General features: G+C 34.6%; 5 protein-coding genes, 2 long non-coding RNA genes and 1 other non-coding gene across 9 annotated transcripts; 3 read left to right on the plus strand and 5 right to left on the minus strand.

Annotated features, from left to right (window-relative positions):
* Nucleotides 1-9410: 9410 nt before the first annotated feature.
* LOC112801553 (uncharacterized) lies at nucleotides 9411-11596 on the plus strand. 2 transcript variants are annotated; one of them, XM_025844358.3, is made up of 5 exons: nucleotides 9411-9579; nucleotides 9713-9816; nucleotides 9938-10027; nucleotides 10363-10434; nucleotides 11341-11596. In XM_025844358.3, exons 1-5 carry the CDS (start codon nucleotides 9447-9449, stop codon nucleotides 11467-11469), a joined length of 528 nt encoding a protein of 175 aa, XP_025700143.1. In that variant the 5' UTR covers nucleotides 9411-9446; the 3' UTR covers nucleotides 11470-11596. The 2 variants fall into 2 exon arrangements, with proteins under 2 accessions (XP_025700143.1, XP_025700144.1); XM_025844359.3 differs by lacking the exon at nucleotides 10363-10434.
* An 899-nt stretch (nucleotides 11597-12495) lies between these two features.
* Nucleotides 12496-19513, minus strand: LOC112801551 (mitotic checkpoint protein BUB3.3). The gene is made up of 9 exons (XM_025844354.3): nucleotides 18921-19513; nucleotides 18717-18847; nucleotides 17247-17329; nucleotides 16395-16646; nucleotides 16146-16218; nucleotides 15448-15528; nucleotides 15288-15369; nucleotides 15076-15176; nucleotides 12496-12804 (listed from the first exon to the last, which is right to left on the minus strand). Exons 1-9 carry the CDS (start codon nucleotides 19113-19115, stop codon nucleotides 12738-12740), a joined length of 1065 nt encoding a protein of 354 aa, XP_025700139.1. The 5' UTR covers nucleotides 19116-19513; the 3' UTR covers nucleotides 12496-12737.
* Nucleotides 19217-19288, plus strand: TRNAW-CCA (transfer RNA tryptophan (anticodon CCA)). Its single transcript has one exon. It is a non-coding gene; the product is annotated as a tRNA-Trp (tRNA).
* An 84-nt stretch (nucleotides 19514-19597) lies between the features above and the next one.
* Nucleotides 19598-22493, minus strand: LOC112801552 (cell division topological specificity factor homolog, chloroplastic). The gene is made up of 2 exons (XM_025844356.3): nucleotides 22206-22493; nucleotides 19598-20440 (listed from the first exon to the last, which is right to left on the minus strand). Exons 1-2 carry the CDS (start codon nucleotides 22296-22298, stop codon nucleotides 19832-19834), a joined length of 702 nt encoding a protein of 233 aa, XP_025700141.1. The 5' UTR covers nucleotides 22299-22493; the 3' UTR covers nucleotides 19598-19831.
* Nucleotides 22494-33672: 11179 nt separating this feature from the next.
* LOC112801554 (protein RETARDED ROOT GROWTH, mitochondrial) lies at nucleotides 33673-38005 on the plus strand. The gene is made up of 7 exons (XM_025844360.3): nucleotides 33673-33980; nucleotides 35142-35256; nucleotides 36253-36412; nucleotides 36489-36637; nucleotides 36797-36948; nucleotides 37320-37434; nucleotides 37699-38005. Exons 1-7 carry the CDS (start codon nucleotides 33748-33750, stop codon nucleotides 37834-37836), a joined length of 1062 nt encoding a protein of 353 aa, XP_025700145.1. The 5' UTR covers nucleotides 33673-33747; the 3' UTR covers nucleotides 37837-38005.
* A 5052-nt stretch (nucleotides 38006-43057) lies between these two features.
* LOC112801555 (uncharacterized protein At5g01610) lies at nucleotides 43058-45392 on the minus strand. Its single transcript, XM_025844362.3, has 3 exons — nucleotides 45033-45392; nucleotides 44299-44353; nucleotides 43058-43654 (listed from the first exon to the last, which is right to left on the minus strand). Exons 1-3 carry the CDS (start codon nucleotides 45132-45134, stop codon nucleotides 43275-43277), a joined length of 537 nt encoding a protein of 178 aa, XP_025700147.1. The 5' UTR covers nucleotides 45135-45392; the 3' UTR covers nucleotides 43058-43274.
* A 3839-nt stretch (nucleotides 45393-49231) lies between these two features.
* LOC112801556 (uncharacterized) lies at nucleotides 49232-52741 on the minus strand. Its single transcript, XR_003201937.3, has 4 exons — nucleotides 51641-52741; nucleotides 51492-51547; nucleotides 51282-51413; nucleotides 49232-49497 (listed from the first exon to the last, which is right to left on the minus strand). It is a non-coding gene; the product is annotated as an uncharacterized lncRNA (long non-coding RNA).
* A 7354-nt stretch (nucleotides 52742-60095) lies between these two features.
* Nucleotides 60096-63766, minus strand: LOC112801557 (uncharacterized). The gene is made up of 4 exons (XR_003818627.2): nucleotides 63225-63766; nucleotides 63038-63108; nucleotides 62762-62897; nucleotides 60096-60331 (listed from the first exon to the last, which is right to left on the minus strand). It is a non-coding gene; the product is annotated as an uncharacterized lncRNA (long non-coding RNA).
* Between the last annotated feature and the right edge of the window lie 7987 nt (nucleotides 63767-71753).

The following is a 71753-nucleotide window of genomic DNA, read 5'->3' on the forward strand; positions in this document are numbered from 1 at the left end:
AATGGGGCCCAGAAATCACCCCTCAGCGTTTTCTGCGTTTTCTACACGTGGCGCATGTCACGCGTACACGTCTATCACGCGTACACGTCGATGGTCTTTATTTCAAGTCACGCGGACGCGTCGCTGTGTAAATCTTCAAATCACGCATACGCGTCAGTCACGTGCACGCGTCGTCATGGATACCTCCAATTCACGTGCACGCGTCAGGCACGCGTGCGCGTCGCTCCTCGCAGCCATCTCCTTTGATTCTTGTGTTGCAGAAACTCCATCAAATCCAGCCGAATGCTACCTAAAATAAATAAAATTGCACAAAACTCAAAATAGCATCGATAGTGGCTAAAATATAATTAATTCTTAATTAAACTTAACAAATTTGATGCAAATTCACTAGGAAAAGATAGAAAAGATGCTCACGCAACACATCGCGCAACCCTTTCTCACAACCTCTCCTTCGGCACTCCCTCCGACAATGCTCCCTTCCATCTCCCTTCCGTCTCAATGCTCTCTCTCGCAAACCCTCCGTCATGCTCACTTTCTCTCACAAACCCTTAATCATCGCTCCTCCCTCCATGGCTCAATCGTCGCTCCTCCCTTAAATATCGCTGCCTCTCCAATAATTACCCTCACCCATAACCCTTTGTTTTTCCTTTTGCAATGATAAACCACTTTTTAGGGTTTATTTTGTATTAAACTGAGTGGATTTTATCAACTATTCTTATACTTATTCATATAAATTGCATGGTTTTATAAATCCTTCCGAATTCGTGCTATGATTAAAAACATGCTTCTTAGGTCTTAAAATTGCTAATTTTTAATTCTCTTTTATTACCATCGATGCTGTGATATATGCATTAAATGATTTCAAGTTTTCTAGGGCTGAAATGGCTTAGAGGATGGAAAAGAAGCATGCAAAAGTGGAAGGAACACAAGAACTTGAAGTTTTGGGAAGCTGGCATCGACACACATGCATGGATGACGCATATGTGTGACCAGTGCAGAAGGCAAGTGACGCATACGCATGGATGACGCGTACACGTGATGAGCGTTGATAACGAGAACTTTTTCCGGTTTGGAATCAATCAAAACAAGAATCAATTCGTTGGTAGCATAGTCCAAACCGACAATGAATTCTCTTAATCAAATGTTTAAAAATTCTAATTAACCGAGAGTATTTAGACTCCTGGGTCGTCTTCCCTAAGAGTTGCAATGAAATGTACATTTATTGGCTATGAGAGAGCATGGGGAATTGGAAAAGCAAGAGAGCAATAAATGTAAATAGCAATGAAGCAAATAAACATACAAGGAATATAAATGGCAAGGAATGAAACAAGCATGCAAAGAATTAAAGGAAAGCAAGTAAAAGCTATGAAAATGGAAATTAAATGCTTAAAAGGACTCTTGGTGATGATTTAGGAATTAAGGATTCCTATCCTAATCATGGACCACAAACATGGCAACTATGTGGAATTCATCCCAATTAGTCAATCCTACTTGAGAATTAGTCAAAAGGCCATAATTGATTCCAATCCCTAAGTCCTAAGTCAACACTAGTAGGTCACTTAGAGTCAAGGGAAACCAAACCAGTTAACAATCCTCACACAATGCGGAATGGACATCCACAACTCAATTCCACCCAAACACCCAATTTCTCAACCAAGAGTGTGAAAACTAAACATGCAAGAAATTAAACATCAAAGCATAAAAGTCAAACCAATTAAATGCAAGGAAAGGAAACTTCAAATGCAAGAAACCTCTTGGCATGGATTGAGGGCTAAGGCTACCTATCCTAGACATTGATCACAAACACATGATAATTATGAAGAGTTAATCCTACTTAGTCAACCTTACATCGAAGATAAGTCAAGTAAGCATAGTTGATTTCAATCCATAAGTCCTATGTCAGCACTAAGGGTCACATAGAGTCAATGAAAACTAAATCAACTAACTACTCTAATGTATCAAACAAGAATGGACATCAGTGACTCAAGGATCACCAAAGTCAATAATATTTCAAGCCAAGAGTGAAGAAAAACAATGTAAAAACTAAGCCAAGCATTTTATCAAACACTTGGTGTGCATGAAAATAAAATAACATTAAATTGCATTAAAAATGAAATCTAAAATACCAAAAGAAAGAAAATGGAAAAAAACAACTAAAGAAAGCAATAAATGACATGGAAACATAAATTTGCATTAATTAAAATTAAATTCAACAAAAGTATCCATAAACATAAAAGTGACAAAATATGGAAATAACAAGAGAAATGAAGAAGAACAAGATAGAAGAACATGGAAACATAAATGAAACTACACTAGAACAAGAATTAAAAGCTGAAATTAAAAGGAAATTAACAAATAAAACTCTAATTCTAGAGAGATGGGAGCTTCTCTCTCTAGAAACTAAGAGAAAACATCATAAAAGCTAAATCTAATTGCCCCCTCCCCCTTTCATTCCTCTCCACTTTGGCATTAAATAGCTTTAGAAATGGGTTGGATTGGGTTCTGCATGCCCAAAAATCACCCCTAGCAATTTGCCATTAATGACCTCACGCATATGCACGCGTGCGTACATACAGTTGCGCAGAATTCCCGTCGTGCGTACGCACGACACTTGGTGCGTACGCACCTTTGCAGCGGCTTCCAAACTCCATTTTCTTCATGATTTCTCCCCCTTTTAGATGCTCTTTCTTCACTTCTTCAACCCAAACTTGCCGTGAAAACCTGAAATCACTTAACAAATACATCAAGGCACCAAATGGGATTAAAGTGAATAAAAATTGACTAAATTAATCACAAAAGAGGATGTTTTCACTTTCAAGCACAATTTAGGAAGAAATCACAAAAGCATGCTATTTAGATGAATAAATGTGGGTTTATGTGACGAAATCCTCTCAAATCAACCAAAATATATCAAAAAATATGGACTCATCAATTCTCCACACTTAAACAATAGCATGTCCTCATGATAAACACAACCAAAGGAGATGAATGAAAGGGTAAACATTTTATATAATGCAACTACTTATATACATGTAACTATACTAAATGTTATCTACCTATATATATAATGTGGTTCCTATTGAGTTTGGCAAAAACAAACAAGAGAATCTCAATCCATCCATAGTAGAAACTTAGGGCCAAGACAAAGCAAATATAGCAATACGATCAATGTCCAAAGATTTGATTTGAAATTTTCACAAATTAACAAGTAACTTGCAAGAAGATACAAGATAAAGGATGAAATCATAGAATTAAGCAATTGAACCCCTCACCAGATGTATATCCACTCAATTCGTTCAGTGTTTAGGGTTTAATCACTCAATTCTCCTTTAATCATGCTTCTCCAAGATTTGCAAGTCGTCTAACAATCAACTAATATTTGATGCATGAATGCAAATATCATGAGGACTTTTGTGGGTTGTAATGGGGCTAGGGTAAAGGTAGGATTAATATGGTTGAGTGGACTAGTGGATTGGATCTTTGATTAGTTCAAGTATCCCACCTAATCCTATATCATCCTACATGCATAACAAAGCAACCTAACTACTCATTTATCCCTTCATCACATTCACTCATGCATTTTTTTCTTTCCAATTCAACTACATATGCATCCCTTATTTACATTCTTATTATCATCTCTCTCTCTCTCTCTCTCTCTCTCTCTCTCTCTCTCTCTCTCTCTCTCTCTCTCTCTCTCTCTCTCTCTCTCTCTCTCTCTCTCTTTTGTATAAACAAAGTATGTACATCAAATTTTTTTTTCTTTTCTTTTATCATCAAAAAGAGATGCATATGTTTTAATTAATAAATGCATGAGTGTTTACCCATTTCTCCAAATATTCTCAACGAACACCCAAAGCACTAACTACCAATGTTTCCCACAAATTCCTCCCACACTTGATTAATACACACACTCAAACCAAAGCTAATCAAAGATACAATTCAAGGACATAATGGTTTTTCACTTAGGGTGAATGATGTGCTTAAAATGAGAACAAAGGGGAATTAAAGGCTCAAAAAGTGGTTTGCAAAGGTAGATGTAAGGGTTGGCCATATGGGTTAGTGAGTTCATTTTCAAAAATGGCCTCAATCATACTAAATTCAATTCAAAGCATCAAATATAGGACATATAGACTAAAGCAAATCTAAAATTACAATCATAAAAGGAGTATAACACACAAGAGCAAAATTTGTGGTTGAAAATGTGCAACCACACAATTAAAGCTCAAATCTCACTTGGTATTTGTTCAAGCTCTTTTCTATGTTCCATAAAAAGATACTTCAAGCAAGTTCAAAAACAATTTTTCAAATCCAATCAATGGAATGCCCAAAAAGAAATTTTTTGAAAATTCTTTGTTATTTTAACCAAAATTATTTACTCTACCATGCAACATACAAATATAACTACAATAAAACTATAACAAGTTAAGATATATACACAAGCAAACCAAGCAAAATGCAACGCAATACTAAACAAATATTCACAAAAATATAGCTATCGAAAACTAGAAAATATTGCAAAGTGTTGAGAAAAAGAAATTTTACGCCCCAAAAATTGCGAATCCTCCCCCACACTCAAATGTTGCACGGTCTTCCGTGCCTGCACTCAATCCAAAGGTGAAGAGATGTGAGGCTCCACCTTCAACTGGTGGACACCGGGGCTCCAGGTTGCTGTATAAAACAAGGATTGAGGAAAAGTAAGATGTGTGGCATGATAAAAGGCAATGTGTGTATTCTAAATGTGCATGGTTTAGAACACAACACCTTGATTGGGTAAAACAATAACCACAAAAGCAAAAGAAAAAGCATGTTCCTCAATTAAAAAGCCTAGGGTGCACGTAAAGAATAAGCAAAACTTAAGGCACAAGCAACCTTAAGTAATCACAACTAAAGTGAATTGAGTATTTGAGATATTGGATATTGAAATTGTGCAAATGAAAGCGTAAAATTAATAGAAAATGGCACAATTAACAATAACCAATTCAATGATAAAAAGAGACTACTTATTCATTCTTAGGAATAATGAAATAATCACATGTATAAGGTGCTTGTTACAAAAAGTGACAAGTCCTGATAAGAATCAAGTCAAATCAACAAAAAAAATGCAAAGCATTAACAAGGAACAAATACCTTGTTATGTGATTATATTCACTAAAAACCATGATGAATAAATAGTTCAACTCAATTCACTAAATTTATTATGCACTTATAAGAATTTCACCTAATATGCAACATGTAAATGTACAAATCCAATTAGGTGTTAGTAATTTAAGGCAAAGTATAAGTGCATTGATGAAATTCAATCAAGAAGCAACCCAATTTAAGCAAACACTTGCAACTTATTTAATTAACAAACAACTAAATAATTACTAAATTAGAAATGAAATGCAAACAAAACAAAGTAAAGCAAGTAGAGAGGAGGGTAAAAGCAAGAGAAGCGAGGGGTGGGAGAGAGAAGAGAAGAAAAGAAGCATAGAGGTGAGAAAATAGGGGCTTGCGCACGTACAGGCATATGTGCGTCTACACACTAGGTGGAAAAGGGGAAGGTGTGCGCTCGCAAACTCTATGTCAGTGCTCCTGGCAGAAGAGGGATTAAGAAGTGTGCGTGCGCACGCACAGAGGGTAAAGAATTGTAGGGTGAGCAGACGCACAAGTGTGTGCGAGTGCTCTGAACAGAGAGGGGATTAAGAGGTGTGTGTAGCACCATGGTGTGCACACACACAGAACACTTCTCTCTTTTTTTCTTTTTTTTTAAGAAAAAATGAAGCGTCAAAATTGCCAGCTATCTCGCCGTTTGTACGTACGTACACAGGTCTGTGCGCATGCACAAGACACAAAAGGAGAAGGATGCGGACGCACAAGGTGTGCAAAGGCTCTCAACAGAAGGGGTGTAACCTGGTGTGCGCACGCACAGGTGGGTGCGCGTGCACAGAATGCAAAAATTGGGGTTGTGTGCGTACGCACAGGTGTGTGCGCACGCACATGCTCTGTTTTTCAAAAAAACATTTAGTGCTCTAAGGCAACAAGCATGACTTCCAAAATAGCATTTTCAACCCCAAGACTTATTCTACCCTAGAACTACAAGATCAACACAAAAATTCTACCAAACTAAGCTAACTAAAAGAAGAAAAAAATTCAACAAACAAGTGCTCAAAGAGAGGGAGGGTTAGAAAGATATTACCAAGCACTTTTATTTAATGTCTTTAAGTTAGACAATTGGGAGAGCCTTTGCTATGGTGGCTTGTGCTTGACTTCCCTACCAATGCTAGAATGTCCAATGTCCTCCGGGATACCAATTCTAACCATCAACAAAAACAAAAGAGAACCACAGAGCAAGCTATTCACATATTAACATATATACAATAGCCAACAACAACACCATTGCAACTCCCCGGCAACGGCGCCAAATTTGATAACGAGAACTTTTGCCGGTTTAAAATCAATCAAAACAAGAATCAATTCGTTGGTAGCATAGTCCAAACCAACAATAAATTCTCTTAATTAAATGTTTACAAATTCTAATTAACCGAGAATATTTAGACTCCCGGGTCGTCTTCCCTAGGAGTTGCAATGAAATGTACATTTATTGGTTATGAAAGAGCATGGAGAATTGGAAAAGCAAGGGAGCAAAAAATGTAAATAGCAATGAAGCAAATAAACATGTAAGGAATGTAAATGGCAAGGAATGAAACAAGCATGTAAAGAATTAAAGGAAAGCAAGTAAAAGCAATGAAAATGAAAATTAAGTGCTTAAAAGGACTCTTGGTGATGATTGGGAAATTAAAGATTCTTATCCTAATCATTGACCACAAACATGACAATTGTGTGGAATTAATCCCAATTAGTCAATCCTACTTGAGAATTAGTCAAAAGGGCATAATTGATTCCAATCCCTAAGTCCTAAGTCAACACTAGTGGGTCAGTTAGAGTCAAGGGAAACCAAACCAATTAACAATCCTCACACAATACGGAATGGACATCCACAACTCAATTCCACCCAAACACCCAATTTCTCAACCAAGAGTGTGAAAACTAAACATACAAGAAATTAAACATCAAAGCAATAAAAGTCAAACCAATTAAATGCAAGGAAAGGAAACTTCAAATGCAAGAAACCTCTTGGCATGGATTGAGGGCTAAGGCTACCTATCCTAAATATTGATCACAAACACATGATAATTATGAAGAGTTAATCCTACTTTGTCAACCTTACATCGAAGATAAGTCAAGTAGGCATAGTTGATTTCAATCCATAAGTCCTATGTCAACACTAAAGGTCACATAGAGTCAATGGAAACCAAATCAACTAACTACTCTAATGTATCAAAAAAGAATGGACATCAATGACTCAAGGATCACCAAAGTCAATAATTTTAAGCCAAGAGTGAAGAAAAACTACGTAAAAAATAAGCTAAGCATTTTATCAAACACTTGGTGTGCATGAAAATAAAATAACATTAAATTGCATTAAAAATAAAATCTAAAATACCAAAAGTAAGAAAATGGAAATAACAACTAAAGAAAGCAATAAATGACATGGAAACATAAATTTGCATTAATTAAAATTAAATTCAACAAAAGTATCCATAAACATAAAGTGACAAAATAAGAAAATATTAAGAGAAATGAAGAAGAACAAGATAGAAGAACATGAAAACATAAATGAAACTACACTAGAACAAGAATTAAAAGCTGAAATTAAAATGAAATTAACAAATAAAACCCTAATTCTAGAGAGATGGGGGAGCTTCTCTCTCTAGAAACTAAGAGAAAACATCATAAAAGCTAAACCTAATTGCCCCCTCCCCCTTCATTCCTCTCCACTTTGGCCTTAAATAGCTTCAGAAATGGGTTGGATTGGGTTCTGGAGGCCCAAAAATCGCCCCCAGCAATTTGCCATTAATGACCTCACGCATATGCACGCGTGCGTATGCACGATCTACTGTGCGTACGCACAGTTGCGCAGAATTCCCATCGTGCGTACGCACGACACTTGGTGCGTACGCATCCTTGCACGAAGTCACCTGCGTGCGTACGCACTTTTGCAGCAGCTTCCAAACTCCATTTTCTTCATGATTTCTCCCCTTTTAGATGCTCTTTCTTCACTTCTTCAACCCAAACTTCCCTTGAAAACCTGAAATCACTTAACAAATACATCAAGGCACCAAATAGGATTAAAGTGAATAAAAATTGACTAAATTAAGTACAAAAGAACATGTTTTCACTTTCAAGCACAATTTAGGAAGAAATCTCAAAAGCATGCTATTTAGATGAATAAATGTGGGTTTATGTGATGAAATCCACTCAAATCAAACCAAAATATATCAGAAAATATGGACTCATCAAGCGTCACGTGCCTCGGTTACGAGAAAACGCTGGGGTGATTTTTTGGCTGTTTTTGGCCCAGTTTCAAGTCCAAAAATGAAGATTAGAGACAACAGAGTGGGACGAATCAGGGGATCATTCAATCACTTTTCATTCATTCACACTTTAGGTTTCAGATGTAGCTTTCTAGAGAGAGAGGCTCTTTCCTCTCTCTAGGTTTTAGGGTTTTTAGTCTTATTTCTTCTTAGATTCAGATTTTCACCTTGCTTTAATTTAGTTTTCCTTTATTCTTATTTGTTCTAGCATCTTACTTTTTTTAGTTTATTTGTTATTGCTTCCGTTTGTTTACTTCATTATTGATGCACTCTTGCTTCCTTTAATTTAGATTAATGCAATTTATATTTTTATGTTATTGTTCTTTCTTTAATTATTGGTTATTGTTGTCTTGCAATTGGGTATCTTAGATTTTATCATCTCTTATTAATTCTCTATGCTTTTTTTTTGTTCCTTCCAAGTGTTTGATAAAATATTTAGGTGAATTTTAAATTAGATTTTTATGTTCTTGACTTGGATTAATTAATTAGAGACTCTTGAATTGTCAAAGTTTATTGTTGAATGGTAATTAAAGATTGCCGGTTAGCTTGAACTTCACTAAATCTAGTCTCTCACTATGGGTTGACTAGGACTTGTGAACTCAAGTTGATTGTATGCACTTGATCTTCCTCCACTGGTTAGAGGTTAACTAAGTAAAGGCAATTTACATTTACCATCACAATTGACAATGATAATGAAGATAGGACATCTAATTCTCAATCCTTGGTAAGAGTTTTTTTAGTTATTAGTTTATTTTTCTCATAACCAATAATAAACTACACTTCCTTACAATTCCTTGAGAGACGACCCAAAGTTTAAAGACTTCTCTGAAATCACTTAACGCACATATCACGGTATTGATGGTAATAAAAGAGGATTAAAAATTAGCAATTTTAAGGCTTAAGAAACATGTTTTAAATCATAGCACAAATTCAAAAAGATTTATAAAACCATACAATTTATATGAATAAGAATAGTTGATAAAATCTCCTCAATTCAATACAAAATAAACCGTAAAATAATGGTTTATTATGCATTCCCTTCACGCCGCCAGTCTCCGTTATCCTTCCTCCACGTCGTGTTCCTGGTCATCGATCTCTGCCTCCTTCGCGTGTCTCGTCATAATTGCAAAATTGATTTGTCTATCTTTTGTTCATAGCAAGAGTTAAGGAACTTTCATAATTCTTTCCTGGACCTTGTGTTTGGTTCAATTAAATTATTTTGCCTTAGATATTAACTCTTGATCTAATTGTACTTGATTATCTTGTTTATCTATGCTTTACTTCGCCTGGAGTAGCTATATTCTCTTGTTTCACTCTGGTGGTATCTCCAATTCAGAAAGCATCTTTAATTGAAAAATCACGCCAAAAACCTCAGGAAAGGATTAAGACTCTGACAAATGTAAGCTTTATTTCTAGTGATATCATGATATGTTGTTCCTTTGCTGTTTATATATATATATATAGAAGAGTTGTTTTATTCGTATTGATAACATATGTATGGTCATTACGATTTCTTGTAGGCTGTAGGAAATAATTCCTATGATCATGACCCTGTACTTGCTGCATGTGGAATTTATGTTGAGAAGACTCGTGTTCTTGAGCCACCAAAGGTAAACATTGATTTCTGTCATATTTAATATTTTTTATGTGCACTACGGAGTTAGCAAGTAACAGAAAAAAGAGAAAGTGGTTTAACTAAGCTGGTTTCATCAGATTAGTTTAATTCAAAAAACTAATTCACTCCTATGTCCGAATAAAATTTTCTGACAGTTGAAGGTTGGAAAGAATGATGATTGCTTCCCCAATAAGGGAAGGTAGAATTTCAGTAAAAAGGTGTTTCATTATCCTTTCAACTCAAAAATAAATTGTTCCCTGTTTTTCAAATTTTATTTAATATTTGATTAGATATTTTCATAATTCATAATGCTCCCTTTCCTCTTGTCAGACACTTCTACAACCATCACACATTGATTACTGGGCTGTTGTCAACTTTTCTGCACGTTGTGAAATGATAATGGTATTATCAGGTTCAACTAAATATGTTAACGGGCTACCATGATTTTTTTGTGGTTAATAAGGAAAAATGCTCACATGTACTCTGCTGAGTTTCACTCCATTTTATAGCCCTTCTAATTTAGATGAAAGTGCAGTGCCTATAAAATATTTGAAACTTGCAAATAGGTTAACAATTACGACAACCAAGTCTTATGCTACTAGGTTGGCTTGGCCAGTTAGTTCAAATGACATTACAGTTCCTGGGTTTGTGGTCAAACTATTAAATCTAAATCAAACTGGCAAACAGATCACATATATAATTAGATGACAATACTTGTTTCACTGATTTGTACTTGTTCAATGATATGCATGCCAATCTCTTTTTTTTTTTTTAGTTTCAAAATAATGTTTTCTTCACTTTAATTTTAATCTCTTTTCAAATTATTTGATTTTTTAAATTATAAATAAATTAAAGAAAATGGAGATAAAAGTTAGTGCAAAAAATAACATGAACACATGAAATAGCCAGAGTATTCATTTTGAAATGAGATGTATGATAAACTAGTTTTATTGAAAATGAGATGTATTTCTGATACTGAGTTTTGGGAAGTTAATTTGTCTCTCCTGATTTGAGGTTCACAAGTTACTTTGGAATGAGATAAAGTTCAAGGAGAGTTTGTGCATGTTCCTTATTTATTCTTATATTGTATTTCCACACTTTCATAGTTTCATATATTTTAATGATCATATCTCAATTCTTAACTTCGGTTCCAAGATATCAACTGTGAAATGGTCTATGTCTATTTCACTGCCCTTGTGACAACAGTGAAGTTTATTTTTGGTGTACCCACTAATAGTGAATTACTAATCCGATATGACCAATAGCAGTGAATTACTAATAAGATTATATTATGATTTTTCCTTGCAGAGAATTTTTCTAGATTTCTACGAATCAAGTGATAAATGTAAACCATCTCAAGTTATTGTCTTCAAGTTCCATTTGATCACTTTTACATTCAATTTACATCCAATAATATATGGTCTTCAGGTGAACTAAGTTGTTTGTAAGCCTATAGTAATAAGCTGAAAGGTGCTAGTAGTGCTTACTACAATATGATATCTAAATAGTACAATTTGTTCTGGTATTGGATGGGTGGTTTATAAAGTTTAAATTATATGGATAAGGAGTCCGGACTCACTTAGGTGCCTTAATTTCCATAAGTGCATGCTTTTTGGTTCATTTAATTCTAACCTATGGTTATATGTTCAAGGATGGAGTTAGTGAATCACAATTTAATCAGGTTTTAAATGTTGAGCTTAACCAGATAAAGAAGGTTACTCTGCAAGCCATTCATTGTTCTGTTTGATTATCTGATTTGTTGCTTATATCTTGTACTTGCACACTGTTCATAGTGCATCTTTGGGTTCACTTATTTTGTTCTTGCCAAATAATTCTAAAGGCTCTCTGAAGAACTTTTCTAGAAAACAAATTTCAAAGCAAAAAAATTTAGTAATTTATTATCTGATTTGTTACGAACTCCTGAGGTTTACCAGAAATTTTTGAGGTGTCTACATGGCTACAGCAAGAAAATATCGATTGGTTTGCTTGTTTTTGCCATTGCATTGTTTTCTCCTTGCTTTGATGTTTTGATTGTAATATGGTAATATTTGTCTGGACACTCATCGCTTGCCTCTTGTGGCTTGTGAATTTTTGCAAGTATAAAAAAAAAGTGTAGGAAAATTTAAGATTTTATATAAATTTTTTTTTCATGGTTTAAATTAGTCTGTCAAACTACGATTTAGAATTATATGCCAATTCTGCAATGTTTTATTAGGAAGATTCATAAAAAAGTGTAGCCATAAAAAGAGTAACCATATTGTACGGCAAAACCAAAGGCCATGCTTAAAAAATGTGGCCATAGCCAAAAATCTTGGCATGCTTCAAAAGTGTACCGGTATCTTCACCTATTGGCATGCTTTCGAAACGTAACCAAACAATGAGCATGTTTCTAAAAGTGTCGTTGTATGTCCACTTTTTGGCACGCTTTAAAAACGTAGTTATAGGATTACATACAAAAAAGCGTGGCAAGAAATTAAACGTGCTAATAAATTGACAAAAACATGGTAATAGAACAACCGACACGTTTTCAGATGTGATCTTTTCAAAAATATGTTGATAGCTCAAAAAACATAGCAATAAGCTGTTCGTTACGCTTTTTTCCATTTTTTGGCATACTTTAAAAGCATGACAGTAGGCTATTTTTCTTGTAGTGTGTCCTGTGAATCTATCTTCCTTTGCCAAGCACTGCAAAAGATGATTTAACTTCAAATACCAGAAGTTGATCCAACATCAACGTTGTACACGCTATGGATGAATATAAGACGCTCTCCTCTGTCAATATCAAAAATGCTAATAAATAAAATGAATATTTAAGTCAAAAGCCAAATAATTCCATGCTTTGCTTCCCTACATGGTTAATGAAGACAATTTTGAGGTGTATAAATAAAAAGTTATTAATTCATTTCAACCTCACACTACAATAGATAGTAAAACTTTTTCCTCACTCAATTGTAGCTAGATTATATTTAATGCCACCATAAATCCAAATGAAAATGTAAGACGTTTAATTTGACAATAAATAGATTAAATTCTCAAAGTGGTTTTCAGATTCATAATTTTCACCATTTCAGTCTCTTAAATTCAAAATTATCTATATTGGTTTTCGAGATTCAATTTTGGGCACTATGTTGGTCTCTGGACTCTTTCTAGTACTAAATCAACAAACTAAACGCTGAATTAGCTCTGACTTGCTATGCTGGACATATGGCTAAACAGCGTCGTTTCGTTTTGACACTTAAACAAGGCAAAAACGAGAAAAGGAAGAAGAGTTTATATGATATGCAAATCATTATATCTCCCTTCATACAATTTTTTTTGCTTTATTTAAGAGCTAAATCGAAAAGACGCTATTTAATCATGTGTCTAGCATTGCAAGTCAGAACTAGCTCATTTATTCAATGTTGGAAAGCGTCCAGGACCCAATATGGTGCCTGAAATTGGATCTCAAGGACCAGTATAGTGAATTTTGAATCTGATGACTAAAATGATTAAAGTCGCGAATCTGAGGAACCACTATGGAAATTTAGTCCAATAAATATGTAAGGCGGCAAAGTTACCGTAGGCAAATTTTAATACTGGAAATCAATTTTTTTTCAACTAATATCAATCAAGTTTTTTTTAAATTATCTTGTTTACTTTAAATTTTAAACCCTAATCATAAACTTTAACCCTAAATTATAAATTATAATCCTTATTTTAAATTCTTCATAACAATGAGAATTTTTAGAATCTATCTATTTATATCTTATAAAAGTTAATACTAAAGTCATTTTACATTCAAGTGATGATACATAGATTACTTATAATTTTGTCAGGTAAACATATTATAATAGATGTCATTCTATTATGAAACCAAGCATATATATCTTCCTTTCAATCTTAATGTTACTTCTTGTAACGGTTTTTACAATAATTAATAAGATGACCTATACTACTAAAATCTCTTCTTAACAATATTAATGTCCTCTTAACTATTCAATTCATATTTTATAACAGTTTTCGCAATAATTAACAAAATGAATCCAACAACTAAAATCTTTTTTTAGTAATATTAATTGTTTTCTAAATTATTTAATTCATACTTTTTAAAACATATAGTTTACATGGATATAGACACTAGAGGCAATATTTGAAGTCATAATAATAATGACAAATATTAAAAAATATTGGAGCCTCTCAAGAAAGTGGTGGTAAAGAAGACGAATTACAAAATCAACAATTTAAAGCATTGCATCTTATAAGATACTTTAATTAAGAGAATGAAAAAAATTTATATAAAATTACTAGCAAATATACTTAAAAAATAATTCACATTTAAAAAAATCATTAAAAGTAGTAATCGCTAACTTAAACAGCTAACTTTTGAACTAAGTCAAGTAGTCAACCAATGTTATTTTATTTTATTTTATTTTAATATGTATATTTTAATTCTATCTAATGAAAATGCAATCTATTTATATTTATCAAAATAGTTGATAATATAGATATATGAAGTTTTAATTTTTGAAATAGAAAATAATAAAGATACAATGATACTATGTGCACACAAAAAACAGTTACTTGATAAAATACATATTAAAATATAAAATACACATTAAGAATAAAAAACACAAATATTTATTCGCAAATATATAATGGCTATAGCATTTTTAGTAAAGATAATCTTTAATATTATATAAATAACAAGTCTTAAAATTTTTATAAATTTATAATGTATATTTTTATGTGATTAAATTTTCATTATTTCACAAAATATTTTTCTATTCATATTTATAAATATGTATTTAAGATTATTTTATAATATTTATTAATCGTTGCTATCATTTATTTGAGTCTGCACAATCGAAAGGGTCTTATTCTAGTTTAAAAATAAAAGTTGGATAATGTTGACTAAGTTAATTCTTATTCAGTTATACGTTCTCCAGAAGTTACGTCTAGTGAGTAATAGATAGGAAGAGGTTCTTCATTGTTCATTAATAAAATAAAATAAGCGAAAATTCAATTGATAAAATTCATAGAAGACATAAAAGGAGAACTACTCACGTTTTCTTAGCTTCTTTGTATGTATGGCTTGATGCTACAGCCATAAGTTGTCCGTCGTGATTGTATGACAAGGACGCAACACTATTTGGATATTTAAGCAACTGAAATTGAGAAAAAACTGTATTATAGGAAGAAAAAGCTACTGAACTTATTACAATCCTGTAATATTAATATTTATTAGATACAAATGCAAAACATAATTGGGCAAATACCTCAATTAGTCTTTTTCTATTTTTAGCATCCCATATGGTAACATAACCCTCATTATCACCTGTGACAAAAGCACCTGTGATCCTAAAACAGAAGTTAAATTAATAAAAGTTATTAGCTTCCTAATCCAAAATAGCAACTTATACGCAAGAAGGCACATACATGGGACTGAATGCAATGTCATTCACTGGTGTTAAATGATGCTTTCCTTGCTTTGATTTTGGATGACACCGAAAAATATATCTGTGAGAGTGCGATATAGCATTGTATTAGAACATGGCTATGAAATTCTACTTTTAAACCGTAAATAAGTAAATAACTGAGATACATTAGGACATTTGGTAAACGGGTAAGAGATTTTTCAAACAGTTGAGAAACAAGATGAAAGGTAGCCGAAATTGGAAACGTAAAAACTGAAGTTGCAAATGTGTTTAAGCATTTCACTGACATACATTCGAAAATCAACTCTAGAAAATTTGTAATCAGAAAAATACAACAATCAAACTAGATGAATTATATTAAATAACTGCAGTCTCTCATTCAACATTGAATTTATCCTGAGTATAATTTCGACAAATCTGTGATAGTAAACTGGAGGAAAGTAGTACAAATTACGGGAACTAAACTATAATAATAAAATATCTGGAGTGATTGCAAACAACACAGTTCATTAGTTTTTCAACTAGTGAGCAAGCTCTTTTGTTATGTACAAGAATGGAAAAAAAGGTACAAAAGCAAAGTAAAACATATGTATCTGTTTTTGTTTTTTTCCTCTTTGTAGAATTTTGTTAGATATTATTTTATTTTTTAAGATTTGGACAAAAATTAATCTATGAATAATGTCAGCATCAATAACTGACCCATTGTCATTTGAACCAGATGAATCTGAAATCTGCAATGCTACACGTCCATCTACTGATCCAGCTGCAAATCCTGCAATAATAATCAGACTTCAAAGTTGCCTCCGTGAACTATGATCTATGCTTGGTTCTTTCCATAACTTTTTAGAGTGCATTAAACCAGTCAATGCAACAAGGTTTATGTTGACAAGATAAACTCAGATAGAGCTCATCAAAAAAGAAATAAATCATAGATTTCATAGTTCATACCTTCTGCATAAGGAATTGAACTGACACATCTTAAATGTGTACCACTGAATGGTTCCTTTGAAGGAACTGCCGCGTCAAATTTACGTAAATCGAAAACTTGCACTGATGCTTCAATGCCTACTGTAAGACTAAACCCCAAGACAGACATGGAGTCAATTTCTGCAGCTACACTTCTCAAGCACGAAACAGCCTTCTCCATACGGATGTCCCACAGCAGTAACTTTTTATCAAAACCACCTGTGATCAACTGACCTACAATAATGAAGGCCACTAACAATATGAACTTCACCGTAGACCTTTTTCCTGCTGATACCAGCATCCCAATGGTTTTTCTTCTAATGCAAGTTTAAGCATATGATGAAGCTTATGACCATCACAAGTATGTATAGTTGTTCATAATTACAATTGAAAAAACAAAGTTAGCATACAATACATTTATGATACTGCAACTGGGAACATGTTTTTAAGTAAAAGCAAGTATTAAATTGATGTTTTATGTTATCTCTAAATATTGTAAAAGCATTTTGGACCTTCTTCGTAACCAATAGTTTATTGAGCTCTACGTATGAATATCTACTCAACTGTTCAGAAACAGTCAAAAGCTTATTGTTGTAAGTTTGTTGTATAAGATAAATGAACATTTAATTTGCTATACAACCTGTCTCAGAGGTTTTCAGTAACATGTATGAATTATTCGTATTCATTCATATATGCTTAAACATGAGAGCAACAGTATCAACATGAAGGATTATAAATTAGTTGTCGATATGCCCAACATTATCAATAAATGAAAAATTAAAAGGTGAAGATTACAACTATAAAAGGGCATCAAAGATTGGGTCAATAGCTTACATGTTTCACTGGAATATCCAATGCACGTTGCTATATCATCATGACCACCGATTGTATCAATAATTCCTGAATCCAGATCATACCTATAAAGTTTAGCCCAAAAGGAGTCAAACAAAACATGCTAAAGAAATAATATAAAGCCAAACACATCCACTGCAAAACAAGTCAAGCCATTAAGCCTTTTTCTTAAGGCTAACATGGATGCTAGAAAACCACAACATGATGGAATATACAACAGATCACATGCTTCATTGCTTATTAACCAAAGTCAATAAAGAATTTTAACAGTTCACAATTCAAATTCAGAGCACCCCGTTTCCCATTTCTCCCTCATTCTTACACATTCATCCAACATCTTTAACTGTATTTATATTTTCAACCTTCCACAGCAAAACGAAGGTATGAAAAATCTATCAAACAAACCATCACATTCCCTAGGGCATTTATTCAATGTACCTGCTCTATCACTATCAGCATAATCCAGCATGCCATTCACAATTTCACTTTAAGTCAAACAGTGAACCTTCGATCTTGCAAACTGACTTGTTGCTCAATCAAGTATACGTGGTACTAAATTTTTGAAGACTCAAGTTGTTTCTTAAACAATTATGTCAGGAATGTGATCCACTATTTGCGTGTTTGGATTACCAGTTTGATGCACCCATAATCAATTATGGTGTGGACCAAAATTCCATAATTGATTATGAAGCCAAAATTAATTATAGCAGAAGTGAAAATCTCAGATTCAATTATTTATCATGGATAGTTAAAATCATTTAGTGAAAAAAAAAAACCAACAAAACAAAATATATCAAACATAGATCATTTTAGTTCAAAATCAATTCTGACATAATCAATACACACACTAGAACTCCAAATAGCTTAATAAAGGAAACTTGCTGATACAGCAAATTGCGTCAACTAACTAACTAACTATAGCAACTAAGTGATTCCGAAAACCACATGCCGGGATCCTGGAATACTTCAAAGTTTAAACAAGTATACACTATACATCATGAGACCTAAGTTCTCTTTGAATTAAACAATAAATATTAAGGGTTTGTTTGAACGCCATTTTCGAAAAAAATCTTATTTAAATAATATTTTTTTAAAAGATCATTTACAAAAGTAAAAGTAATTTTTTATTTAGATATCTCATGTAAAAAGATATTTTTATCTATCAATTATGTTTGAGTAAAATAAGATAAAAATATTTTTTTGTTTATTTATTATGTGAAAAAAATATTTTTTAAAAGAAAAAATCTTGAAAAAAATGTAAATTATAACTTCTAAAAAAAGATATTTTTTTATTTTTCTAGTACTTTTATTTTTACTATTAGAAATTTGTCAAACACACTTAAAATATAAAAAAAAAAAAAAAGATATTTTTACATTGAAAAATTTTTTTTTATCAATTTCACAGCGCTCAAACAAACACTACGAGATATTTAATTAAATAAAAAATAGGACCTTCGAATTAAGCCATCGGAGGCGGCGGAGAAAGCAACGGCTTCGTCATGGAAGTAACAATCGAGGAGGGGAGCTTCGGAAGGAGCTTCAAGTCTGAGCAATGAAGCGTCCACGTCGTACAACCGAAGACTCTGCAATTTCACCACTCAATAAGCAACTAAAGTAACTTTCTCAAAAGAAGAGAGAGAGAGAGATGAGAATTACGGAGTCCCAAGAAGAGATGAGGAGGTTGTTGGAGTGGGGAGCGAATCGGACTCTGGAGATGGCGTCTCTCGTTGGTGCTTCCAACTTCAACAGCAACGAGTCACTGTTATCTCCCTTCATTTTCAATTTCAGCGCATGAGAGAACAAGGGGATGTGGTGTTCTGGGATGTGACAATGGTGACCTTTCAAATTCATGAAACTGGATTATCGGAGTGAATAAATGCTCCCGCCCACGAAACAAATCAAACTACTTATATTACATTTTTAAAGTAAACATGCAAAGATTTGTAACCGGTGGATCCGTGGCGCAATGGTAGCGCGTCTGACTCCAGATCAGAAGGTTGCGTGTTCGATTCACGTCGGGTTCAATTTTTTTCTATCCAATATCTTTTTCTTCTTTTCTTTGCCACGGTATTCGCAAATGTTGAGGAGCAAATAATTTTCATATCAATGAGAACCATGTCTGAGTCTGACGATGAATTAGGTTTAACTAATCTGGTCAAAGCTTAATTTTGTTATGACTTATGAATATCAATGATAACCATGTCTGAGTCTGACACATGGTTATAACCCAGAGTAACAATTTCATCCCACTAGCTAGCAAAGAAGTATGGATGAATTAGGTTTAACTAATCTGGTCAAAGCTTAATTGCAAAGGCCAATAAGAACAAGCATGGTTAATGAAAGGACAATGATTCATACACTCAAGTAAGAAAACCCTATTATCCATGTTAAGTACATAAAACATAACATTAACTCAACAATAAAATAATCAAGCTAGACTAACCGTAACAGAGAGGCACAAAATTTCTCAACAAACGCTTCAGAGACAAATAAATATATACAGAACTTCGAAGTTGTTTCGCTGCTAGAGATTCAAAGCCATAAGTTCCTGACAAAGGAATCAACCCTCAAGACCTTTCATCCGGAACAAAGAAATCAAATCTAACATCGACAGAAGAACCAGAACTGTCTCCGGTTTCCTTAAACTCAATATTTGTTATTGTCCCAACTTCATCCATATCTTGATATTCTGGCTTAACACGCCGCACAGGAACAGTGACGGAGTAAATAGTTCCAATATCTGTATCAGAAGAGACACTCAGCTGAACTTTGTCCTGTGACTCTATCTCCACAAAATCTGATAGAGCACGCACAATGTTGTTAACAATTTTTCGCTTTGCCTCGTCACTTACTTCACATCGATCAGAGAACAAGATCATCTTCAAGCGTTGCTTGGCAATTCTAGCATTCGAACTTTTTCTAGACACTGCTGATGGGAAAACTATCTTCCAAGCTAAATTTAATCGCTCAAAGAAACTCATGTTAACAGCATCAAGGAGGAAGTTCTCAGCTTCTTGACTAACAGATTTTGACGAAAACTTGGGACCTTCAAGGACTCTAGAAACTGGCTTGCAGAAGCCACGCATATTGCTGCGACGTACAATTGTCAGGCTGGGACATTTTGGGGTGAATTCAGAGATGCTAGATGCTCCATTTGAGTAACCACTGAAATCCACCTATTAGGCAGAAAACTAGGGTATTAGTGATAAGGCATTCAGATTCTTGCTAATTGTTTCTGTGAGATATGCATAGTATATAACAAACCATGAGCATTTTTGAATAGCAGTCTATAAGACATGTGGCCTAGTGCATGACGCTCCGGGTTTGAGCACGGTAGATATATAAAACCTTATCCCCACAACTGGAGAGGTTTTCTACGTTATTTGTACCCTTCTCCAGGTCAAAAGGTAGCAAGACACGGGCATCAGAATAAAAATATCCAAACACAAAGATTAAACAACAGCATTTTATTAAAATTATATTGAAAACTGCATCTCACAAACTCTTTAATCATACTAATCCACCCAATTAAATGCAGGTTTTTATTTTCCAATAAGACAATCAGCAAAGGGACCTCTAACCCTTGTAAACAAAAGCTGTGTTAAGTACCTAAGGAAAATGAAGAACCACACCTTAAAAGCTAGTATTAAGGGGGAAGAATCAGTATCCTTAAATACAATATCAAACATCCCAGACTACTTGATGCGAACTTTGGGCACCCCATAATACACGTCCCTAACAGGCTGCAAGATTACAGGCTGATGGAGAGAGTCCAGGGTTTATTAATGAAAGAAGAAAAGGGGATCAAGTGCAGAAATGGGAATGAACTGGGGCAGGTAAGGGGGGATTCAATTTTGCAGATGGGAGAAGACCCTGCAAAATAGATATCAGCAACAGCAAAGTGATGAGATGGATGTGGGAACCATTGAAGGGGATGTGAATTTGGAAGGGCACAGGACAGTGTGGGGGACATTTGGTTGATTGGAGACAATGAGATGGCTTAGGTCATCAGGAAGAATAGCAACTTGCTTCTCTGGTAATTCGCTATTTTCTCATGCAAAACTTTATCTTAATATACTATTCTAATCAATAATATTTTAATCCATCAATAACTATTAACTATCAACAAATACTAGATACAACTCATACTTCCAAGCAAATGAAATAAGGTTGAAAAGCAGTTATGTCTTCCTGTAGTACTTGTGCTGGTGAGCAATTACATAATGTTACAACTTTACAACTTATGGATGCAGGATTGCAGGTTACCACATAGTCCACATTATCTTGGCCTAGTGAGATTTCTTGTTACTTTCAATCAACTTAAAATAATGATAAAAAATAATATAATCTAACAACAACAAAGACAATAACAAAGAAAATGAATTCTAACCATAGACCAAACGGAGACGTGTGTCTTTGTCATTGTACACCCAATATTTGTAACTGAGAGCTACGAGAAATTTATTCTTATTTCTACATGTTTTACACAATGGCAAGAAGTTCATTATGGGTGCAAGCTTTAAAAGCAGGTTCACAGAAGCATCTTAGACCAAGCAAATCATCTCCATGATTTTTTTTACAAACTTGACAGCAAAATGTGAAAGTGAAAAAATAAATAAAATAAAAAGAGTGAATATCGAAATTAGAGATGTGAATTTGTATGACCTAAAATTTCAAAATCATAAGCCATACATTGACGACCCCAAAGGCTTTAATTCCTACAAATAATAATAAAATAAAATAAAGAAAAATACCCCTCATCAAATACCACCTGATATGCCCTGATTTGTAAGATATATCATGCAATTGGGATTTCAATTCACCATGGAAAGAAACATTTAACTGAATTTCATACAGAAATAAACCAATCATCTAATTCGAACAGGTGAAAAAAAAACAAGAGAATAACAGGAGAAAGAGACAAAACAGACAGGATAAAACCTTTGGGGAAGGGAAAGAAGAGATTCGTGGTTGTGAACGAGAGTGATAGAGAGGAACAGTAGCATAAACCCTAAGATCACCAGAAATCGCCATTGTTAACCCAAAAAGAAAAAGAAACAGCTTTGAGCTCGAAGTCGCCTCCTGCGTTCAAAATTCAGAGCTTTAACACACTGCCCTCAGTTATGCGAGTGAACTTTGCGCTCCTTATTTTCTCAGGATTGGTTGTTTACTTGTTTTATAGGGAGAGAGAAAATAAGGTAACAGATTTCTTGTTAATTAAACAGTCAGAGTTGAGATTTAAAATTTATAGATTATATTTTACGGGTGTTGTCATTACACAATTATTTTTTAAATAATGTGAATAATAATTTTAAAATTAATCCAAATAAAAAAAATACTTCATTTTAAATAATCTTATAAATTTTAATATTAGAATAATTATTTATTAAGTTAGTGAATTAAGCAATTAATTATTATTAATTGTGTATGAATAAATAAAATAAAAAAATAACTATCCAATTAAAAATAATTAACATAATCAATCATCTACATATCTATTGTTTATATTATTTAATATTTTCATTATTTTTATATACTTTTTTTATAATTTATAATTTAAAATATAAGTTATTTTATCTATTATTTTATAAGTAAAAAATTAATTTTCAGAAAATAAAAAATAATTATCTATTATATATATAATTGGAAATCTATTGGGTAATGGTTTAATTAGTAATAAATCACTCGTAAAATCATTTAATTTGCTAATAATTAAACAAATATTTAAAATTATACTAAAAACTTAAATTTAAATAATAAAAATAAAGAAATACAACAAAGATTTTTTAATAAATAAAATAAATATTTTATTTACCATGTAAACAAGACATGTGTAATCTTATTTTTTTAACACTGTAAACAAGATACGTAAAGATAAATTTTTAGTAACTAGAAAAGGATGTGCAACTCTTTCTATTCTCCACAAATATTTCACTACTTTTTTTCTACCTATTTCTAGTAGTAGTGGATATTTGGTTGTAAATGTGTATCCGAATTGCCATATAAGAAATAATGATAATAGGGTGATATTTGAATGTGAGAATCTCATTCTGTAGCATACCCGGAGAGTAAGTTCTTTGTCCGAGTTGAAGAGTTTGATATTGGGTAGCGTTAGTAATAGCGGGGTAAAAGAGATCGAAAGGCGTATAGGTTGCTAGCACCGATGGGAAATGGAGTTTTTTTGTTTCGTCTGTTTTAGCTCCATGGCATGAGCATGTGTGCCTGATGTTTGACATCCATGGAAGAATCATGGCAGAATAAATGATAGAGTTTTTTGCGGAAATTGGTGACATTGGCGGCGATGGATCTGGCTTGTCAGACTTCGTCCAAGATGACCCACCTCTTGCACTCAAGCCGCTGCACATTACTAGTCCTGTGGAAGACATGAACGTTGACGGTGAAGACTCCACCGAGGAGTATGTTATGGATAGCAACGACAGCGGTTCTTCTGAGGATAATGATGAGGAAGATTTTGTACCAGAGACCCCGGTTGAAGCATCACGTAGGTATCTTTTGCTTGCCCCGCACCTAATTTTGGCCTTGTCATCTGTATCTAGTCACTATAGTACATTGGATCTGGACGCGATGTAAGAAGAATCTATTTTCCAACACGGGTGAAGACAATTACAACTTGGACAATAGTGTGAAGTTTAGGGTTGGCCACATATTCAAAAGAAGAGATGCAGTAATGCATGGTGTAAAGAATTATAGTATTCGCAGAAATGCTAAATACTGAGTAGTGGAGTCGAATTGATTAAAGTACCATGTGCATTGTCGCCAACATGTAGCAGGCTGTCCTTGGAGTCTCCATGTTGCTTTCTGACAGAATCTCGAATATTGGTAAGTTGAAGTTTCATTATTTTTTATATTCTTAATTGTCGCTGTTATGCTTATTATAATCGTTAACCACCGTTGTTCTATTTCGTTAGGGAGGTGCGTTGGATGGGAGGAGCGCACACGTATTTAGCAACTCGTCCGTCAGTATTTCTGTCCTACAAGGTGCAGTTAGGCAAAGCTGTCATTTCAAACTCTCGTATAGAAAAGTTTGGATGGGGAAGCAAAAGGTGATTGCGCAGATTTTCGATGACTGAGAGGAGTCATATAATAAGGTGTCGAGATTACTGCAAGCCGTGTAGAGTTATTGTCTCAAAACGATGTGTGAGATCAGTGATGTACCATACGATGATGGTCACCTCATAGTGCGTAATTGCAGCATGTTTGACAATGTATTTTTGGCCTTCCTTCCTTATGTGGAGGCTTTCAAATATTGCAAGTCGTTCGAGATAAGAGCTTTACACAAGATGTATACACACGTGATACGACTACGTCGTCTCGTGTCTTATCTCGTTTATATTGTAAACGAGATAAGAGAAGCGACACATTTCAGTAAAAATGCTACAAATTATTTATTTTATTTATTTTCAAAAGAATCCAATACAACAACTAAGTTACAATAAAACTTCTCTATATTCATAATGAATAAAATAAAATTAAATAAAATTAAATAGAATAATAAATATATAATAAGAAATTAAAAATATTCAACAAAAATATGATTTAATCTTTTTTAATAATAAAATATTAAAAAATTATTATAAAGGATTGTTAAAAAAATTTAATTATTAAAATAGATTTTTAATACCAAAATTATTAAAAAAAGATTAATATTTATAATATTTAAAAAAAGATCATATTTTTTTTATAAAGTGACAAATATATTTTTAATTATTTTTTATTTATTTTTTATAATCTTTATGGCAATGATTTTTAGTTGAAAATGAATTCTCTTTTTTTCTTGGATTGTTTGGTAAAGTGAATTTTTCACTTTACATTCTTTAAGTGGAACCAAGAGATAGCATATGACGTAAAGTATTAAATGATAAGTAAAAGATTATACTTTATCATTTATAATTGTTTATTCTTTTCATTTATTTTCTCATTTATACGATCCTCCTTTCTTCTTCTCATAGAGTACAACAGCAAAAATTCAATATTATTACAATTATGTTCTTCCACATTTGCATCTTTACGCACATTATTATTGAATGTTAATCTTCTTCTCTCTATTTTACTTTTTCGTTCAATTTGCCAAAGCAAACATGTATCTAAAGACTAGTCAAACATAGCTAGGACCTTCTTTGAATACATGTGGCTAAAAAGATTAATGTACAAGACTTGAAAATACTATCCTTAATGCATGTCACACAGGTTGAATGATGTATTCTTCGAAAGAATAATGCTTTGATTTTAGTTTTTATTAGTTTGGTCAATGTTGTGTGATGATCGCTTTTGGTTATTGAAATACATTTGTGATATATGAAAAATAAAGATAAGTTATCAAATTAAAAATTAAAGAAATTATTAATGATAAATTAATAGTTTAGTTTTGATAAATATATATTTTACTATAGTTATTGGATTGAAAAGAGTAGAATTTATCAATTTAACTTGTATTTAGTCTTTTTAATTGCATGTTTTTGTAAAGAATTTTCTTGACGAGCCTAGTCGCCACTTCCCATTATACTTCTTAACGAGCACCATGTTTGACAGCCAAGTCGAGTAGGTGAGTTCCCAAATAAATGCGGCCTGCAGGAGGTTAGTGGTTTGTCTTTTGACTTCGACTACCTTGTTAGCCGACATTTTTTGCCTTCTTTATGCTCCAGACTTGGCTTCTGGTTTTATGGATAGCCTGTGAGACATAAACTTAGGGTATAACCCCGGCATGTCAGTGGGAGTCCATGCGAATAGGTCTCTGTTTTGTTTTACGATAGTCGCAAGGGGCCCTTGAGCTCGTAAGGTAGTTTCAATTTAGGAAGGTGTACTTCTCCTCCATGTCCCTGATATATACTTTCTCAAGGTTCCCTTCTGACACTAGGCAGGGACATTCTTTGAGTCTCGCATCTAGGTTGGCGATAAAGATCTCCACCACATCATGAGATTTTTTCGCAGGGATAGGCTGACATTATTGCAGGTTATTACCAGTTCAACATCGTTGTGAATGGTGCCAATGGTCCCATCATCCGCTCAGTACTTCAATGTCGGAAACTTAGTGAAGATCACCACATAGAAGTTATTTATGTTTTTTCTTCCTAAAACGACATTGTACGCGTTGAAGTCCTTGATGACAACAAATTTGGCCATAGGCAATCTCTTCTTGCTTTCAGCTCCTATGCAAATGCAAATTAGTAATCGGACAACTCTGTCTCGTTTGATGAAGAAGTCCCCTAGACCCACTACGCTGGATTAGTGGGTTTGGAAGTCTGCATCTTTTATCCCAAGGGCGTCGAAGGCATTTTGAAAAAATAATTAGTAGGCGCATGTATTCATTAGGATTCTTTTCACGAGGCACATTCTTACTCTGGCCATAATTACCATAAGTGGGTCATCCACTAGGTCCCCGAACTTGCAGTCTTGTGGACCGAAGTTGATGTTAGAAAACGTAGGCGGCTGCAGATGTTCTGAAGCGATTGTCGCAAGGATTTGGGTTCTTTCTTTCGCGAGGATTTGAATTTCTTGCATGATCTCCCCGTCATGACATTAATGATTATCATGGGATCACGGTCATTTTCTTCCCTTGGTATTTCTTTGATTGTTCTGGGATTCTGCATTTCTCTTGCTTCGAGCGAACGATCATAGGTTGCCCTTTTGGGTTCACGAATGATTTTCCTGAACTCGGGTAACTTTTCATCTCGGATGGCATGTTCGAGGGCACCCTTGAGATCGATGTAATCTTGGATTTTGTATCTGTAGCCTTGGTGATTATGCCAATACAGGGACATATTTTCGCCAGTCCTCTCTTTTAGTTGTCGGGCCTTCAGTATCACGCCGTGGTCTGCTATTTGTTGATATACTTCTGCTATCGGGGCGGTTAAGGGTGTATAATTTGTGAACTTTCTGACACGTTGGTTAGGCATAAGTTAGCAACCAAGTCCACAAAGCCATTTATTTCCAAGCATTTATCGTTGAATCGATCCAAATACTTTCTTGTCAACTCGTTATTTTTCTGAGTCACTTCTAATAGGTTAATGGGATGTTTTGCCTTGGCAATCCATGTTGTGAATTGGGCAAAGAACTTTTGGGATATGTCTGAGAAGTACAGGACGGTTCCTTGTGGCAGGAAGTTGAACCACTTGATTGTAGGGCTTGCAAGGTTACCAAGAAGGCTCAATATTGTACCGTATCTGGAACACCCTTTAGATTCATCCATGCCACGAAGGAGGTAAGATGCTCTTAGGAGTCCTTGGTTCCGTCATAATGGATATCAGTTGGCTTATTTAAATATTTCAGCAGACAAACTCGGAGGACTCTTTCGTCAAAAAGGGTAGCCCCCATGACAATGAATTCATCATGCCACCTTCTTTTCCCTGTAGGGGATCTGTCATTCCCCCTATGGTGGTGTTCGTGCCCTTCACGACTTGGAGATTTCGTTTCTTCATTGTAGGGATGGTATTGATCATTCCTTCCCTGGCGTCTTTTGGTTTGTTACGTTGTTCTGGCGATCTAGAGCGATGCCTCCCTTGAGGTTGTGACCTCGAGTGTACTTCAGAGCTTGGTGTTGGTTAGTAACAATCTCACGTAGCGACCTCTCTTTCTAAATTATGCAGCCAGTGTTGCAGCTGTTGAATGATTCAAGGTGCGAGTTTTGGTTGTTTCATGACTGATAACAAGGTGTCATCGCCGTGTGAACCACGCTCGAGATTCTAGCCCCGTTTAGCACTTGGTGGTTCTTAGAGGGATTTTATTCCCAATTCTTTTCAAGTTAGTATTGTTGTCCATCGATACGGAAGCCATTAAGCTTTCTTGCTGCGAATTCCTACAAACAGCTCCAATATTTGTGAGTTACCTGGAATATCAGGATCCACAGTTCTCTGGATGGTAAGTGATAAATCACTATTTTATGGTTTATCTTATGCTTAATTGAGTGGAATTTATCAATCTTTCATACACTTGTTCATACAAAATGCATGGCTTTACATTCTCCTTCCTGATTTTGTGCTATGATTGAAAATATGCTTCTTTGGCCTTAAATTTGCTTTGTTTAATCCTCTCTTATTACCATTCGATGCATTGATATGTGTGTTAAGTGTTTTCAGAGATTACAGGGCAGGAATGGCTCAGAGGATGGAAAGGAAGCATGCAAAAGTGGAAAGAATACAAGAAGTTGAAGAAATTGCTAAGCTGTCCAGCCTGACCTCTTCACACTCAAATGGTCATAACTTGAGCTACAGAGGTCCAAATGAGGCGGTTCTAGTTGCGTTGGAAAGCTAACATCCAGGGCTTCAAAATGATATATAATTTGCTATAGTGGCCGTACAGAAAAATGACGCGCACGCGTGAATCACGCGGACACATCGTAGTGACGAAAATCAGCGTGACAGAATTCGCAATCAGCGATTTCTGGGCTGTTTTTGACCCAGTTTTCGGTCTAAAAAATACAGATTAGAGGCTATAAAGTGGGAAATCAATTCATACACAAAAAATATTCATAATTCATAAGTTTAGGATTAGATGTAGTTTTTAGAGAGAGAGGCTCTCTCCTCTCTCTTAGGTTTTAGGATTTAGGATTTCTTTTAGGATTAGGATTTCTACTTCTCTTCATTCCAAGTTTAATGTTCCTTTAATTTATTTTCTACTTTATTTATTCTATTACTTTAATTGTTATTTATCTTTCTAAATTGGTTTATGAACTCCATGTTAGAATGGATATCTTTATTTAATATAATTTGAGATATTTCAGACTTATAATTGTTTTCTTTAATTTATGTTATTGATGCTTCTAATTAATCCAAATTATTTTCATTCAAGTAGATTTTCTTCCCTTTTGACTTTGGTTGAGTAATTAGAGACTCTTGAGTTATCAAACTCTTTTGTTGATTGATAATTGGAAGTTGCTAATTGACTTGAATTCCACTAACTCTAGTCTTTCTTTAGGAATTAACTAGGACTTGAGGATTCATATTGATTTATCCACTTGACTTACCTTCATAGTTAGAGGTTGACTAAGTGGGAGCAACAAGGAATTATCATCACAATTGATAAGGATAACTAGGATAGGACTTCTAATTTTCATACCTTGCCAAGAGTTTTCTTAGCTATTGATTTATTAATTCCTGCAATTTATTTCTCTTGTTCAAACCTTTCAAAAACCTAAAAATATTGTTTTCCATAACCAATAATAAAACACACCTCCCTGCAATTCCTTGAGAAGATGACCCGAGGTTTCAATACTTCGGTTATAAATTTTATTGGGTTTTGTTACTTGTGACAACCAAACTTTTGTACGAAAGGATTTTCTGTTGGTTTAGAAACTATACTTACAACGCGATTACTTTTATAAAATTCTTTACCGATAGAAATCCGATCGTCAGTAAGCTTCATGGTTTTTGGTCTGGTGAATAGTGGCGAGTGACCTGTCAAGACACTCCAACACTCAAGTCAGAATGGATCTTAGAGGTAGGGTTTAGGGGTGTGTGTTGTAATGACCCAACTTCTAGCACATCATGATCTACTAAAAGTAAGGTATTACTAACCTGTTTTTCTGTATTATCTATTTAATATTGAGTCTTTACGACGTTAATACGTTCCCAGTTTTAGGAAAAAGCTAGTGAATTTTGTTTTTTATTCATTAAAAAGCATTCAACAAAGACTTCCAATGAAAAATAATCACATAATTACTATTAATACATTATAGTTATTCAAATGAACAACAAATACAAGCCTACCCCTCTGGATAAAACTTCAACTAACAAGGCGAGGGAAAATAAATAAATTATTACAAATACTCAACTTACAAACAAACTCCTCCATGCATCTGCAGCTTCACAATAAGCCTTTGCACCTGTAGCTGAAAAAGTGAAAAAGAGGGGGTAAGAACTGGAGAGTCCTTAATTGGGTCGGGGTAATTAGCTAGGTTCATTTTATATTATACTTAGTCAACAGCAACAACAACAGGATACATACAAACTTTAACAACTAAGGGAATGGAGAAACAATTAATCAAGAAGCACATATACACGAAACACATAACAAGAGAATATGCGCAAACAAGTATGATGCATGTTTGTCCTATGCAGGATTGCAGGCCATGAGCTTATGTGTCGGTTTACACCCTGCAACCCGACCTTACCTAAGAACTAGTCTTAGATATGGTTTCCGTTGTGTCCTTCATGCATACATGTCAGTGGTTAAGAATACCATCAGTTCGGGACCACCGACAATCAACGCAAAGCTCGACGCCCTAATATACACACAAGGAAAATTGCAATCCTCAATTAGTGGGCGTCCCCGAAATCAACACACAATAGTTTTTGGGATTTATCGGCATTTAATAATTCAACAGTTCATGGATTATCCCCGTAATCAATGATTATCAATTCGTAGATTTTTTCCGCCGTTAAACATTTAATACTTTGTGCACTAAGCAAGTGGGACAGAACCCTAGTCCTTGCCAGGCCAACCTTTAATCTTCTAATTCTCTTTTACCGTTTCCCATGTCTTTCTCTTTATCTAACCATTAGTTTTCTGTTTTATATTTTCACAAGACAATTATTCTTTCTTTGTTCTTGTTTAATATCGTAATCAATCATAGTACTCTTCTCAAACCTCACCTTAAGTGTTTTATGAAGAAGATTATGAAATTTAAATTTAAAATTGTCTTCCTAAATCTTTTAGAAAAATTTGTTTGCTTACCACTTTTAGTTATATTATATTTTTTATTATTATAAAGATAATTATTTAAATAATAATAATAATAATAATAATAATAATAATAATAATAATATTTTAGAGTTAAAAATTCAATTAATAATATTTAGTTTCTCAAAATTTTCAAAAATTTATTTTGATCCCAAACTTTTAAAAATTTTACTTTAACCACTTAACTTCTAAAAATTATGTTTTAACCCCCAAAATTTCTTTTAATTAACTTACAACTACAAATTTTTTTTTAATTATAATTTGGCCACCGAATAATTAAAATATGAGGGTTTAGTGTTCTTCAAGAAACCAAAGCACACTCTTCAAAAATTCATTAAATTTTACTTGATTATTAACTAGTTTTTTAATCTTTTCAGTAACCGATTTTTTTTAATATTCAAATCTAATTTCCAGCTACCAAATTTTATCATTTTTCTCATGATTTTAGCTTACATTCACCAATAATCATGGCTTTTTAGTTCAGTTTTCCAACCGTTTTTGGAACCAAATTATTTTCGTCGACTTGTAACATAATTCAATATAATAACACTCAAATTCAAGCACTAATTCATAGCCCAGTAATCACACAATATTAATACATTTATTAATCACAAAAATTACGAAACCCTACCTTCTTGTTGCAATCACCAACACTGAAACATCAAGAAAGTTTTTCAACCGAAAAATCTAAAAAAAAGTCAAAAATTGACTATTTCACCGTGATCACCAACTTGGCCCAACCTTGTTTGAAGGGACAACAACTTCACCTTATGATTCCTTCCATGAAAAGTGGCACTGAAGAGACGAACACTTTAATCAGTTTAGATTTTTTTTATGGGAGTTAAGGAACTCAAGAAATCAAGTACCGAGGGTTCATAGCTTCCATGAAAATCTCTCTCTCTCAATGACTCGATAGACGTTGAGATATTGGGCCTAAGAGGGGTGGTTCAGCTTTTGGGCCGAGTCATCGTTGGGCTGTAGAAGTCGAGAGTCGAATCCATAATAATTTCATATGATATCTCTCAACTTTAAAATATCTCTAAAATATTTTGGTGAAGTTAAACTGATAAAAAAATACCGATAAAAATTTTTCACCAATTGAATTTGGACTAGATTATTAAATAATCTCACAAAATACATTTCGTTTTATATAAAAATAATATTTAATTAATTTTCTTTATATGGATCCGCTCGTCAAATTGAAGCAATTTACTGATTTCAAAAATTCTAATCACGAAAAACTCGAAAAATTATTATACAAAAAAATTAAGTTGTTATAGAATACATATGACCATTTTGGTAGAGAAGATGAATAGAAAGAGGGAGAGTGAAAAAAGGTGGAGTCACAAGTTATGTGATTGAGTATATTTTATTTTTTTTCTTATTGAGCATTTTGGACTAATGAATAATTTATCCAACTTGCTTAAATTTTGTTAATATTTTAGCTTCGTCATGTAGTATGAAGAATCTAACGAGGCAAATGCATATCAGGCTTCTAATGCATGCATTAGGGCTTAGGCACTAGTCTCTAGATATGGCAAAAAAATTTTTACTTTCAGATATCTGTAGGGATTATTCACAATGGAGATGTTAACGAGGATTTGTAAAATTTTTACGGGGACGGAATCTCTCTCCGAATAAATGGGGATAGAAGCGGGAATTGAGGTACCCGTGAGCGAAATTTTTGTAAAAAAAAATTACTTAAAATATTCTTATATATATAAATTATGTAAGTAACTCTAATTCATTTTATTTTAGTTTATATATTAAAAATTTTGTATATATTATTATGTTAAATTTGTGTTTAAATTATATTTGATTTAATATATTTGGTTGAATTATATAGGATTTTATTATGGTTATATTAATTTTTTAAAAAAAAATTAAAACTTAATAATATTCAATATTCATGGATACCCGCGAGTATCTGCCTCTGCAGGAAGAAATAAACGAGACTTGTAACAGAAATATGAGGGTATTTTGTTAAGTAGAAAGAGGAGTTTTTGTCTAATAAAAATTTATTGCTATTTTTACTAGTCTTTGATAAAAAAAATTGATTTTATTGATTAACTAAAATTAGTTATTTCTTCTAAAATTTCTATTAAAATAGTAGTTCTTTTGAGATTTTAAAAATTTTATATATTAGACAAATATTTGCTAAAAGACATGAATTCTCTAAAATTTGTATTTTAGACTAAAAATAATTTGAAATTAAAAGATTGATGTAGTATTTTTTTTCAATAAATAAATATTTTTAACCATGAAATATTAAAACACAAATAATTCTAAATTAACTTAATATCAATTAAAAATTTGATTAATTTAACAAAATTATTTAAAATATGGTGAAAATTCAGGTGTAGTCTCGACTTCACGTGACGTTGATATCTAAGAGACGTTAGATGAAAATATAGTCAAATCAGTCAAATCATCTAATAGCTTTCAAGTATCAACTTTACATAAAGTCGATTACGCCTGACTTTCCACCTCAAAATATTCTTAAGTAGTTTTGTCAAATTAATCCAATTTTTGACAAATATAAACATAAACTTATATTTTTCTTGGTTAATTGTCAACACCATCAGATATTTTAGAAATTTTAGTTTACTTTATTTCATGAATCAAACTTATTTATTAACTCAAAATTAAATTATATTTTTTTTGGTACAGTAAATTAAATTAAAAAAAGAAAAAAAGTAAAAAACATTGCTTACCTAAAGAGTTAGAGACTAGAAAGTAAAGAACAGAATCATAGACGACAAGACACACACTCTCTCTCTCTCGGCGAATGGGCGGTAGATGGAGAACCGTGTCCCTTCTTTTCAACCGAATAACTTCTTCGTCGTCGCTATTCAAACCTCGTTTTCCTCCACCTCTTTCCACCAACAATCGCTTTCTCTCTTTCGCCGCTTCTTCTGCAATTCCTTGCAGTTTCGACCCGGATCCGACTTTCGGGTACGAAGCTCCGCAGGATGACCAAACCGTCAAAATCCCCGTCAAAGCATACTTCCTCTGCACAAGGTATTGCCGCCGCCCCACAAACTTAACTCGTTCAAGTTCCTTAATTTTTATTATTAATTTGATTATCACCTGGTTCAGCAAATGGGTCGTTCTCAGAATTGATCTTGTTTCCCTTGCTGCTGTTGTCCCGTTATTATTGGAGTTTGAAACATTGTGTTTTTGTGGGCTGTGACATGATTGTACATTAATTTTAACATTTAATGTTAGAGTATGGAGCATAGTTACATATGGCGTCTTACCCCTTCCCATGCCGAACTTATTTCGTTTCATTTAACTATGGTATGGAGTGCATTGAGTGAGTTCATTAGATAGAAAGGGAGAAAAATAGATACCTATTGAAAAGATTGTAAAATCTCGACTTCGCTGCTTTGGGCACGGTATAGAATGCATGCAGGGAGGGAGGATAGTGTAATAACTAGAGGCAAATTATAGACAACTCTATTGAAAAGGATATAAGTTTTAATAGTTTGACTATATACATGGTTCGTGATAAGGCAAAAAAGGGGTATGTGTCTGATTCTGAATAGTAGGTCAATACTTGGTTATTGTTGTTGTATTCATTCATTTCATGTGTAAGACTGGAAGATGTTTTGAAGTACCCTCAGAGTTTAGAATTTATTTAACAGGATTTGTAGTACCTGCATCTTTATTGCTCGTAGAAATGATTTGTGTGTACGTGTGTGTTTAATTTTTCTCGCCATTTGTGATTTTTGCTACTCTCCTCTCTAGATCACCACTTAAAGTTGTACTGTGCTGTTAATGTTGAATTTGAGTGCTGGACTGCTGGAAGTTTAATTTCGGTGAAAACTCAGGTGCAGTTAATTTCACGTGAAGTTGATAGCTGAAAGTCGATAAATGATTTGAATGATTTAATTAAATTTGCCGTTAAATGATTTGAATAATTTAATTAAATTTTTATCTAACGGCTCTCAGTTATCAGCTTCACGTAAAGTTGACTGCACTTGAGTTTCCACCTTTATCAAAGATTTGGAATTTTAGTGATGGCTTAAATTTATCCATATGATTTATGGGTTTTGAAGTTTTCTGGTCTAATGTATCCTTTTAAGTTATGCATTGAACCCCCTTCCTCTCATGTCTTTTTGCTGTCTTTTTTCTGGTTTTTATGATTTTTGGCCCGTCTCAGATTCATAATTTTGGCAGTATAAATCTCAAGGGCATTCAGGCTGACAATATGAGAAATGTTGTTCCCCCATCTTCTCGCTCATCATCAAACTACGTTGCCCTCCGGTTTTGTGACTTCAATCCAGACTATAAAGTAAGATTTTCTTTCTCTCTCTCTAAATCAGAATGTTGTGTTTATATGCAAAGTTCAAAGCCTCATTTCCTAATCTTAAGTTTCTGTCTCTCTACTTCGTACATCAGTTTTCGCAATACATTGGTATTAGAATACTGCACCTTGTACCATCTTGAAGCACCTCCATGATTTTAATAGTCTGGTATGATTGATATTTTGTAATTTGAATGCGTAGGATTATAGGAAGAGTCGTTGGTAGAGAATTTCGGCTAAATATTCTTAATGGTACTAATGGTCTCCTCTGTTTTATTAGTAGAAAACTCTGCCTCTGTTGTGCTATGCTTCAAATTTTTACATAGTTGGTCCCAGGGAATGGATCCTCTTCATATCTTTTTTCAATTGAGTGTATAAAGCGTGATCTTTAACCCTTAAGTGTTTTCTCTCATGTTTTCTTGGTCCCACCTATAAAATGTATGGTGAAAGATCATACTTTACCCTCTCATGTGAGAAAAAAATATGGAGAGAATCCAATACGATACCTAGATAAAAGGGGAGTTACTTGATTACAATAAGGAACCTTTTTCAAATCTTTATGACATTCGTCAGCAATGTGGTTTTGTCACATGTGAAGATAAGGAGATAATTCAAAAGTTAGAGGTAGAGTAAAACCAAGGGCAAGCAAAAACTACGTGTAAGGATTTTAAATTCAAATGGTTTTGTTTGTGGACATGTTAATGAGATAATCAAATGATTTGATTCATATAGCCTAGTCACCTATTGGAAAAAGGCCTAGTTTTTTTTCTCAATACGAGTAACAGAACGTGTTGAGCTGATTTTAAGTAGCAAATTTTTGTTTTTAATTAATATACTCTTATTTATGTTTAAAAAGGGAGATAATACTCCTTGGTTAAAGCAAAATTATGTGTCTCATTATGAGATGATCTTTCCTAATACGGTTATATTATAACAATACGTTGGATGTCGCAAACTCTGAACTTGTTGAGACATTTGATGAAGGGACATGCATTTCATGTGAAAGCAAGCAGCTGTCGCTACATGGTTGTATACCAGTATGGCTCTGCTGTTTTGTTTAACATTGAGGATCATGAAGTGGAAGTTTACCTAGATCTAGTTAAGAGGCATGCATCTACTTTACTTCCAGAGATGCGGAAAGATGGTAAATTTTCTTATCAATTAGTTAAATAGTTCTTCCGAATCCTTTTGTTTATGCTTAACGTTTTCATTGTAATTAGATTATGCAGTAAAGGAAAAGCCACTATTAGTTGAAGACATGCAAGGAGGCCCAGACTACATAGTTCTAAAATCTTTGGATACTGATGGCATCCGTATAATTGGAAGTGTACTGGGACAAAGCATTGCTCTTGATTATTTTGTGTCACAGGTTTAAATGCACTAAATGCCATCTTAATTCTGTTACTTTGGCGTCCATTTGCTATCTCAAAGTAGAAATAAAGTACATTAAATTCTAGTCATGTATAACTTGACATGTTCCTATGGCTTACTAGAAACAAAGTACATTAAATAAAGTACATTAAATCAGGTTGATGGCTTAGTTGAAGAGTTTGCCGGCATAAATCGTGGAATGGAGAAAACTGGGACTTTCACTATGGATAAGAAGAAGCTTCTACAGCTGGTTGGGAAAGCTAACTCGCACTTAGCTGATGTGATTCTTAAAGTCGGTCTCTTTGAGAGGTATGATCATCCTTGTTGGAGACATATTACCCCCCTTGAACTTTTAATTTTTATTATATGCAAATCGACCTTCTGAACATTTCTAAATATGCAACTTTGACACCCGAAATTTTGTTAAGAAGTAAAAAGCACCAACATGTTCAATCTGCCAATTTGCAGATTTTTTAAGTTTGGAAACTTCATATGGCAGAAAATTGGAGGAGGGAAAATGCAATTAACGCTAAAGTTATAATGTGGGAATAAGTTGAAAAACAACATCCCTAAATATTTCAAATATTTTTTTGTTAAAGAAGTCATCCAAGAGAATTTAAGTAAATACAGTTTATGATATTCTTGGCATCTTCATTCATGCCTTGTTATGGATGAATCAGATCAGAAATTGCTTGGAGAGATGCGAAGTATGCACAAATATACGAATATTTACGGGAGGAGTATGAAGTTGCTCAACGCTTTGGAAACCTGGATTTCAAATTGAAATTTGTCGAGGTAATTCCTTTCTTCCCTTATACATTAATCATTTAATTGATTTTACCCATAGCATTTGAAATTTTTTGCCAGATCTCATCCCATCTAAACCTAGCAATGCGCTTAGTTGTTCATTTGAGATGGGTCTTTAATTTGCCTTCAAATGACATGGCTACATTAATTAGCAAACATCTAAGATTGAAAATTCAAGAACTATTATACTCTAATTGATGATGATGATGGCTAATTAAGGCTTGTAAATATTGTTGATTTGGTTTCTTGCAGCACAATATTCATTTTCTCCAAGAAGTTCTCCAGAACAGGAAGTCAGATTTCTTGGAATGGTGCATTATTGGCCTATTGACTATTGAAAATGTTATATCTTTTTATGAGATTCTTCGAGAGTCAAATACAATCTCTTAGTAACTAGTGAAGGAGATTGAAGCTATAGATTAATTTTTTGTAACAATACTTCCAATTTTTTATCTAATAAAATATTTTCACCTATTTGTATGTGGTAGAAGAAGATCCACATACACCCCCCACCCCAAACAAAAAACCAATAAAATGGAGGTTCAGTTCATTGAGAAAATCTGAAACTTGTATATTTTGAGAATATGATGATCCAACAAAATAAAATATATTGTTATGATACACTGCGTTTGGATGGTGTCCGTGTACATGAGAGACACGCACACAACAACACGTGTAATGTTTGTTTTGTAAGACACAAATTCAAGAGAGACACGGTTACACATAACTATCCACAGAAAATATGTATTTTGTGTCTGGCCAAAATGAAAAGACGCAGAAATTTGGCTTGAGAAACAGATCAAATTCCAAAATTACCCAACTCAGTTAACGTTCTTTTTTCTCTTTGCCTCCTCTAACTTCCATTGTTACTGCATCTCAACTCTTTATCTCCAAATCTATTTCATCATCTTCCACCATACCAGATCCATCAAATAGCTATGCTTCCAAAGCACTTTTTGTTTATCTTCTCCAAGATTGGCGTCTCTCTCTCTTTTTCTGGATCTCTTTTTTTCATTCTCTCCTCTTTGGCACCACCGCAAACATGAAGAAGGTTACCTCTGCGAACGCGCACTAACCGCGATCATGAAGAAGGTCGTCCAACACTGTTGTTTGCTTCCGCATCGCCCTTCGCCATCACTGTCATTTTCCCCATCATTTCCTTCTCCTCCAGTGCGTCAACAAACCCTCACCCTCCCTCATATTAGATTTGTTTTTGCCTTTTTTTAATTTTTTTTAATTTAAATTGTTTAAGTGATATTTGAATTAGGGGTTTTGCTATATAGATAGTCATTTGATTTTACACATGTAGAATACACGTGTTGATTATGTAGCTAATGTTCACCATTTTGTCGTCATTCATCTTGATAGTTGTTGATTGAAAGTTGTAGCCTATTAGACATAAAGTCTGCAGTCTAGGAATAGCTTCACAGTGGATAATGTGAATTAGTATGATTTGGTGACTTTATTAACAGATTATAACTGCCCAATTAATTTGAGTTTTGGGACCTGATTTAGGGTTAATTGATGAAAATATTGGATCGAGTTAGTTTTTAAATGATTGAAAATGTAATCAATTAGAAAAGAAAGACAAAAATATCTCTAGTATTAAAGAAAGACATTTAATTTCTAACGACATTAAAATAAGAAATAATAAATTTGAAATGGAGGAAGAGAATAGTAGATTATGTTTAAATTATTTTATTATTTTGTGAAAAAAGGGTTTCTTCGTACAAATGCATTTAAATTTTTTATTGTTTAGAAAATTAAGTGTATCTTATTTTTACATTTATCTAATTAGGAAGACTTTTGGATGATATAACATGCCGTGATTGAGTTTAGGAGATAATGTCTCATTTGTCAACATTAGGTGTCTTTTAGAACATTATTTTTTAATTAAAAAAGAAAATAGAAAAAGTAAAAGAAAAATAGATGATGAAAATTCTTGAATTTTAATTAATTTTTAATAATTTGTAGTTCCTAATCATCTTTTTAATCAAAGAAGAATTTAGTGTTTAATTCATTCATCACTACAAATTAAAAAAAATACTATGCTAATTAAAATAATATATATATTAGAAGTAGGACTAACAATGGATATGATAGAATAGGGTCTGAGCTCTACCCTAATTATATTCAAATTTTACTCTAATCCTGTCCGCGAATTAAAAATGTTTTTAAAACTTAACTCTAATTTTATTCGCATCCTAAAATTTTCAATCCTACTCTACAGAAAAATAAAAAATTTTTAAACAAATATAAAATTCAATCATTTCATACTTCATACATATTAATAAAATAAAAAATAAAAAATAAAAAATTAAGTTTAAATTAAAATTAAAATTAAAAATAATAAAATATTAAAAAATTCAAAATAAAATTACAAATGATATGATTATCAAGTTCTTAATAAAATTAAAATAGCTCAAATAAAGATAAATGTCTCATCACTCTTTTTTTAATTCTAAGTTCTCATAACATTATTCTTTAAATAATAAATATATTAAATTAATAAATTAAATTATTAACTTAGTGATTATCTTGAGTTTGTACAAAAAGAAGGTTGTGGGTTTAATATTCATTCACTACATATATAATTTTTAAATTTAAATATATATTATATAATAACCTATTCGCAGCAAATTGGGTAGACAATTTTATTAATCGAATTCGGTAGGACTATGTACCCGCAGATAATGTATATATTGTTAGCCTTAATTAAAAAGTTATATATTTTTAGTTATAAAATATGATAATAAGTATATTTTTATTTTTTGTATATTTTTATTTTTTCAAAATAAATTGTTTAGGGTATATTTTTTTTCTAGAATTTGATAATAAGTATATTGTTTAGGTAAAATATATTTATTTTAAAGAGCTTACATTTCAATCACCAAAAAAAAAAGAGCTTACATTTTGTTATCATTAGCAGGGGTAAAAAACTAATAATTTTTATTTGTAAGTTCTTATTAGCAATAAATGGTATAGACGAATAGTGAAATTTATTTAAAATTTTATAATTTTTGTAAAAGATTCTTTGTATTTTTATGCATAAATAATTCCCCGTTTTTAATTGTAATCACTAGCAAATTTAAATATTTAATAAATCTCTTTAGACATAATTAAAAAATATGTGGAGCCTATTGATTGTAGTTGGAGAACTCCAATTGCATAGGTCCTATGCTGATGCATTGATATGCTATTTTCGCTACTTATGTCTTTGACCGACACGTGGTTTTTACATATATTGAAAGAATCTCTCTTCTACATGGTAGCACAACCCTTGAATTAGAATTGTTAATTTTATTTATTTAAAAGAAGATTAAAAAATCAGTAGTGATAATAATAGTGGTAGAAATTGGTGATGATAGTGGTGGTGATAATAGTGGTGGTGTTGAGGTTATTCTGATTTGAGAATAAATTTGACTTTCGAATTAGTTAAATGTGTCTTGTGTATTGTGACTATTAACACCAAACATAATAAAAAATTTGTATGTATCTATATTTATGCATCTTTATATCTTTGTATCTATCTCTCTATTTCTTTTGAGACAATAACCAAATACAGCCATAATGATTTGTCTTGACCAAGAGTCAGAATAACAGATGCTCCTTGCACTTAACTAATGATTTCAAATTCAAGTTCAGGTTTTGACTAGAGAGAAACTTGCGTCTAGCTGAAATATACTTTTGTTCTCTTGAAATGCATCGATTTTATGTTTTGACAATATGCATAATTGTCTTTCGTTTATATTGTTTATAAATTATATTAAGAGAAAAATCTTTGATTTTTTGTTTGGCGAATATTTTCGTTCCTTACCATTTAAAAATATGGGTCTGTTAGACCCAAAGAAAAAGTCTAATGTGACAACCGTTGTGCTAACCTGACCGTTATGGATGCACACGTGAGGGGGAGTTTTCAAAACGGAACAAATTAGTCCCTCTTCTTGAAAATAATAGGACATAAATCCTTGATTGTCACCGATCTAATGCGCAGCTTATTTTCCTAAACTGACGTAAGTTGATCAGGACAAAATGAATGATTTTTTACCTTGAAGGCCTTGGAGGGACTTGTGAGTTGCAATGGACTAAGAGAAACCATGAAGACTATGAGCATCATACTCCAGAACACCAATACAGTGGACTATTGCACTTGTGGCTATTGTTTTGTAGGCGATTGGAACCAGTGTTCCTGATGTGTTTATCTTATATGGAAGATCGTCCCATGGCGTTTTGGTGATGTTCTTGCAATTCAAGCAGCATATCCATCCAGGCCCCTGTACCACTTGGGTATATCTTTCTTTTAGGAATCTTGCACTTTCTAGAGCAGAAATTAGAAGCTTCATTCATGTTAATCCATAGCCCGTTTATAGGAACGAGTTCATGGAAACAACGGAAAATTTTGTAGCTATTGTTTTGTAGCCGATTGGAACCTATGTTCCTTTATGAAAAATTTTAAATCTTTGATTTAGGAAATAAAGCTGGCATAAAGTCTCTCCTCGCTCTTTGCCTTTTTCAAGGAACCCTTATTTTTTTTCTTTTTCTTTTAATTTCAGCTAATTAATTAGTTCTTGAAATTAATGAATATGTTTTGTGTTGGTTGAATTTGATGTTGTTTGATAGCCAAAAGATTGTAGTTTGATTTGCTAATTCTGTGATATGTTGCTGTAGCTTGTTTGAAATTAGGAACAAATTTTGCGGAGAGTATTGTTGTTGGAGCACTTTAAACAAATTTTCAACTAATTAATTAGTTCTTGGAATTAATGAATGTGTTTTGTGTTAGTTGAATTTAATGTTGTGTCAAATCATTCAGGATTCAAGAAATTGTTCATGGTGAATGGATTATAATTACTGTTTTGATTTATTTTAATTCAATAAATTCAATGTTGCTATCTATTTGCTTTGTTTTGGTTTGATAAGAATGTTTACTATTATTATTTGAAGAACAAAAAGAAAGGGTGATTTGGGTGGAAGAAAAATGAAAATGGTGGTATGTAAGTGGAGGTAGAAGAAAGGGGAAGAAAGATTTATGTCCTATTATTTTAAGGAAGGACTAATTTTTCTATTTTGAAAACTCTTCTTCCACGTATGTATTTATAACGGCTAAGTCAGTACAACAAAAGTCACATTCGACTTTTTTATTGACTTTTTTATTGGATTTGACGAACCCATATGTATGAAAGGATATATACGTCCAACTTTTAAAAAAATCAGAGACTTAAAAATATTTTTAAATGATAAAGGACGAAAATATCTACGAAACAAAATGTGAGAGATCTATTTGTCTTTTCTCTTATATTAAAATTAAGGGAATTTTGATGTGAAGAGTAAATATTGTAATTAAATCTTTAACGTGCACTGTACATGTTTTTATTTTTTTATTTTTCTTTTTTTCTATTATAAAATAAACCACTTTCATTCTTCACCATAGTATTATTCTAAAATTGAAAGTGAATGGTATGCATGTTTCTCTATAACACAATGTCTAGTCTACAAGCATTCCTATGGCATCTTCAATGAAAGCTACATCTACGCTGTAATGTATCGTTAATTGGTAATTAACATCTACCAATTACCATGTACCAAAGTGACATTGACATTGTCAACTAAGCAATTTGGTGAGTAAAAAATAAAATCAAATCAGTATTAAAACAATTAAACAATGCATGATTTCAATTTGTAATGCATCATTTAGGGTTCCCATTTGAGTTGCCAACTCAAACATATAAAAATGAGACAATGAATGACCCAAAAGGAAAACCGTTACCATATATTAAACATTTCAAAATAACTGATGCTATTCTAAATATCATGCAGGACAACTTCAATAATCAGAATTCAGATACTCTGAGAGCATCACGAGGTGTATCATATGCATCTTTTGACCTAGCCTTCTTCACACCGGCTGTGAACCACACCTTGTCCGATTTGTAACCCTCAACTGTCACACTCGTCACCTTGACCCACACAAGGACCTTTGTTTTCATTCCCTCTATTGTCGACAGCTTTCCCCTCGAAAGGATACCTTTGACTCGAGTCGCGTACCTAACAACCGACGCGTCCTTGAAGCTCACTTCACAAGAAGACGGCAGGTACACAATCAGCTTACCGTTTGTTTCATCAAACTCATAACAGATTATGTTTTGCGGAAACAGCCCTGGTGGTAGGTTGTACTCTTTGAGGAGATCTGATAGGCTTTTCAATGGCTTGCCTGAGGGAAGAAAACATTGAAAGAAAGAAAGAGTGGTTTATATATTCGTCAAAGTAATATCTAATTAATGGATGTAAAAATGTTGCAAAGATACTTCCCAGAATTCTATAAAACTTTGAGTTAGATAAACTTTGGTATGCTCAGTAGTTTTGGTCCATATAAAAATTTCTTGCAGTTTTGGTCAAAATATATGCAGAAATAAGTGAAAATTGGCCGCTACCATTACATATGGAATGATAATAGGGCCCAACTTCGCTTACTATTTGAAGTTTTTTGGATCGAAACTGCAATAAAAGCTTTACATGTACCAAAACCATAAATTACTAATTTTGAAGGAATACAAAATCTTTTTTAACCCTTACTTTTTATGGGAAGAATGTATGTCTGGAATGTTATGAGATGCATTCATAACTGAGATAATAAATTATTAACTTATTTTATGTCTAGATAGTACCAACAACCCACATCATCCATGTGACTTGTGTCTGGAACAAAAAAGAAGAAAACAGCTGGGTTTCTGAAGGAACTTAAAAATTGTAACTATCATGATGTTTTTTATTGCGGGGATTTAAATAATGAAAACTTTGCATGTCGAGAAATTAATGGGCACATGTGAAATATTAAGGGTCAAAAGAGATTCTTACCTTTTAGCTTGTTGAAAATCCATTTTGCCTTCTCTTCAACTGTGCTTGAGAAAGTCTGCAAACAAAAAATAAAGAACCTCATCTTCCGGAAAATTATAGAATCTTATCCAGTAATGTTTTGACCTCATCTTCCGGAAAATTATGGAAGCAATTTGCAAAATTTCATCTTATTCATTAATTGTTTAATACCTAGATTATCCTTAATTACCACAAAAAAATCGTGCATAATCAATCATGTCATTTCATTATTTCCGAAAATCTGAGCATCAAAAGTCCAAGCCTTTCCCATCCATCTATATCACCAAACATTTCAGAAAATGGTCTAACAAAAATTTACCCAAAATTTGATGATTTCCACAATGCAAATCTTCCCCCCGAGGTGGGAGGGGGGGGGGAGCATACCCCAAGAAAGAATTTTTAAGCCAAGAACAAGTAATGTTTTGCCCACAGAATCATTAATCACGGGAATAAAATAAATCACCCATAATTGAAGAAACATCAATATTCATTATATTTCACTTCCAAAAGAATGCAATCGTTGACAATTTCTGACTTTAATTCAAATCCAGGGTTGATTCAGATCCCTGACCCCGAAAGGTTAGAATTTGACCATAACTACACATTATTAGAAGAAAAGGATATCTAAATTCACAACCCAGATAACCACATTGCAAGAATTGATAAAGAAAACAATGCAAGGCGTAAAATTAAAATGCATGTGAAGAGGTACTAACACTGATGTCTTCACTGATGTTAGTGAACTCTTCTTTGGCCTTCTTGGTAATCCACGAGCTTCCAACCTTCAAGCTTGAAGCTTTTGTGAGAACCTTCTCCATATTTTTTGTGGGGTTCCAATGAGATGAGAGAATCTCTCACACTATAGTGTGGATACTTGAAAGTGAAGTTATAAGCACCAACAAATACAAAGGAAAGGAAAGGAAAGGAAAGGGGAAAGCGTATGTGAAAGATGAAAGAATGAGTGAAAGAGAAGATATGAAAACTGAAAAGGTTTCGCCTTTGCTATAGAAACACAGGGCAACAAAGCTGGCAAATGGGAAAAGGACAAAAAGCGATGATGCACACTTTTAGAAAGCGGCGTTTCACTCACTCGCACCCTTTCTTCAATTGAGTTTATTTTTTGAAAAAATTAAAATTAAAATAAAATAAAATAATTTAGCTAACATGTATTTTAAAAATTCTAAAAATGCATATTAAAGTTATTAATTAAAAAATATTTTAGGTAAATATAAAAAATAATCTTTTAATACATTTCTTATATATTTATTTAAAAAAAATAAAATTTTTTAATAATTACCTTAACAACTGTCATAAATTTTTTAAAAAATATTAGAATAATACCTTTCAAGGTTTTAAACGGTGTAATTAAATTTAAAATTTCTTTCTAAATAAAATACAAAAACTAAGTTGAAAGGAAGTTACTGTAGTGTTTGCTAAACAAAAGTTCACGAGATATTTTCGTTTTATCTCATTTTGACAATATCAAAATAAAAAAAAAACAATTTATATCATTATATATCTTGGTTTAGTTATATTTATCCATATGATCTACATCTAGTATCTATTATAATAATAATATAAATTTATATTATAATTTCAAAAAATTTACGAATACCAATTTTAAAGAATTACACCTAATTTATTTAGGATTCACTCAAATTTTTCACAAAATTTTCTAACTACTAAACTAACCGATTTTAAATTTTCACTAAGCGCTCTTTTAACTTAGCAAAAAAATCACTTATGTTTATGATACAAAATAGAAAATTATATCAAAACTTGACATAAAATAATTTTTTTTCAAAGTCTATCTCTTTTACCTTTTTTTTATTTGTCTTTTATTAATTCTTTATATATTAGTGTTTTTTTTTATTTAAAAAAGATAAACTAGAAAAGTATAATATTCAATGAACAAAATAAAGAAAAAGAAAAATGTAAAAATGCTATAACAATGACCTAAAATTTGGCTAAATAGCCCTCTTATTGAAGTATATTGCTTCCAAAAATTGAGCTTCCCTTAAAAACAAAATCTAAAAAAATTAGTTAGATGATGGTTGAAAAATTGCATAGATTCCAATGGTGTAGTAGCAAGATAGTGGGTGTGCAAAATTGGAAAACAAAATTGCATATACAACTTTCGCTCCTTTAAGATTTGCAGTACAATCCTCAAGTGTTCCTCATGCTCTTTTACCGTCTTAGAGTAAACTAAGATGTCATCTATGAAAACCACCACGAATTTGTCCAAAAAGGGACGAAACACTCTGTTCATGTAATCCATGAAAACAGCAGGTGCATTCGTTAACCCAAAAGACATTACCGCAAACTCGTAGTGTCCATAGCGAGTTCTAAAGGCAGTCTTAGGGATATCATCTTCCTTCACTCTTATCTGGTGGTAACCGGATCTCAAATCAATCTTGGAAAACACTCCAGCTCCTTGTAATTGATCCATCAAGTCATCTATCCTTGGCAGCGGGTACTTGTTCTTTACTGTCACTTTATTTAACTGTCGGTAATCCACACACAAACGCATCCCTCCATCTTTCTTCTTCACCAATAAAACTGGCGCTCCCCACGGTGATACACTCGGTCGAATGAACCTCTTATTCAGAAGCTCTTCCAACTGAGTCTTTAGCTCTGCCAGCTCTATAGGAGCCATTCTATACGGTGCAATCGATACTGGTCCGGCTCCCGGCACTAATTCAATCGTAAACTCAATTTCCCTTTGAGGTGGGAACTCGGGGATATCTTCCGGGAACACTTCTGGAAAATCTCTAACCACCGGAATTTGATCTAAGTTCTGGGCATCGCCCAACGCATTGGCAGCCAACAGAATATAACCCTGACACTCCTCTCCACTATAATGCACCATTACAGAGTTCAGGTAATACCCTGTAGCTACCACTGCTCCATTTTCTCCTTCCGGCATAAACCGAATTGTCCGTTCAAAGCAATCCAACAAAATTCGGTTCTTCGACAACCAATCAAACCCTAAAATCATCTCCAGCCCCACCATTGGTAAACAGATCAAATCGTGTACAAAGTCTCTACCCTCAAGTTTGAAACCTACTTGTCTACAGCTTGACCTAGTCATAATTGTTTGATGCGGAGTATGTACATGTAGATCAAAAGGTAACTCTGATACTTTCAAGCCTAATTCCTCAACTTTAGCAAATGAAATAAACGAATGCGAAGCTCCAGTATCATATAATGCAACTGAGGATTTATCACCAATTAGACATATACCTTTCATCAAAGGATCCGCCTTGGAAGCATCCTTGGCATTCACAGCAAAGACTCGACCTTGATGCTGACTCTGGCCCGCATTCTGATTCCTCCCACGAGGGCAATCCCTCGCAATGTGGCCAGGTAACCCACACTTGAAGCAACCACCTAAACCAATCTTACATGAGTCATAAGGGTGAAAACGTCCACAACGATCACAAGCTAAATCCGGATAACTCTTACTCTGATTTCCTCTTCCTTTAGCATACTGAAACTGATTCTGATTGTTCTTTCTGAAGCCCCCTTGGCCTTGAGGAGTATATCCCCCTCTTTTGAAGCTTTGTCCTCTAGGATGAAAATACTTGCCACGCCCACGACTAGAGCTCCCTCCATGAGTGTCCTTAGATGCCGCCACTGTCTTGGCATACTCCTCCACTACCCTTGCTTTGTTCACCAAGTCGGAGAAGACACGGATCTCCATAGGAGCCACAACAGTCATAATGTTTTCCTTCAAGCCCCTTTGGTACTTAATGCACCTCCAGCTCTCGAAAGTCTCCGGGTCAACCTGACATACCCGAGAAAACCTACAAAGCTCTTCGAACTTGTTGGTGTACTCTGCCACAGACATGGAACCTTGCTTCAGCTGCATTAGCTCCATCTCCTTTGCTTCCCTTGCAGACTCAGGAAAGTATTTCTTATAGAAAGCCATTTGGAACACCTCCCATGGAATGTCGGCGTTCTGAAGCTGTAGCAAACGACACTCAGCTTGCCACCAGGGCTGGGCCTCTCCCGCTAGCTGATAAGCGGCAAACTCTACATATTGATTGAGAGGAACATGCTGCGCCTGTAAAGCACGCTCTATAGCCTGGAACCAGTGGTCCGCTTTAATAGGATCTGTGGATCCTCGGAAAATTGGCGGATGAACCTTGAGGAACGTCGCCAGGGTCATCGGAACTCCTCCTGTGTTATCGCCGTTACCTTCAGCATTATCATTGGTATTCCCTTCGCCATTCCCATTTTCGTTGCCATTCCCAGTCGGTTGGCCCAATCTCTGCACTGCTTGCAGAGTCGCAGCAGCATTAGCTTCCATGGTGTTAGCGAGATTCGCCATCGCCGCCATGAATTCGGCGTGATTGTCAGCTGGTTGCTCATTCCTACTTCCTCGTGTACGCGTTTGACCTCGCCCGCGAGTAGCCATGTAGGATTCCTGTCCACACCAAACAATAGATATCAAGGTGATCAGTCTCAATATCAAAAGTCTAGTGCTTCAATTAACCCAAACAGGCACTCACAAACAAGCATGCTATGCATATATCAAATAGATAACCTAATAGCATCAAAGAAAAGACACACAGAGTATGCAATGAAGCACAATCGGTCCATCTCTCAGGCTCACGAGGACGAACCGCTCTGATACCACTAAATGTAACACCCTAATTAGCCTAAGCCTTACCTCGCGTCGTAAAGCCAAGGTTAATCAGAGATTACGACAGTTCTAAACTCAAACATAATATATATATATATATATATATATATATATATATATATATATATATATATATATATATATATATATATAGAAAGAATAGTATAATCTAGAAGCCCGATAAAAGATATAGCTCAAAAACAGAATTTCGAAGCACAAACGTACTAACGGAGCTACTAGCTTAAGGCATAAGAAACAGAGAAGATATAACAAAAGATAAGTATATAATATCATAGGGAACTAGTCACGACTCGCGGAGTTTAAGCCGGCTAGCCATATACTGATATACAAAACCATACAGTGAAAACAGCTTATACAAGTTTTGTTCTCTCAAATACATGCCTCTAGGCAAAACAAAATACAAAAGGAGAGATGTATAAACAAAATAAACCAAAAAGAACTCAAAATGACCCAAGATTCTCCGCTCCTGTCACCAACCAAAGCAACTCACCGAGATGGGTTGTGACCTGCATCTGAAAAATACAACAACAATATGGTATGAGAACCGGAGGTTCTCAGTATGGTAACAGTTCCCAGTGATATAGGATATAAGACCCCGGGACGCCAAAGGCAATCCTAAGCTTCATATCCATCACAAGATTCAACTTAAAGCATTATAAAACATTTAAGCATAATATACCAACTTGACTTAAATAAACCAGGTTATCTATCTTAAGGAATTTCTATTCTAACCAAACACCGCTGTCCCACAACCTTCACCAACCGATCCTCCATGCGATTCCATCGCCACCGCCTTCCGAACCTCCTCAATCCCAGCAGAAAACACAGATAATGTTCAAAGCAAGTAAAGCACAAGTAGTAGCATATATGGCAAATAATTCAGATAGCAAGTAAGCATGTTATTCAATTAGGCAAACCATTACAAGTAGACAAAGCATACAAGCAAATAGGAAATGCATATGATGAATGCCTGCCCTACTGGCTGTGATATCACATTGTCGGTTCAACTGCCAACCCGACACATCTCCATGGAGACGTCGCCCTTCGGATTTTTTATATGGGAACCCCCGAGATATAGTGCCCGGATCACTGTCCAGGTACCGGCGCCTGCTCGCCCTATAGATCCGAAGGGATGCGAGCGGGATATTCTTGCCTCAGACCTCACATCTCAACGTAAGTGGGATTAACTACCGTCCTTACGCCGCCGCCGCTACCTCGACAGGCGGGATTAACCACCGTCCCCGCCAGGTGCATATCGTCTCAAAATATCATGTAAAAATATTATTTCAGTGGTTTTCAAAAGTATTTTCAGCATACATATATCCATCACTTAAATCCGAGTCTCCGACTCATCTCAACCACTGTCCCTTTATAACTCAGTTTCCAAATACCAAAAGTCTATCATTTCTCATCTCATATACCAATCATCCTTCACCTAACGTCAAACCATTCTCAGCACGCCAGAAACCTAGGCCTCTGTTTTCTAATTTACCTTAAAATCATGTACTAGAGCCCTTAATTTATATCCCATGTTCTAATACTCAAAACTAGGCCCAAATGTCTTAAAATGGTGTTATAGAAGCTTACAACCTTGTTAAAAAGGCAAAATAGTTGAAAACAAATAAATTTTTGAGAAACAAGACGTGTGCACCCGCACAATTCAGAAATCATGAAACTCTACAACTTTGCAAAATTTCAGATTTTTAACACCAACTTTGAATGATCGTAACTTCCTCTACAAAATTCCAATTTTCACAATCTTTATACTGATTCAAAGAGTTTTCAAAGATCTTTAATTCTAAACAATTTTCAATCAATTTCGAAAACCGAGACAAAAGTTATGATCGAACAAAGTTCACCAAAAAATCAATTTTTCCAACTTCACAATTACCACCCTATCTCACCATACCCATACCAAATCATACCAAACCATCCAAAGCTCCATTTTTCATCAAAATGTACCTGTTATAGCATAATACATCAACCTCACCACATTTTCCTCCTCATTTCATTATTCTCAATTCCAACATTAACTATATAACACATATGATCAAAATCACCATCAAACCCACCATTTCTTAAATCATAACACTACAATCATCATAAGAACCAACTCCCAATCCATACAATCATTCAACATCATCATATCATTATAATTCATCACAATCAACTCAACATTCATCAATTCATCAATATTTAGCACACCAACCATCATTTTAGTTCAACCTATCCTATTGGTCACTAGCCTATGTGTCCATGAATATTATATACTACATAGAGAAAACCGAAACCATACCTTGGCCGATTCCCTTTATGCACCCAAACTCAAAATGAGTACCAACAAGCTTCCAACCATAATCCAAGCTTTCAAATCCACTCCAACAAGCACAAATAAGTTCCAAAAGCTCCCAAAGCCACAATAATCAAACTATATACATATAAATCACCACAAATCAACCTAGGGTTCAACATAAGCATAATCTCACAAGGGTTTAAGAGCTTTTACCTTTCCCAACAGATTTGATAACACAAATCCAAAGCTAAGCAAGGATTAGAGCAAACCTAAACATCCAAAATCACAAAAACCCATTTAACCCAAAACTCTAATAAAACCCGAAATTTTGAAGAGCAGAACTGGAAGGATTTCGTGATTACCTTGAGGGTTTCTTGGGTTGGTTTTGTAGAGCTCTTCACAAGGAACGCGTAGCCGCAAACGGTGCGGCGATCGGAGCTCCGTAGCTCAAGATATGAGCTTGGGAAGTTTGAAGTGAATAGTAACAATGGTGGAAAGCTCTCACCTCTCTCCTCACTTCAGCTGCTGTTGTGTTTAGGTTATGAGGGTGAAAGTGGCTGAAATGGGTTCATTTAAGTGTATTTATATGTTGGGCTTGGACCCAACTTAGGTCCGGTCCAACCCATTAGCGTTTTTAGCCCGTTTGGCCTAACTTCGGGCCAAATCTTTAAAATTAAAGCCCGGTTTTCCATTTCTAATGTTTTTCTAAGGTTTTTGATGGTTTTCACTTTTCTCGTGCGGTACCAGGCAGACTTGAACCGATTCAACCGGTTCAATTGCCGGTTCGCAATTTTTCACGATTTTTCGTAGAAAGCACATTTTCTGACTTAGAAAGACCCACTGAGTCCAAAAATCACCTTTAAATCCTCAAATTCTCTCTCTAACCTTTCGGAATCTAATTTGGGCAATTAATTCACTTAATTAACCGGTTGATTCGTTGCGGTTCTTACACTCCCTCCTTGACCCATCTTGAATTCTACATGAAATAGCTTTAGAAATGAGTTGGATTTGGGCTTGGAAACCTCAGAAATCGCCCCCAGCGGATTCACTTTCATGAGGTCATGTGATCAGCGTCACGCATGTGTGTGGACGACGCGTGCGCATTGCTGACAAATTCCTTCCTCACGCGTACGTGTGGGTGACGTGTGAGCGTGGCTTGAATGTCCTCTTCACGTGTACGCGTGGGTGACACGTGCGTGTGGCCTTTAATTCTCCAAATGCTAATTTCTTCATGAATTCTCCACTTTGCATGCTTTTCTCTTCACCTCTTTCATCCAATACTTGCCTTATGAATCTGAAATCACTCAACAAACATATCAAGGCATCGAATGGAATTAAAGTGAATTAAAATTGGCAAATTAAAGGCCTAAAAAGCATGTTTTTGCTCTTAAGCACAAATTTAGGAAGAATTACAAAACCATGCTATTTCATTGAATAAATGTGAGATAGGTTGATAAAATCCCTAAATTAAGCACAAGATAAACCATAAAATTGGGGTTTATCACACGTCTCTTTACAAAAGAAGTAATGAAGGGATTTTCATAAAATATGTTTCAATGAAACTCACGAACAGTGTCAGGATAAACATGGATTTTGATTTCAAACAAAGGCATCTAATTCTGAAACTCAAACATTTCAACAAAATCTAGCCCTTTATTAGTCAATGAAGTTAGGCCAGCAAGAACAGAAGAGCAGAAGGGGTGGTTGAAAACAATGATTTTTGTGAAACATATGATTCATGAAGCTTGAAAATGTATGAGGGGCATAGTTTTTATATGGAAGTTTAGCAAAACTAGATTTGTATGAAATAATGTAACACCCTAATTACCCTAAGCATTACTTCTAGTCATAAAGTAAAGAATAACTAAGTGACACGACAGTTCTAAAACTTATATTATATAATATATATCCAAGAATTTATATAACTAGAAGCCTGATGAAAGAATAAAGCTCAAAGTCATGTAAAGCGGAATTACGAAATGCGAAGTGTTCACACACGATAACTAAACGCTTAGGCACAGACAAAACAAGACATAATATATATATAAAATTTTGTAGATAGCTCTAGGATACACAAGGTAGTACTTAAATTAACCAAGACATATATATAAGTATGATATACAAAAAGAGGACTAGTCACAGCCTGCGGAGTTTAGGCCAACTAGTTAACTGAATATAACAGAGTTTTCGAAATTTAAGACAGCTTATACAATTTATCTCTCAAATCAAGCCTCTAAGGCCATAAAGTCTAAAACAGAAAGGTGAGAGAAAGTATTACATCAAAATAATAAAAAATACCAAAAGATTGCATAAGATCCTCCACTCCGTCACCATCTCGCAACTCACCGAGGTGCGTTGTGACGTGCATCTGAAAAATAACAACAACATATGGTATGAGAACCGGAGGTTCTCAGTAAAGTAACAGTACCCAATATATAAGATGTAAGGTTCCGGAACGCCAAAGGCAATCCTAGAACTTCACATCAATACCGATATTCAAGCTTAGAATAAATAACTAACTTAAACCATAAATAAGGTATGCTATCTTAAGGTATTTCTAACTAACATAGCACCGCTATCCCACAGCCTTCGCCAGCTTAACCTCCAAGCGATCCCATCACCACCGCCTACCTAGCCTCCTCAATCACAGCAGAAAACACAATTAATGCAAACAAGTAAAGCACAAGTGATATACATATACAGCAAGTAAATAAATAGCAAGTAGACATGTGATTCATTTAGGCATAACTGAAGTTAGGCAAAGCAAACACTTTTAAACAAGTATTACGGAAGTTTGCAAGCTTGTCGGGCAGGTAAAACGGTTAAAAACAAGGTTTTCATTGAAAAACAAGACAGTGTGCGTACGCATAGGGTTGTGCGTATGCACTCTCAGAAGAGTTTTCTCAAAGTGTGCGTATGCATAGAGGTATGCGTATGCACACAAAGTAAAATTTTCCATTTTGTGTGCACGCATGGTGGTGCACGAAATTGCAATCACACTTTTGTAACTCTGCACAACTAACCAGCAAGTGCACTGGGTCGTCCAAGTAATACAACCTTACGCGAGTAAGGGTCGATCTCACAAAGATTGTCGGCTTAAAGCAAGCTATGGTCATCTTGTAAATCTAAGTCAAGCGGATTCAAATGCTTATGAGGTTTTGATAATTAAAAGATAAATAAAACGGAAAATAACATAGAGATACTTATGTAATTCATTGGTGGGAATTTCAGATAAGCGTTTGGAGATGCTTTGTTGCTTATGAACCTCTACTTTCCTATTGTCTTCATCCAATCATGCGTCCTTCCTTCCATGGCAAGCTGTATGATCCTCTCAGTGAAAATGGTCCAGCTACAATTTCTGTACGGCTAATCAACTATCGGATTTCTCGTCTCGGATGAAAAATACCAGGCACAACTACCGTAGGGCTAATCATCTGTCGGTTCTTACTTGTGTTAGAATAGGAACCTTTGATCTTTTTGCACACTATCACTGTGCCCAACAGTTGCGAGTTTGAAGCCCGTCACAGTCATCCCTTCCCAGATCCTACTTGGAATACCACAGACAAGGTTTAGACTTTCCAGATCTCAGGAATGCTACCAATTGTTTCTAGCCTATACCACGAAGGTTCTAATCTCAGATTCGGATGCTCTGTTGTCAGGAGAGACGATGCGAATCGCGGATCAGAGACCCAAGAGAATATACTCTGGCTGTCGTCCGATGACTACGTTGAACATCATGTAGACCGCTTGTGGTTGTCAGGCACACGGATCTTGGCTAAGCGAGTAATGAAGATAGTGGGTGATTGTCACGGGTCACTGATGAGTGGATAATTTATACGCTTTTTGGCATTGTTTTTAGGTAGTTTTTAGTAAGATCTAGCTACTTTTAGGGATGTTTTCATTAGTTTTTATGCTAATTCACATTTCTGGACTTTACTATGAGTTTGTGTGTTTTTTGTGATTTCAGGTAATTTCTGGCTGAAATTGAGGGACCTGAGCAAAACTCTGATAAAAGGCTGACAAAGGACTGCTGATGCTGTTGGATTCTGACCTCCCTGCACTCGAAATAGATTTTTTGGAGCTAAAGAACCTCAAATGGCGCGCTCTCAATGGCGTTGGAAAGTAGACATCCAGAGCTTTCCAGCAATATATAATAGTCCATACTTTATTCGTGATTAGACGACGTAAACTGGCGCTCAACACCAGTTCCATGCTGCATTCTGGAGTCAAACGCCAGAAACACGTCACGAATCAGAGTTGAACGCCAAAAACACGTTACAACTTGGCGTTCAACTCCAAGATAAGCCTCAGCTCGTGTAAAGATCAAGCTCAGCCCAAGCACACACCAAGTGGGCCCCAGAAGTGGATTTATGCATCAATTACTTACTTCTGTAAACCCTAGTAGCTAGTTTAGTATAAATAGGACTTTTTACCAATGTATTAGACATCTTTGGTATCCGTTTTATTTTATTATTCATCTTAGGAGACTATTGATCACGTTTGGGGGCTGGCCATTCGGCCATGCCTGGACCTTCATCACTTATGTATTTTTAACGGTGGAGTTTTTACACACCATAGATTAAGGGTGTGGAGCTCTGCTGTACCTCAAGTTTCAATGCAATTACTACTATTTTCTATTCAATTCCGCTTGTTCTTATTCTAAGATATTTGTTGCACTTCAACATGATGAATGTGATGATCCGTGACACTCATCATCATTCTCACCTATGAACGCGTGACTGATAACCACTTCCGTTCTACCTTAGACCGGGCGCATATCTCTTGGATTCCTTAATCAGAATCTTCGTGGTATAAGCTAGATTGATGGCGGCATTCATGAGAATCCGGAAAGTCTAAACCTTGTCTGTGGTATTCCGAGTAGGATTCAGGGATTGAATGACTGTGACGAGCTTCAAACTCGCGATTGTTGGGCATGATGACAAACGCAAAAGAATCAATGGATTCTATTCCAACATGATCGAGAACCGACAAATGATTAGTCGTGCCGTGACAGAGCATTTGGACCTTTTTCACTGAGAGGATGGGATGTAGCCGTTGACAACGGTGATGCCCTACATGCAGCTTGCCATAGAAAGGAATGACAAAGATTGGATAAAAACAGTAGGAAAGCAGAGATTCGGAAGGAACACAGCACCTCCATACACTTATCTGAAATCCCCGCTATTGAATTACATGAGTAACTCTATCCTATTTTATTTATTTTTGTTTACTATAATTTCTTAATACAGTTGAATCCGCCTGACTGGAATTTACAAGATGACCATAGCTTGCTTCATACCAACAATCTCTGTGGAATCGACCCTTACTCACGTAAGGTATTACTTGGACGACCCAGTACACTTGCTGGTTAGTTGTGTGGAGTTGTGACAAAGTGTGATTCATGTTTAAGAGCACCAAGTCTTTGGAGCCATTGTTGATGATCACAATTTTGTCCACCAGTCACCCCCTTCATTCTAACTTAACTGAATTAAGTACGAGAGTATATCTTGGAGAAGAAGTAGGCGTGAATTGAAAGATAAACAATAATACTTTCATTAGTTCATGAAGAACAACAGAGCTCCTCACCTTAATCTATGAGGTGTAGAAACTCCACCTTAAAAAATACATAAGAGAAGAAGGTCTAGGCATGGTCGAATGGCCAGCCTCCCAAATGTGATCAAAAGATCAAAAGATGATCTAAAAGAAAAAAAAGATCTCCAATACAATAGTAGAAAGTGTTACTTATACTAATCTAGTAAACTAGGTTTACAGAAAATGAATAACTAAGTGCAAATAGTGCAGAAATCCACTTTCGAGGCCCACTTTGTGTCTGCTTGGACTGAGCTTTGAAGCTTTCACGTGCATAGGCCATCCTTGGAGTTTAACTCCAGTTCTGGTGCCAGTTTCGGCGTTTTACGCCAGAAAAAGGTCTCTAGTGGACGTTTGGATGCCAGTTTGGGCCATCAAATCTCGAGCAAAGTATGAACTATTATACATTTCTGGAAAGCCCAAGATGTCTATTTTCCGACACATTTGAGATCGCACTAATTGGGCTTATGTAGCTCCGGAAAATCCACTTCGAGTGCAGGAGGGTCAGAATCCAGCAGCATCTGCAGTCCTTTCTCAGCCTCTGAATCAGATTTTTGCTCAAGTCCCTAAATTTCTGCCAGAAAATAACTGAAATCATAGAAAAATACACAAACTCATAGTAAAGTCCAGAAATGTGATTTTTACATAAAAACTAATAAAAATATACTAAAAAGTAACTAAAACATACTAAAAACAACCTAAAAACATTGTCAAAAAGCGTATAAGTTATCCGCTCATCACATGGATACATGCGAATGCCCTCAACAGAAGGCACTTCCAGCTTGTGCGTACACACAACTTGTAAAATTCGCAGGGTTTGTGTGCGCACCAGAGTGTGCGTACACACGTTTTCAAATATTTACAGGGTGTGCGTGCGCACAAAGGTGTGCATATGCATAAGTGAAAAAATGGCGCCTGCTCAGAGCATGCGCACAACAGTGTGCGTGCGCACACAAACCAGAACTCACAATTTCTGCAACATCATAAAAATAAGATTTTTGACACCAACTTCCAACGATTGTATCTTTTTCTAAAAAATTCCGATTTCCACGAAATCTATACCGTTTTAAAGCTCTTTGAATTATCTTTAGTTTGATACAAAATTTAATCAATTTCAAAAATTGTAGCTCAAGATATGATCCACCAAAGTTGGCCTAAAATCCATTTTTACCAAAAACACTAAAACTCAACTTTAGCAAAACTCTCAATTTTAACCAAACTACTCACAACCCAAACAATACCAAAACAACACAAAAGTCCATACCATTTGTTCATACCCTGGGTCGAGCTGTCCGTCCCAGGATGTTCTACCAACAAAGCAACCGACCTCTTCAGGTCAGAACAATCTGACCTCTTCTCAATGAGCTCGGCCAAACTGCCAGGAAAGCCCAATAAAGGGCTCAAACAGAGGAACACGACCCAAATGCAAAGGCAGCCCAAGCCTATAGAGATAAGGGCGGTTCCCATGAAGGATAAGATAAAGATAAGATAAGATAACTAACTTATCTTATCTAAAAAGATCACTCTACACCATTATAAATACACTGGAGCACTCAGGTATAACTCATACTTTGATTCTACTAAATATCTACTTAATACCCTTGCTAACTTAAGCATCGGAGTCCCTTGCAGGTACCCCCACCCTCCGGGGACAAAGGATCAGCACCACCACTAAGTCCAACAAGTCGGACACAACAGCCTCGACCAGCTCAGAAGATCTCGTCCGAGATTAACCTACAGTTTCAGGTAACCCTCGGAACATTGGCGCCGTTGCCGGGAAACCTGGAAGTCATCCTATCATCATGGCGGACGACCATGATAATGGCCACACTTCAGATCTAGAAGATAGAACACCACACAAAAATGCGGATGCCACACCAAAAGATACTTCCCAACTTAACAACAAGAAAAACTCTCCAAACGCAGGAGTCATGGATGCACTTCAAGACCGTTTAAAACAACTTGAAGAAGAAGCCCTACATCAACAAGAGGCCGAGAAAGATCTACAGAGGGAAATAAGGCGACGCCGGGAATTAAAGTACAAACTCCTAAAACTTGAAGCCGATATCAAGACCAAAGCCAACCGATCCTCTCCTGAGGACGGCTCCCGCAAGGAACAAGATCCATTCACCAAGGAGATCATGAAGACCAAAATCCCAAAAGACTTTAAACTCCCAGATATGACCTTATACGACGGCACTACAGATCCCGGCCATCATCTCAGCAATTTCAGAAGTAGAATGTACCTCACCGTTGCATCAGATGCAGTTCGTTGCAAAGCCTTTCCGACTACTTTGACGAAGACGGCAATCAGATGGTTCAACAATCTACCTCCTAGGTCCATCTCGAGTTTCGACGACTTGGCCAAGAAATTTTTGGCCAGATTTTCTATCCAAAAAGAGAAAGCCAAACCACTACAAGAATATGGCCGATTAGCTACCACAAAAAGAGTCATAAAATCGTCACTAATCCGACACAAAATATAATTTGTGACGGATTAGCTACTGCCTAGCAACTAATGCTTTCCTCGCTGATTACAAGTCGCAAATCAGTGAGGCAAACACAACAGTCGCTAATTCATCGAAAAGTTTTTTAGCTACCAAATAGATAGTCGCAAATCCATCACTAAAGTAAAAGCTAATTCCATAAAAGAAATGGACTAAAAGGCAGTCGCTAATTAGCGACAAACTTTACTGCAGCAGACTCATCGCTAAATGCGAGCTAACTTCGTAGACAAAATGGAATGATTAGTTGACGCTAATTCGAGAGGAATTTTTCTGAAGCTACTTTGTCGCAAGTTGTCCGCTAATATGATCGCAAATCTGTCACATTTTGTAGCAAATCTATAGCTAATCTTTAAAAATCCTTAATCAAGTTTGTAGGAATTTTGTCGCTAAACCAAAGCTATTCAAAATGAGAAAGTAGAGTTATGAAATAGTCGCTAATTTGCTAGGAAATAATCTATAGTCAATTAGTTGTAATACTATCGCAAAATGTCATCGCAAATTCCTTTTAAACTAGTAACAAATCGATAAGTATCTCACACTACAAAAAAATCTGGCTTTTGCTATGCTTTTAAAGCATTCCAAATATGCAAAAAGTGTAGCGATATCTTTTCACCACGCTTTTTTAGAAACGTGCCAATTGAGTTAGTGTTAACTACGCTTCGAAAGCGTGCCAATAGGAGACATAGCCACGCTTTTGAAGGGAGAAAATAAAAAAAGTATAAAAAGAATTAATTTTTTATTGATTTACGTAAATTATTTACGTGCTATAATTATAATTAAAAAAATTACAATTCTATAATAAAACTAATAATTTAATTTACATACTGCAACTGTAATGCCAATAAGCCATAACAACCTCTTTGTTTCCAGCTGAAATATGGAGAAAAATGCTTGATCCATTTTTGGAAAAAAAATTACCGAGAAACCATCAATTGAGTGTTGATTACCTCATCAGTTCTACAGATTACAGAAAAGCAACACGAATCAATAGAAAAATGGAAAATTTTGTGTCCATACATGAGGTCATAGAATTATAAGCCAAACCAACCCATGATGAAAAATTCCACAAATGGATTCATAGAAGATGATCACCAAAGAAGTAGTAAGAAATTCAACAAAAAAGAAAAGAAAAGAACTTTAATAATTATAAAGAATCCAACAACAATCAAAATCAAAGGCACTGCACTATACTACACAACATCATGTGATTCTTGTTTGCACGCAAAAGAAATTAATCAAGATAAACAACAGAATCAAATAGAAGAAAGCAAGATGAGAAATTAAAGTAGAAACTTTACCAAGAAACACAAACATGATTCATTTTCAGCTTCTCTCAACAGAAGAGAACAGGGTGAGTCGAAAATAGCATGAGCCAGAAAATAGCTGAATAATTGATAAGAGACGTTGAAAAAAGAGAGCACAATAATTGACTATTTAACACTGACCAAAAATCAAACAATTAATTCCCATTAAAAGAGATTGCATCAGAAAACAGATTCAATAACATCACTCTACAGTAGTAATTTGTGCAAGTTCAACTAACTAAATCAGTAGAGGATGTTAACCTTCTTTCCACGCTCTTGCCAACAACCTCATAAACCAAATAATCTTTTCTCAAAAGAATCAGCAAAGTTATCGTCTTTAAACAAGTCTTAATTATTCGTTTTAATTACAACCTTATACTTTTATAAAAATTCGAACATAACCTCCTCTAAAAATAGAACTTAGCCACCCATACGGGTTCCCTCTTTCTCAACATTTCACCAACCTTTTATCAGCAAGTACCACAACAATATATTCTCAAAATACTTGATAATAGTGTAAAAATCAATTTTTAAACCCTATACCCAGGGTAGTTACCAAAACAACATTGGCAGCCTAATTTCAATTTTGTTTTTAAAATATCAAATGAATTCAGAATTGTACAAACTTTATATCCATATGACCGTCTTGGATTAAGCTTTCTATTAAACTAAAAATCATAATTTTTTGCTTACTCTAGCTTTGGGAATAAAAACAAAACCGTGACTGCTCTGCAGTGTCTTAAAATCAGAAAACAGCAACAGCATGTGATATTCAAAATTCAATATAAAATCCAAGTTAAATCCAATGACCTTAAAAATTAATGTGGTTCAACTTCACTCATCCAGGTTTCTTTTCCAATTGGTTCCAGATCAATATCGTTTTTAATGAAGGAGTTATATAACTTAGAAATTGAGTAATTTTCTGCAGAATTTTGTTTTAAAAGTTAATGAACATATCCTCTTCCAAATCCCATAACTTACTCATTAAAACATTGACAGCCCTGAAATTTAAATCACATATGCTAAACATACTTAAATTTCACCTCCAATTAGTTTCATCTCAATAACTATCCAGAATCCAAAGTTATAAACTCTCAAAGTTTACTGATTTAAGAAAACAGAATCTGGCTTTTACTGCATAATGCATCATCTTTCAAAAAGTCATATCTTTAAAACTACAAGTCCAACCGTTCTGAAATTTTACGGCATTAAAATAATAGGAGTAAAGTTTAATTTAAAATTGTTTCCATTTCAAAATTCAATTTGAAACACACACAGCAGAGCCAACAAGTTACTGCTATTCTAAAAATTCTGCAGTAAAAAATAGATTCCACAACCATAACTCAAAAATTCACCATAAATCATATACTTAACAAAAAGGTCTTAAATTCCCCAATCCAGCTTCTTATATTCCCAAGCTTAATCCAGACTTGGTCTCACGTAATTCCGATCATCATAGAATTAGTTATAGCTTTTCAAAGTTACCGATTTCATTTAAAGATAATGCAGGAAATCAGATTTTTCAGTTTAACTTTGAAAATCACAACTAATTCTCCAGCTAATTCAAACTTCTCAAAATTTAATTCCAACAACGAATTTCATGCTAGTTTACTTAGCTTTTACTCTCTTATCATTTTGATTACTGTTGAATATCTGATTTACTTCCAAAGTTTCCATTTAATTTCAAAACTCAGATTCTCAGCAATCAATTCAACATTTCAAGATTCATTCCTCTAAATATTCTCTAAACCAAACTCGAATCAATCACCAACTAAGTCCATTACAATAATCATATAACCAGTTTAATAACAATTAACAAAAATTTCAATTTAATCCATCAAAATACAGAATTCACATCAATCTCTCATCAAACAATTCATAAACCACGCATGATCAATTTCACAAAATCAACAAATTCAATCAAAGTTCCAACCAAAATCTCAATCATTCCAATCACAGTCTCAGCCACAATTCAACATTCATATAATCAATCAATCACTCACAACTATTATACCTATTTACAGTTATTCAATAAACTTTGTCGGCATTCTTAAATTAAAACCGTTTAAATTAAACCCCCTACCTCGATTAGCCAAAATTTGATAATTAAGAGCAGCAAACCCCTCTTTTGTTTTAGTTTGTAGCAGCAACAGACTCGAACCAAACTAGCAGCAGCAGCAGCAACTCTAACAGTTCTTTATTATCATCAACACTATCTCCTATGATAGTTCCATCAGCAAACAGAGAAGGCAGAGCAGGAGTGTTAAACAGAGACATGGGTTTTCCTTACCAGAACAGAAAAAGACTAAGGAACAAAATGGAAGTAGCGCAAATTCAAGAATGGAAACAACAGAGTTACCGGTAAATTTGTCCTGGTTTCGGCAACGACAACGACAGCAAAAGAACACAACTCCTCTCCCTTCTCACATTCTGTTTGATCGACGGAGGCAGAAGCGGCAAGAAAGAATAAGAATAATCAAAATAGGTCGTGAATGGTACAGAATTCAAAGACAAGGACGAAGGAGGCGGTGGTGACCGAGCAATACCAGGGCAGTAGCTGAAATAGTTTACAGCAGCAACGCCGACAATGCTTCTCTGACGGCAAACTCTCAACAGTGGCTCTATCAAAGAAAACAGGGCGCAACAGCAACGATGTGACCCCAATCGACGGCAGCGGCGGCGGCGGAGCAGGACAGTGCAAGAACAGACCTCGTCCTTCTCCTTCCAGGTTCGTTCTTCTGACAGCAGCGACGGTTAGGATTCGGAGGCAGTGACTCCCTCAATGGCGACGGCGGCGGTCTAGGCGAAATCGGCGGTGATGACGGGAGCAGCCTTCCTCCCTTTCCTTGCTCTCGAGCTCTCTGTCTCCCTCTCTCAATCTCTCTTCTCCTTCCTCACGTCCTACTCTCTCTCAGTCACTCCTCCACCTTCACCTGACGGCGACGGCGACGACGGTCTTTCCGGCGCCTTCCCTTCCATCCCGTCCCTCTCTTCTCCTTCCTCTTCTTCACGTTTCCCCCTCTCTGTTTCCCCCGTTTCTTTTCTTCCCCTTCTGTGTGTTTGTTTTGCTTGTTTTGATTTAGAAATTAATGGAATTAGGGTTTTATTTGGAACTTTAAGGTTAGGATAAAATATGTATTAGTAATACAATAATTTTATAAGGTATTTAAGATAAAACAACAATTCAAAAATTAAATATAATACTATAAAGATTATTTTTAAAATACGTCAGATTTTATTTATCAATATATCAATGAACTCAAATTATCTTTAATTTAAATCATAAAGTAAATATACAACAACAACAACAACAACAAAGCCTTGTCCCACTAAGTGGGGTCGGCTACATGAATCAAACGACGCCATTGTGCTCTGTCATGTATCATGTCTACAGAGAGACCGTTTACATGTAGATCTCGTTTGACCACCTCATGGATGGTCTTCTTAGGTCTTCCTCTGCCTTTCGCCCTTTGTCCATCTTCCATCTCATCCACCCTCCTGACTGGATGTTCTATCGGTCTTCTTCTCACATGTCCAAACCACCTGAGACGCGATTCAACCATCTTTTCCACAATGGGTGCTACTCCAACTCTCTCCCTTATATCTTCATTTCTTATTTTATCCAATCGCGTATGACCACTCATCCATCTCAACATCTTCATCTCTGCCACACTCAACTTATGTTCGTGCTCCCCTTTAGCTGTCCAACACTCCGTACCATACAGCATAGCCGGTCTTATAGCAGTGCGATAGAATTTACCTTTAAGTTTTAAAGGCACTTTTTTGTCGCATATAAAACCAGATGCACTCCGCCATTTTGACCAATCATATTTTATACTAATCATATTTTATAAAACACAGTTTAAACACGAAAATATCAATTATTCAGATTATATCCATAATCTTTCATGATCTCTCTATTACCAAGATTTTAATTTCAATTTGTATAAAACAACTAATTATAATAAAAATTGTACATACACGTTAGTTAACTTAAACTCAAAGTATTTATAAAAATTAATTTAATCATTCTCAATAAATTAATCTCTAAGAGCTCAATTTAATAAAATTAATCGTAATTTAATCATAATACAAATTTCTTAAATTAAATTATATAATACTTTTATTGCTGAGTTTTAATTTCAAATAACCAATTATAAAAATTTACACCAGAATATTAATTATCTTAACCCCAAATATTAATAAAACTAATTTGATTATTCTTAATAGATTAGTTTACAAAATAAGGAGTTCAAATTAATAATAAGTCATAACTTATTCATAATAGAAATCACTTAAATTAAACTATACAATTCTTACTTATTTTTCAATCACTAAAATTATGCAAAATGTTCCATTATGATAAAATTACTTAAGAATCTTATTTGATTTAAAAATGAAGTTATCTCCGAATCTATTTAATTATTTTTAATAAAATAATTTTTAAAATTATAAAGTTTAAATTTAATAAAATAAAATCACAATCTATTCATATTTAGATTTTCAAAAAATGTAGGATGTTACAACGGGTACTGCTGGCGAAGAGAGAGAGAGAGAGAGAGAGAGAGAGAGAGAGAGAGAGAGAGAGAGAGAGAGAGAGAGAGAGAGAGAGAGAGAGAGAGAGAGAGAGAGAGCTCAAATGAGAGGAGAGGAGAGCTTTCGACGACATCAACAACAGGAGGAACGAATCGAATAGGGCTGAACCGCGGAACAAAGCTTCCACGCGCGATGTGGCACCCACGGTCTATCCTTGGAGGAGAAGAGTTCGACGATGACCGAAGAGGGATGGTGGGCTACTGCGACTGCGTTCAAAGGAGGTTTGGCACTAGGGTTTTCCAATTTGAATTTTCAGAGGAAAAGAGAGGGGTGGAGTGCCCTCGTACAGGTAATACTATTTGCCTTTTATTTTTTACTACTAATGATACATTTGATTTGGGTTTTTATTTTTTATTTTTATTTTTAGTATTTTTATTTTTTAGATTTTGCAAAGAAAAAAAATAAAAATAGCAGGTAAAAATAGAAAATAAAATTTTATTATTTTTACTATTTTTTTTACAAAATTCAAAATACAAAAAATATTAAAAATAAAAACATAAATCAAACAAATCCTAAACTTTTTAGAGATTTAAGACAAATTCAGCAATAATCTTGAAAACTAAAAGCTAGTGATAGAATTTTAGTGAAATATACATTTATATTAATAATGGTATATAATTAAAATATAATTAATTTGAAAAATAGAAAAAACAAAAATTAAATTAAATTATATATTTTTGTATACTATATAATTAGTATTTGTTAAATATAGTAATTAGAAGCAAATGGTTGAGTGACAAGTAGAGGTTGTTTTTGCTCTAAGGTTCTTGGTTCGAGATCTGGCGGAGACATTTTAAAAGTTTTTTCACGCAGATCGGTTTGCACCGATTCTTGCCGGTTTGATCCGATTCTTATCGGTTCATACCGGTTTTCTTTCTTAAACAGTTCAAAAAGTAAATCGAACCGAATTAGAGTCCGCTTCACTGATTTTCTAGTCGAACCAGCCGGTCCGGTTTGATTTTTACAACTATAATAGCAAGTGTGGCGGAGACATTTTAAAAGTTTTTTCACGCAAACCGGTTTGCACCGGTTCTTGCCGGTTTGATCCTATTCTTACCGGTTCATACCGGTTTTCTTCCTTAAACGGTCCAAAGAGTAAATCGAACCGAATTAGAGTCCGGTTCACCGATTTTCTAGTCGAACCGGCCGGTCCAGTTCAATTTTTACAACTATGATAACAAGTGTACATTTGTATATATGTGTTATGATTATAAATTTGAATATGTTATTTGTAAAGTTTGATTATATGTGTAAATCAAGTTTGTTAGTATTATTTATTAAATTTAATTATATATCTATTCATATGCATAGGTATCTAAATCTTATTATAGGTACGTTTTAAATTTTTGAAATTAAATGCTTTTTTGTATTTTGAGTTACTTTTTTTTCTTTTGTTTTCAAATTTTTATTTTGATTTTTTTAAAAAGAATTTAAATTTTAAAAAAACTTTTATGAGGTAGATAAGATTTTTTAAAAAAATACAAAAATATTTATGTAAATATGAATGATCTTATATTAAAATAATTTGTATTACTTTTTTAATGATTTTTTTCGTGAATTTTCCATGGATTTATATAGTGGTTAGTGATTAGTAGCAACATGGGACTAATATTTTTTCTGACAAATTAGTAACAATATGAAATAAGCGAGAAAAGTATATCAGTTGTTAAACGGTCACTAATTCCTCACTAAATAAGCTTTTGATTAGTGACTCAATTGCGACCAGTTACTTATAAAATTTTCTCGATTAGTTTTGGATTTGTTATAACTCTGTGATGGATTTCCAACGAGATTAGCGATTAATTTTCTACAAAATAGGTAGGATATAGCTTTTACGTTGCGACAAGATTGCAGTTGCCAAGTCGCTCGCTAAATTAAACTTGCGACAACTTAGCGACAAATGTATTTTGCCCGCTAACAGCGACTTGAAATCAGCGAACGAACTGTGTCAGTTGTTAAACGGTCGCAAATTTCTCACTACTTATGTCCTAGGCGCTCAATATCCGTATTTCTACTTTAACGACTAATTAGCGAGGAACAGTTCCCTAGCTAAATGATTCATCTGTTGCGACGAGTTAGCGACGACTGTTTTCTGTCACTACTCTTATTTTGAATTTTACAATATTATGCGACAAATTAGCGAGAAACTAGTTGCTCGCTAAAAAATAAAAGCTTTGGTGACAAATTAGTTAGGAAATTATCCATCGCAAAATGCATTTCAATTCTTCGTGACGGATTAGCTAGGAACGTTGTTCCTCACTAATTAGCCATTTCACACAAAGTTTATTTAGCGACGAACTAGTGTGTGAATTGTTTCTCGCTAATTGTATATCAAACACTTGCGACGGAATAGTGACAATAATATCACTCGTTACTTTACTTTTATTCGATTGAACCCCTAAGTGAATGATTTGCTAGAACATTGTCACTCGCTAATTAATTTGTGACAAATTAGTGAGGACATTTTTCCCGCTCTTTTTTTAGCCACAAAAGTCAATTTGCGAGAAACAAACTTACTCGTAAATCTCTCGCTAATCAGTCGTTTTTCTCAAGTTCGGGTATTTTGTGACCACTCATTAATTTTGTCGTTAGTGCGTCACTAATTTCTCGCAAGTTAGTGACGGATTAGTGACAAAATATATTTCTCGCAAAAATTCGTCGCTAATTTATCAAATTCTTGGTGTTAACACGCTCCAAGTCTATTAGGAATCAGGCAAGGAGAGCGGGAAACCCTTCGCAACTACATGGAAAGATTCAACAAGACATGCCTAGATATACATAACCTACCAACAGAGGCCGCCATTATGGGCCTCATCAATGGTTTGCGAGAAGGATCTTTTAGTCAATCTATATAAAAAAAACACCCCACATCTCTGAACGAGGTTCAGGAACGAGATGAAAAGTACATCAACATGGAGGAAAACTCCCGACTAGGAGAAACCTCGAAAGCCGGATTCACCTCCTGGGATATGAACAAAGATTCCAAAAAAAAGGAAGATCGACACAGAGAGAAAATAAAAAATACCATAATTACACCCCCTCAGGGTGTCTCTTGTGGATGTTTATAGAGAGGTTTGCAACACTGAAAAAACACCTCCAGCCTGGCCACTTAAAGGCAAAAAAAGAGGAGAAAACCGGACTGAATATTGTGAATACCATCGGATCCGCGGGCATTCTACCAATGAATGCTTCGATTTAAAAAATGTCATAGAAAAACTAGTAAGAGAAGGAAAGCTAGATCGATATCTAGCCACCCGTGATGATGAGCAAAGAAAAAGAAGAAGATTAGAAGATGTTGGACAAACTACGCGATCACCTCGTACACCAGAAAGACATGTCCACATGATACACGGTGGATTTGCTGGGGGAGGAATCTCCAAATCATCTCGCAAAAGACATCTCAAAGACGTATATCATGTCCTGGGTGCTCTAGTGTATTTATAATGGTGGGATGTGGCCTCCTGCGGATAAGATAAGTTAGTTATCTTATCTTATCTTATCTTTATCTTATCTTTAAGTGAGGTCATCTTTAAGGGAACCGCCTTTATCTCTATGGGCTTGGGCTGCCCTTGGATTTGGGACGTGTTCCTCTATTTGGGCCCTTTGTTTGGGCTTTCCTGTGACTTGGTCGAGCTCTTTGAAAAGAGGTCGGGTTTGTCCTGACCTGAAGAGGTCGGTCACTTTGTCTGTAGAACATCCTGGGTCGGACAGCTCGATCCAGGATATGAACAAGGGGTATAGGGGGTTTTGGTTGATTAGAGGGGCAATAAAATAAAGAGGCAAGAAATTAAATGGGCAAGAAAGGTAAATCAAACAAATAACTAAAGGAAGCAAGTAATAAAGTGAGACATTCATGGCAATGAATTGAGATCATAGGCTTTCTATCCTAGTCATGCAATGATTAGTTCATCCTATTTAGTTAACTCAACACATCGGGAGAAAGTCAAACAAGATTAACCAATCATATCACAATAATAAACAAGAATTTATCTCATTACGTCAACTCCAACAAATAGGGAGAAAGTCTAATGAGACTAGCTAATCTCAATTCAAAAGTCCTAATCGACTTACTAATTAAACTAGCAAAAGATTAGCGTCAATGGAAACAATCTTCCATAAGTCCTAATCAACTCACTAATTAAATTAGCAAAAGATTAGCGTCAATGGAAACAATACTAGCTAACAACTCTAGATCACCAACATAAGTTGGGTTTTCATGACTCAAGATTGCCCAATTACTCTTTCCAAGCCAAGAATGCTCAAAATCTACTCTAACATCCTTCCAAGCATTTTATCAAACACTTGGAAGGCATACAAGGAAAGCATAGTAAAATTTCAAGGAATGTAAATCTACACTACTCAATTGCAATGAATTAAACAACAACAAATCCAAATCAACAATAAAGGAGCATGAATCATAAATTGCATTGAACTGAAAATAGAAGAACAAAAATGTATCAACATAAAAGTAGAGAATTACATGAATGAGATACAAAATTAAAGAGAGAAAGAGTAGAGGAACAAGGAATTATAAAAGAAAAGTAAATCAAAGCATGAATTAAACCTAGATCTAAGATGGAAATGAACCTAACCTAATTCTAGAGAGAAGAGGGAGCTTCTCTCTCTAGAAAACTAACTAAAGGCTCATGTTGACTAAAACTAATTGCTCCCCCCTTGCCTGGACTTTAATTCTACATGAAATACACTCAGAAACAAGTTGGATTTGGGCCTGGGCAGCTCAGAAATCGCCCCCAGCGTTTTGCCTTTAAGTGGGCCAAGTAAGAGTATTGGCGCGTTCGCGTCATGTGCGCGTGCGCATCGATTGGCAAATCCTCATCCGTGCGGAAGCAGTATGTACGCGTGCGCGTCCTCGTGGAAAACCGCTTTTGCGCGTGCGCGCCTTGTACGCGTGCGCGTCCATTGGTGCATTCCAAATCTTTGTTTCTTCATGCATTCTCTTCTTAGCATGCTTTTCTCTTCATTTCTTCCATCCAATACTTGCCTTATGGACCTGGAATTACTTAACAAACACATCAAGGCATCGAATGGAATTAAAATGAATTAAAATTACCGATTTAAGGCCTAAAAAGCATGTTTTTACATTCAAGCACAATTCAAAGGAGAATTACAAAACCATGCTATTTCATTGAATAAATGTGGGAAAAGGTGAATAAATCACTCAAAATAAGCACAAAATAAACCACGAAATCGGGGTTTATCACAACTATCTATCCTAAATCCTATGCTTGAAACACATCCTATGAGACTAATTAAATAATAAGATCCCAATAAGAAAAGAGAAAGAGCAATAAAAGTGAAAAGGAAAGAAACACAATAAGAAACAATGCTAGGCACCAAGGGTTTTAAGATTGAGGCATGTGTCTGTGGTGTTCATGTGCAAGGGATATGCTTGGATGAATAAATTCTTAGGAGTGCCTCATCACTTGGTAACTTGGATTAACTATCCGGGATTATCAGCTGAAAGTCCACTATCAAGAGTGACCCTTGCTACAGAACACTTAGTAACCCAAAGAGGTGTTGGACACCAAGGTCTCAAGAAAGGAAAATAACAAACCATGTGCTTGTGGTGTGTATGTATGGGGGAAAGAGACTTGAGGGAGTAAGTCCTTAGGGGTGTCTTAACACCTAGCACCTTGAACCAACTGGTTCGGGAGTGTTGGCTGAAAGCTTATCATAAAGAGTCGCCCTCTTATAGAGCACTTAGCCAAAAGAAGAATGCAATAAATCTTGAAAAAAAGGGGGAAGGATCAACAATTAAGAACTTTCAAAGGATGCAATCAAGAGAGTGACCAAGGACTTGATAAAGGCCCGAAACCTAGTAAAGGAATGAACCTAAGTTGCTATGCATGAAACCCCATAAACCAGGAATTCTACTTCTATATTGTCTTCTTGTTCTTTCATCCATTCTTCCTATGTTTCAGTACTTGCTTAGGGACAAGCAAGCTTTAAGTTTGGTGTTGTGATGCCAGGGCATCTAAGCCAGTTTCACTGACCTTTTCTTTACTATTTTAGGATAGTTTCATGTATTTTCTTTGAGAATAACGCAAGTTTTGGATGAAAATACACTCACACCTTGATTCAAGCAACTATTGTGAATTTCACATGATTTCATGAGGATTTTGCAAGAATTGAATGACAAATTGATGATGCATAATCTCATAACTTTGACTAGAGCTTTGATGCACTTTATTTGCTTGATTTCAGGACAAAGGAAGCAAGGAAGAGCCATGTTAGTAGCCACGTTAACCTAGTTAACGTGTCCACTAACGTGGAATTGGAAAGAACTTGCAACGTTAATGAGAAAAGTGATCACCAATAACGCCTGCGAAGCCATCATAAGCCCACGTTAATTGCCATGTTAACTAGATTAACGTGGTAGTTAACGTGGAGACAAATAAAGCTCCAACGTTAGTGGTAAACGTGAACACCACTAACGCTCCAAAATGTGGCAATGAACC

Source organism: Arachis hypogaea, chromosome 5, assembly GCF_003086295.3.
Source record: "Arachis hypogaea cultivar Tifrunner chromosome 5, arahy.Tifrunner.gnm2.J5K5, whole genome shotgun sequence".
NCBI classification, from domain to species: Eukaryota; Viridiplantae; Streptophyta; class Magnoliopsida; order Fabales; family Fabaceae; genus Arachis; species Arachis hypogaea.

Excerpts from the sequence above, each read along its gene's own strand:
- LOC112801553 (XM_025844358.3), top strand. The coding sequence starts at position 9,447 with ATGCATTCCCTTCACGCCGCCAGTCTCCGTTATCCTTCCTCCACGTCG. Across the intron at positions 10,028-10,362 it reads GTGTTCTTGAGCCACCAAAG|ACACTTCTACAACCATCACA; the intron begins GTAAACATTGAT and ends TCCTCTTGTCAG. Across the intron at positions 10,435-11,340 it reads CACGTTGTGAAATGATAATG|AGAATTTTTCTAGATTTCTA; the intron begins GTATTATCAGGT and ends TTTTCCTTGCAG.
- LOC112801554 (XM_025844360.3), top strand. The coding sequence starts at position 33,748 with ATGGGCGGTAGATGGAGAACCGTGTCCCTTCTTTTCAACCGAATAACT. Across the intron at positions 33,981-35,141 it reads GCATACTTCCTCTGCACAAG|TATAAATCTCAAGGGCATTC; the intron begins GTATTGCCGCCG and ends TAATTTTGGCAG. Across the intron at positions 36,413-36,488 it reads TCCAGAGATGCGGAAAGATG|ATTATGCAGTAAAGGAAAAG; the intron begins GTAAATTTTCTT and ends CATTGTAATTAG.
- LOC112801551 (XM_025844354.3), bottom strand. The coding sequence starts at position 19,115 with ATGAATTTGAAAGGTCACCATTGTCACATCCCAGAACACCACATCCCC. Across the intron at positions 17,330-18,716 it reads TCCGATGGCTTAATTCGAAG|GTATGATCTGGATTCAGGAA; the intron begins GTCCTATTTTTT and ends TAAACTTTATAG. Across the intron at positions 15,370-15,447 it reads GACATTGCATTCAGTCCCAT|GATCACAGGTGCTTTTGTCA; the intron begins GTATGTGCCTTC and ends CTTCTGTTTTAG.
- LOC112801555 (XM_025844362.3), bottom strand. The coding sequence starts at position 45,134 with ATGGAGAAGGTTCTCACAAAAGCTTCAAGCTTGAAGGTTGGAAGCTCG. Across the intron at positions 44,354-45,032 it reads ACATCAGTGAAGACATCAGT|ACTTTCTCAAGCACAGTTGA; the intron begins GTTAGTACCTCT and ends TTTTGTTTGCAG. Across the intron at positions 43,655-44,298 it reads GATTTTCAACAAGCTAAAAG|GCAAGCCATTGAAAAGCCTA; the intron begins GTAAGAATCTCT and ends TTCTTCCCTCAG.
- LOC112801552 (XM_025844356.3), bottom strand. The coding sequence starts at position 22,298 with ATGGCGATTTCTGGTGATCTTAGGGTTTATGCTACTGTTCCTCTCTAT. Across the intron at positions 20,441-22,205 it reads CTTCTTTCCCTTCCCCAAAG|GTGGATTTCAGTGGTTACTC; the intron begins GTTTTATCCTGT and ends TCTGCCTAATAG.